Genomic DNA, 54346 nt, shown 5'->3' on the forward strand with positions numbered 1-54346 from the left:
GTAGGAGAAATTGGCCTTTAGGAAAAAGCAAAGGCTTGACCTGGAGGCCCCGAGCCTGAATTATCCAAGAGACCCAGGGAAGAGCTTGCTCCGGAGCAGGAGGGTAAATGCAGTTCAACAAAGCCAACATCCACTGGGCACTCATGGGTGCCCGTGATGTGGCTGCCTGGGAAGAAGTTCCTGGCACCCATCCCCTCCCTCCGGCTGCTCAGAGTCACATAGACAGGTGCAAACGGCAGCGTGGGACCAGAGCTTTAGTGCAGCAAGGCACCAGGTACAAAGGGTCCCAGGGGACGGTACTGAGTTCAGTCTGGGGATCCTCAGTGAGATTAGAGAGGATTGACATGTTGACAAGCGGCAGGGAGGCAGGAGGTGGGAGTGTCTGGTCCCCTCCTTGCTTAAGGCTTCTCGATGGCCTCACAGAGTGAAATTCAAACCCAGACAGAGGATTGGAAGGTCCAGCACGATCCTGTGCTGTCCCGTACAGGGGCCACTAGGGACACGCGGCTATCAAGCATTTGACACATGGCTGGTGTTTCAGTGGAGAACTGAGTTTCTTATTTCATTTCATTGTAACAGGCTTCAATAGCCTGCGCAGATACGGAACGTTTCCATCATCCCAGCAAGCTGTACAGGACGGGACAGCCCACCTGCCTCCGTGTCCATCTTGTGAGCACCTCCTCTCCCTCCCCTTATGGGCCACACTGGTCTGCCGGACCAGAGAACATGCCAGGCCCAGGCCCACACCCACTCTTCCCTCTGCCTGGAGCCCTGTCCCCCCACTCCTGACATGGGTGCTCCTCTCATGCTTTGGGGCTCCACCTAAGTACCCCTCTCTATTCTGCACCAGCCTCTCATTCGTGTCCTTCACAACACCTAATATCACTTGTAATCATTTTGCCAGCTCATTCACAAGCTTACGCTTTGCCCCTTAGAATGTAAGCCCAGAGAGAGCAGGACCCGGATTTTTTTTTCCTGGTTGTATTCCCAGGGACTGGCATGGTGCACAGCCCATTTAGGCACTCAGCACACCCAGAAGCGACTGTCAGTGCTCCACGCAGGGGAAGTAACACGTGTGCAAAGGCAGAGGCCGGCATCTGCGTGGGGCCGGTCGGTGGAGGGCTGGTAGGGAAACAAAAGGATAAGGGAGACGGTTTCAAGATTGGGGACGTGGCAGTGTGGTTCATCAGGGGAGGTGGTGCCTGAGTCAGGAAGCCACCGAGGAGCCTGCTCGATGACCAAAGGAACTCAGCCAGGAACGGCTGGACAGCAGGGAGCAGGCCCCTTGGCCGCCGTCGCTGTCTATGAAGTCCGAAGGTGCCTGGAACAGGGGTCAGTTGCAGAAGAACAGGGCTAGGTAAGACGGGGGCCATGATGGCAAGCCTAGAGCTCCATAAAGGAGGGTTAACTCTTCCAATTCCCTAGGGGTATCTGCATCAGTCTGGGGTAGAGGGGGGCACAGACCAGTCACCAGGGGGGCTGGAAACTGAGCAAGGAGAAGCTTCGGCCCAATCACTGAGAAGCAGTAGGAGCACCAGAGGCCTCCTCTCAGCCTTCACCTGGGCTGGGCCTCCCCGCTGGCCCAGCTGCCCCTCCTCTTCCCATCTCTAGAGTGTAAGTTCTATTGAGGCAGCACTTCGCCTCCTTCACACCGTACCCCCAGTGCCGAGGACTGGGCCTGTCACGTCGTAGATGTTCAACAAATACCTGCTGAGGGATGCCTAAGTGGCTCATCCGGCTAAGCGTCCGACTCTTGATCTCAGCTTGGGTCTGGATCTCAAGAGTTGTGAGTTCAAGCCCCACACTGGGCTCCATGCTGGGCCTGGAGCCTACTTATCAATCAATCAATAAATACTTGTTGAATAAGTAAATCCGTATTCTGTTTCTTAATGAATGAAACTTCAGGTCACAGGGTGTATGACTTCCAAGAGCACGGCAAGCCCTGGGTGTTGAAAGTGAAATCTGGGTCACAGGTATTGCTGGCGGGAAGGCAGCAGAGAGAATTAGAGCACCATCCCATGCTCATTCATGCTATCACCTTCGAGGATGATAATTTCCTCATCTTGTTTCAGAATCAAACCGAAATTAATTCCTTTTAAGAGACTTTTCCCACACGCTCCACATGCACTAACTCAGATGAACTCATACCCCTTAGAGTTTTGTAGCCATCTAAAAATCTGTTCTGCGACTTGCCTGAAAGCATTTCAGAGCTCAGCTCATGGGGCAGAGTCTCACTGACATCTAATCCTTCCCCCTTAGGAGTGTTACCCTCGTCCCAGTCCTGTCTCTGAGGCAGGGCCTCACATGGGGTGGGGCTCAGGCAGGCAGAAGAGAAAGGTGATGGAAAAAGCTCCGGCCTGCTGGCTCAAAGCCATGCATTTGAGCCCCAAACCAATCCGGCCAGCCTGAATATACTGGCTCATCTTGGGCTAGAACGTGTGGCCGACCCTCTTCCTTCCCTTCTCCCAGGTGGGAAGTCTGACCTTGGTCCAAATCAAGGCTTCACCATGGACTTAACCTTTCTGTGTTTCCAGTTCTGCAGCATAATACCTCCTCAGGGGTTATTGGGAGGATGACATCAAATAATATAGGCCAAGCAGCTTGCTACTGGCTCTGCAGATATTGGCGCTCCCCCAGTCCACTGCCAGGCTCCCCTTCACTCTGATGTGGGGTAGGAGAGACAAAGAAAATGTCGTCCAGAGGAGGTGCTTCAAGATTCCCCTGTCTTACGTAGCCCCATGGGTGACATCCGAATCCCGGAGCGTTAGGGCGAGGGTGGATTTGGTGAGCTATCAAATCTACCTCCACTCCTTACGGATCTGGTGCCAGGCGAGAGGCAGGGACTGGTCTGGCATCATGAAGGTAGTTAGTGACACAACTGGAACCGGTACACGGGTCGCCGGACTTTCATGCCACGTGATAGAAACAGATCCTGGTAAAAGATTGATCCACGGAAGGCTTTTGAGCCTTCTGCTTGTCACTGGGAAATCACAAGGAGGCAGCCCGGCACTACCACGGGGTGCCCAGACTCTGGATCCAGGGTGTGTGTTTGGCCCTGTCTCTGCCACTCACCAGCTCAGTGGCCCCACTGAGCCTGTTTCCTCATCTCAAAAAGAGAGATGATGGCCTTGACACTGATACTCACCTTGTAGGATCACTGTAAGGATTCGGATGAGATGGTCCATGCAAAGGGCCCAGAACCGTACCTGGTTTGTAGGCTGACTGCTTGAAGGAGCATAGCAAATGTTGGATATTGCTATCAATATATCAAAGGACTGTCAAGGTCGAAATAACCGAGAAACTGAACTTCGTATCTGGGAACAATTTTAAAGATGATCTGTTTCAACTTCCAGGGGCTACAGTACGGCCTTTCATAGCAGCAGAGGCTGTGCAGTCGCCTTCGTCAGGGCTCTTCCACATGTTTGAGGTGGCAAAATCATCATTATATAAAGACGTAATTAACATTTATTGTAGCCAGCATATTAGGCTTTAGATAGGGCAAATGTGTGATACAATGCAGTTGTATTTTTATGTGCTGTTATGTATACTTTATAGTACACTGGGGCCTTTATATAATCAGTGAGCACTGTACTTTAATGCCCATTTTATAGGGCTTTTATAAGGGAGGTCAGATAGTATGGAGGGAAGAGCAGTGACCCAGGAGTCACCAGGCCTGAATGGAATGAAGGCTTTGCCTCATATTAACTGGGTGACACTGGGGCAAGCTATCTCCTCTCCTCATCGGAAAAATTGGGAGGCTGGGCTGGATGATGTCCAAGGATCCACCCAGCACTGACGGCCCATGGCTGGAAGCAGGATCTTAAAATTTCGAGCGATGATAGAGGTCTATGGGTGTTGGACTTCTGTACCTACGACATGTTGTTGGCCACATCTCTGATTTATTTGATGCTCTTAGGAAGACAACCCTCGATTATAAAACTATTTCTCTTGGAAACTACGATCTGCTTTACAATACTCTGCTCTCCACATGGCTACCCCATGTATGATGGGGAAAGGAAGTGGCTCCCTCCATATAACACCCACTTCTCGGGGAATGGGCAAGTGACCTTCACGAGGTCCCTGAGACCGTAGCTCAGGTTTTGCAACCCTTTGTCATACGATTCCCAACTAGCATAGACTGATGGCCCCTTCCTCTGCAGATCAAAAGGGCGAACGAAAAATGAACTAAGCGAGCTGGGAGCGTGAAATACAAAGGGCAGCTAAAGAGGCAGCTGTGATCACGTAACACAGCGGGAGGACTCCCCAAGAGTGAGGAGCTGACGGGATGGCACCCTCCGCAGCTCAAAAAGGATGTCCTGAATAGGAATCCTGAGTCATCAAGAAGAGCATGACTTATGTGACCCTCCTCTGCTTAAGGAGGGAAGGCAGGGCGTGATGCCATTTAGAAAGATTTCCATCAACACAGTTTTTAAGAATTCTCAGCCTCTTTTAAAACCCTCAGCTAGCTTTGTGCCTGGGACCATACTCCATGTACATCACTATACATGTGTCCCCAGGGGTTTGTACCCACAAGTGCCGGAATAGTTAAGTCCAGAGTGGGGCAGCTTTATGGGGCAGGCAGCCTTCCAGGCTGCCAGGAAGGATCTGAGGACTTGACTTTAAGTTGGCTCTAGCTTCCCTGCTCATTCACCCATTCAACAATATTTTTATTGAGCCCCTAATGTGTGCCAGCCCCATTTTACGCCCGACGTGTGGAGTCTCAGAGGACACTCTGTTCACACGGCGCTTTCCTCCGCGTGCCGGGACACGGCAAGTGTACTGTTCCTTTGTGTCTCAAGTCGGGTCCTTGAGGCTTCATGCCCCCACCCCAGCCCCTTGGGGAGGAAGCCGCCTTAGAGTAGGGAGGTTGTCCCCATAGGGTTGAGCGCGCCTTGGGACAGGGCTGTGCTTCAGCGCTTGGCCTGGGAGCCCCAGCACGGGGCTGGTCTCACCACGACCCAGGGCAGCAGGTGGCCGCCCCCTCTCCCCGGGGGCCTGCTCCAGACCGGCCTGTTCCTCGAGAGAGAGAGAGAGACGTCTCCCTGGGTTCCCCAGCCCAGCGCATACTTTGTCCCTGAGCGAGCAGGGACAGGACGGAGGGGCGTCTCCCGGCCTCGCCCCTGCACGTCACGGGGGAGGGCGGCGGGAGAGGGGAGCCGAGGGCGCAGGGCCTGGGCCCTGCCCCCAGGAGCACCCGGCAGAGCCGGCGGTGGGTGGCGCAGGGCGGGGGCGGTATATCCAGTCGGACGCAGGGCGGGCCCGCCAGTGCGAGCGCAGCGGGGACGCGGCCAGGCAGGAGCGCACCGCTCGCTCGCTCGCTCTATGGGCCTGGGGAGCCGCCTGGGGAGCCGCCTGGGGAGCCGCCGACGCAGCCGCAGCCATGAACCCCTCCCCGCTCAAGACGGCCCTGGCCTACGAGTGCTTCCCGGACCAGGACAACTCCACGCTGGCCCTGCCGTCGGACCAGAAGATGAAGACGGGCACGTCGGGCCGCCAGCGCGTGCAGGAGCAGGTGATGATGACCGTCAAGCGGCAGAAGTCCAAGTCCTCGCAGTCGTCCACCCTGAGCCACTCCAACCGAGGTGAGGGCCCTGCGCCCCCGCGCGCCCCTGCGCCCCCCTGCGCCCCCGCGCGCCCCTGCGCCCCCGCGCGCCCCTGCGCGCCCCTGAGCCCCCGCGCGCCCCTGCGCCCCGGCCTCCCCTGGGCCGGCGGCGGGACCCAGGCGGCGCCTCCCGGGCTGCGGGCGGGGGCGCAAGGGCGCCCGGCACTGAGGGCGGCCGCAGGTGCACCGGCTCAGATACCAGAGCGCGCCGCCCCGCCTGCCCCGGGACCACCCCCCTGCCCACCCCGCCCCTGGGCTCGCCGGGGCTCCCCAGTGCGGCCCCTCACCCCGCGCCCCGACCTGGGGCGCCCAGGCCCCCAGGCACACAGAAGCTGCAGACCCAGGACGCCCCCAGGCCGTGCGCCCCCCGCCCCCCGAGGCCCAGCAAGGGCGTCTGCAGGTGCCTCTGTCCTCAGTGGCCACCGCAGAAGCGCCCTCCTCCCCCATACCCCTCACTTGGCTTGAGCGGGAAGGAGCAGGCGTCAGCAGGTTGGCAAGGCTGCAAATGCCAGGAGGCGCCGGGGCTGAGCGCTCACCGCGAGCACTTGCCCGGTTTAGGTGCCCGGCCCCATGCCCCCCGCTGCTGCTGAGGTCCCCCAAGCCGGGGGCTCGGAGAAAGCATCCTTGAAACTCCAGGAGGAAGGGGCGGCATCTGACAGGGACATTTGTGGAGAATTTTTAGACCACGAACCTTAATACAAAGGCTTCCCAGGAAGAATTACACGCCAACTAGCCAACGTTCTGTTTATTTGTGTGTTTAGTTAAATTTAATAAGTACTGATGAAAGATTCTACAGCCCAAACCAGGACAGGCCCACCAAGAGTTATTTAGGGAGTCGGGCCCCTAAGAGAGGGTATGGGGAGCAGCGGGGTTAGCTAAGAGGAAGGAGGCAGGGAGCCCTGGGCACCTCCCGCCACACCCTGGTGCTCACATTTCCTCCTGGGCCTGGCCTCTCTCCCACTCCCCCTCACTCCTGAGCGACCCCAGTGTTGAGCTGAGGGGGGGAGAATGGCTGGTTGAGCGCTTCCCTGGACCCCGAACTTAAAAGCTCTTTGCTGCTGTGTGTGCCCCTCGCCCTAGCCTGGGCTCCTGGTCCCCCTCCTGCCAGACTTCTCCTCAAGGTCGCACAGACTCCAGGGCATGTGCCACCTCTTTTATTTAGTGCTTTGGTAGCTGCTCACTATCCTTTTTTGGAAGTAGGCTTGAGATCATTAAAAAAAAAAGAAAGGTGTCGGCATTTCTGGCCACAGCCCAGTCACAGCTTGAGACAACCTACTCTCATCTCTTTGCAAGACTTACCTGTCCCCCTCCCGCTCCCATGTCATCCCTGGCCTGAGCTGCAGGCTCACAGCTCCAGAAAAATCTTAAAAATCCCGGGTGCCCCGAACACCCCTTCTTCTTCCCACCAATGGGGATGCGGTGAGTGTCCGTCATCATGCGGTGCCCTTTCTGGCTCTGCCCTTCGTGGGTAACATCCCTCTGATGGGATCTCCTTCTCTCCGTCCTGGGGTCCTCCAGGGGGCTTCAGCCAGGTGAGGGGTGACCTCCCTGGCGAACGCGTACCTCTCGGAAACAGGCCTCTCCAAGGACTGACCCTGTAGGTGTGTCCCCTCTGCCCTCGGCTCTGGCCAGGTTCCCACAGGGGCAGTTTCCCCAGAGGCGTCCTAGGTGGAAGAGGCGGTTAGGTCACTTGGAGCTGGTGTTTCTGGTTTATCTGGCTTTGTTTTCATCAGATTCCCCCTTCTCTTCATCAGAACCGCCCAAGCATTCCCTGTTTGCTCAGTGGCCATTCCTCCCAACTCTGCTGTCTCTTTCTGTGTTGGTTTCTATCTCATGCACCTGCTCTGGCTGCTGGGAGGGGCGAGCTGGCCCTTGTGGAAGGACCAGGCCCACCTCATTGCCTTAACCCCTCCTGGACACACCGGAATTCTCCAAGAGAGAAGAGTCCCATTCTCGAGGGTGTCTGGTTCTCTGGGGGCCCCTGAATCCTACCAGGGCTCCTCTGGTTAAGAACACCCGCCCCAAAGAAGGCTGGCCACACCTCGCAGGCTGCCCGGCAGGTAGCCACCACGCCTTGGACCCCACAGAGGACAGTCAGGAATCAGCGACTGGTGGTCCCAGCCATAGATCCAGCTTTTCTCCAGGGTCTACCCCGCTAGGGTTTTCTTCTGTCTTATTGCTGAGGGGGAATTGAGTCACCAGGGGTTGGGAGAGGAGCCCCACAGAAGGAGCCTGACACCCAGTACCTATTTCCACCCATGCCTTCCCCAAAACACAGCAGAGGAGATAGATGCCTGGCCCTGGTCAGGACGTCCCCGTGGAGGGGGGCTCCGGGGTCGGGAGACCCTGCGGGAAGAGGCGCCTCTCAACCTGCCTGACCTTCTGGGTCTTTTTCTGAACCGGCTGCTAAGTATTGCTCTCCTGTGCATCAAGGGTGTCCTCATGTGCGTGCGTCAGGGTGCCTTCTCCCACCGTGTGGGAAGCAGGAGGACACCCAGGGGCTGGGGCTGCCCAGCCTGAGATCTTGGCTGGGGAAACTCGGTGCTCCCCATGAGCCGCCCTGCTGGGGGCCAGGAGCACCCGTTAGGCAGCCCAAACGGAATACTCTCCCACCTTCAGGTTCTGTAGAACTTCACTTGGAATCTCTTCCTAACGCTTATCCCGAATCTCATTTGGTCCAACTTGAACGCTGCCGTCACCGTGAACACATCACGCGCGGAGTCTAAGGACACCGCCTTTCTTTCTCGGATCACTTCTCATTCCAGGGAAATCTCAACGCTACCAGCGTCCTTGTCCTTGTTTGTCTCACTACCTGCGTAGACAGCTGTGATGTTTTGTTTTTTTTTTTTACTTTCAACCTTCTCATAACTACCATTTCTTATGTAAAATGGCCAAACCTGTATTTCTCCCTGGTCGGAGATAGGGTTGGGCCCCCTGGGGCTAGGGAAGGTGCCTGTCCCCTGGTGCGTCAGGCTGCATCTGTCCCTCACGGGGCAGTGACTAGTCGAGGCCTTCCTAGGGGGCAGGCTTGTGCTGGCTTGGTGGCCCGGGCGCACAGCGGAAGTCCCCCACCTCGGACCCCGCCTTTGTTGGCTTTTCTGTATTTGCCATCAGCCGTGTCTCTGCATAAACCTCTGCCGGAGTGAGGATCAGCTCAGTCTATTCTCTTGGAGGCTGTCCCTTCCAGATGTCACTTCTGGGGTGGGTTTCTGGGGCCCAAATCTGGCACGGGAGAGGGTAAAGGGTGTCTTCGCTTTACCTTGTTCCAGGAACAAAACGCCCTAATTAAACTTCAAATGAACCAATTCCTGTTTCTTTACAATGTACCTTGGCTTGAAGCGAAGGTTTTACCAGACTCTCCGTTTGCCTGTTACAACGCATACAAAAATGCCAGGTATTCCAGAATGTTTCACAGCAGAGTTTGTTTCCCTGGATCCCTAATAGCTCCTTTGCTAAATAAAGCTCATTGGCAGAGGTTGGAAAAAAAAAAAAAAGAAGAAGAAGAAAAAGAAAAAGAAAAAGAAACCAACAAATATTTCTCCCCACGCACCAAATTATAAACACCGATAAGCCAATCCCTCCAGGTCTAAAACTCGGGGAACTGCTTCTGTCGTGGGCTACGACCCCTAGAGGGTGATCTTTGGACAAAACAAGGTGCGAGAACCTTAGGTATCCTCCGGAGGCTCCCACGGGCACGTGCACACCCGCGCCCCTGCAGGGACGCACACGCTCTCCGCCGCCTCGCAGTGGTGCTGGGCAGGAGTCCAGCCTGCGGCCCGGACGCTGAGCGCTGCCTGCACGGATTGCCGGCTGCTGTGGGATGGTGGCCGAGGCACGGCCCCCTCCGGCTTCTGCAACTGTGCGACATGGGGTTAGGTCACCTCCCAAGTGTGCTGTGGTGGTGATCATCGGAGGTAGATTGTGTCGCTCCCTGCCCTGCGCACCGCTCCCCGAGCCGCCTGGAGCTGTCCTTCCAGAAGGCTCCTCCTCGCAACCAGTGGCCCTCACGGGTTCTCAGTGTAGAAGCTGGAGAGACACAGGCCCTGGGGGGCACAGATCAGGCCGTGGAGGCACAGCCGGTGCAGATGCCCCGCGGCCAGGCCTCCCGAGGAGCCAGGGAGAGGGCGCTGGGGGATGGGGGGATATGCACTGTGGGGGACCTCGGCCCTGTTGCAGCCTGTTGGTCAGGCAGGCGGACGTCGGGAGCGCCTTGTCCTGGCAGGACCCCAGTCCTGGGCTCAGGAGTGGGGTGGGGATCTAGTGCAAGCGGATCCCTTGCTTCGGGGAGTCCCCAGCCCCCCTGCTTTCGGGGAGAAGGGCCCATAAGTGCATGCGCGTGTGTACACACACACACAGTACGGAAGCCACAGCCAGCACAGTGAGCAGAGCAGCTGACCAGAAAGCTGACAGGGTCACGCTGGAGGGTTTGGAGTGCCCAGGGCCGGGTGGGGTCTCGCCTCTAGAAGAAGCTGATTTTTGTGCAAGGTTTTGAATGCAGGGAGAGGGTTTGGCCGAGACGAAGAGAATGTTTCAGGTGCGGTGGGTGTGACCTATTTGAAGGCTTGGAGGTGGAAGGGGATGAGTCACCCCCTGCAAGGTCTGGCCGTCCGGTCCGGTCGGAGAGAGCCGTCCGCGTACGCTCACAAAGAAGCTGCCTCCCTTTCAAAGCTTTGGTAGGCGAGGAAGCTCGCGTTGGCCCTATGACACAGGGGAGAATCAGATCATTGTCTCGGGCACCAAAGGAAGCAGCATCCAGGGACGCTGATGGTCCGAGTGGTGGATTTTGGGAGATGGCTTTACACCCTGGAACGCTGACAGGGATGAGACAAGCTGTGTGGACCGAGCTAGCTGGAATTGAGTGTGCACTGGAGAGAGCTGTGCCTTCTCTGGACACTTGCCCTTGACCTTGGGGTTCTGTGGGTGGGCAGATGCCTCCCGGGGACAATGCACAAGCTGGGCTGGCGGCCGGTTCCACTGAGAAGCCACCATCCTTTGAGTCTGGCCTGTGCAGCCTTCTGGAGAGAAACAGTGGGAATGCAGGTGCTCAGCTACAAGAGTGGGGGTGATTCTGTGGGGTGAGCTGGGTGCTGGGATCTCCTCCCCTTACCGCCCCTGATACCTTGAGGTGCTCCTCAAGGAGGGGGCTGTGCCTGTCCTAGAGCTGCTCTCAGATCCTCTGTCTGCCTCCATTACCCCCACCCGACCAGGGACGCTTTTTGGTGGGAAGAGGGCCTGGTTGAGTGGCCTTCAAAGGCTCTGGGCCTGGGCTGCGATTTGGGGGATATGGAGCCTCCAGGCTCCTAAGCGCCTCCACCATGAGGGGTGGGTAGGGACAACTGGTTGAAAGAAAGGGCCTGCGCAGGCCAGGTGTGGCCACATCCCAGCCAGAGCCATGCCCTGTGCCCCAGGTCCCAGGGAAGGAAGAGACACGGCGCTTGCTGCAGTGGGTGCCCGAGGTACATGATGATGGACGCTGGCATGGTCACGAGGTCCTAGCACTGTTCCGAGGGCGCAGTCAGCCAGCGGCCACGGGACCGGGTGGAGTCGATCAGGAGAAGCTCCCTAGAAACGAGGGACTAGCTGGGGAAGGGGACACTGTCAGAGCCGTTACCATCACTGTCACTGAGAGCCCCCGTGCTCTTGCTGTCGAACCTGACTTTCCAAGGGTCACGTGCACCAGCCGGACACCCTAGGGGCAGGAGAGGGGAGCAGCATCTTATTAACAGAGCTCACCTCCTACCTGCACCTCTTTGGTCATCGGGCACAACGCAAAGTGTGACTTCAAGTAGGCAACTTCTCTGGACTCCTCCTCTACCTCAGAACCTTAGGCCCCAAGTGCAGCTGCCTTTCTGCCAGAAAAGCAGCGCTGGCTGGCGTGATGGCAGCCTCGTTCTCACAAGGAAGGAAGCAAAGCATCTTAGGGTGGGACTCAGGTGCTCTGGTCCCCGATTGCAGATGGATCTTAGGGAGTGTCTTCAGGAGCCACCTGGAAGGGCCTGGCGGCCGTGGCCCCATCAGAAGTGAGTGTTATAACCCACACCTGTCATCACTGAAGTCACCACTGGGACACAGAGACTGGCTTTTGGAAGCCTAGGGCATTCCAGAGGTCTTATTCACCCCTGCCTCCATGACAGAGAACTCCCTCCCTCCCACATGGAGAGAATTATGTGAGAGGGAGGCAGGCAGGTGCAGGGCATGGAGGGAGGAGATGCTTCATCTGATGACTGAGAGGGTGAGTGATGTCACTGCTGACAGGTTGCCTTTTGAGAAGAAGTGGAGGCCCCACGAGAGCCTGCCCTCCACTGAGCCTCCTGGGGATGCCTCCCCTAGCAGAAAGCCTCGCTGGGGATCCATAGAACCCTTTGTCTGTCACCACCCCAGATTTTCCACCTGAAAGCAGCTGCTGACCCACACCTGCCCTTGGGTGAGATATCCCTGCTGTTGGGGCAACGGCCAAGTGAACTCTGGCCTGTCAAACCCTGGAAGAGATGATAGAAGTAGGCTGGATGGAGGGGAGTCAGACGAGACCAGGCTGTCAGCTGCCTCGGGACCTGACCGTGCGTGCCTAGGGTCCTGGCTGCAGTCCCTTCCCTGGTATGAGCTGGTTCTGGGTGTCTGAGCCCATGAGATTGCCTCCAGGCTCCTCCTGACAGAGGCCGCCTTTTGGGGGGGGGGCAGCTTCCCAAGAAAGGAAGAGCAACAAGCTGCCTGCACTCAGTAGGGGAGCTTGGATGAAGTCAGAGGCTCAGGAGTCAGGCCTGGGCCCGCAAGACACCTCTCTCTGGGAGGCCCCCGAGGCGGGCAGCAAGGAGGTGGTGGCGCAGCCTTTGATGTCGCCCCATCTTCCTTGCAAGCTTCTCTGAATGCCATGGGGCATGAGTTACTATAATCACACAGCCGTGGAATGCTGGGGCTGTGTTGGGCCTTTGGGGTATACAGAGGCCAACCCCTTCATTTCACAGAAGAAGCTGAGGCCCAGGGAGAGCAGGTGACTTGCCCAAAAGTCAGAGCCAATGTCAACACCTCTAGGCTCCCAGGGCAAGTTACCTCTGCCATGGGCGATCACCCTAATGGCCTGCTGATCCTCCGTGATGGCAGGGTGGGAATCAGGGCAGTGCCCCCTCCTATGTGCTGCGGGGTGGTCCTCTGGCTGGCTTCGGCCAGAGGAAGTGGCCCCAGGCAGAGACACCTGCCACAGTCCAGAGCTGCCCCTCTGCTGTTCCTTAGCCCAAATACTCCAGTCCTCCTATTGCCCCCAAAAGGCTTGGGAATCTGAGCGGGTGTGGCGGGTGGGGAAGGAGCTAATTTGGCTGGGCAAGATCACTGTCAAGCCCTTCCCCCTACACAGGGTTTCTGATGCTGGAGTCTGACCATCACTTCAGAGAAAAGAAGTGCGCATCCCCCTTAGGAGGCTCTCACTGGATCCCACTTTCCTTCCCCCTGCCCCCCCCCCCCGAGGGCTCATCATTTAACGAGCGAGTGTGGGGCAAGCTTTGCTCTGGATGTCCAGGCCGCAGAGCGATGGCATTCCCCTCACGCAGAGCCAGTGTCGGGAATGGGGCAGCAGGCAGGATGTTGCTCGGGTACAGACAGCAGGACAGTATGTGTTTAGAGGTAGGAGAGATCACCTTGGGCAGGGCTGGTCAGAAGAGGCTTCTCCAAAGGGATGAGATCTTGGACTTGACCTTGAAAGATGGGCGAGATCTGAATGTCGTGGCCGAGAAGGGAAGGCAGACTCGGCAAGGGGCCTGGTATGAGCAAAGTCGTAGGCGTGTCCCCCTCAGCCGTGCTTCAAGGACAGTAAGACAGCCAACAGACCAGCTTTTGCCGGTTGGGACCCACCTACCATCTTTAGGGCCCACCTACCATCTGGTGAAGAGGAGAAGGGAAGGTAGCCCCACCAGGAGCCCAAAACCCAGTTCGGATTTCTGGGATTCAAAGCCATTTTGCCCCTAATAACCCTAATGACACTCTGTCCTCTTGCAGAGCCTGTCATTTGTGGGTCTCCAAGCACTCTGAAAACATTAATTAATCCTCACTGGGGCCTTTGAGGTTGGTGGCCACCCCCCCCTTCACCATCTAGAGCACCTAGGAGATGAAGGAAGGGACAAAAGATCACATCGTCACTAGCGGGGGGCTGGACTGAGGTTTGAAACCAGAAGCTCGCCCCGAGTTGGCCTCTAATCAGCCCTCCCTGCTCTGTGGCTCTGACCCCGGGGCTCTGGACCCGGAATGCTGAGATCCTGCCAGCCGTCCCCCAGTGGGGAGCTTATCCTCGTGGACCGTGGAGTCGTGATTCCCTGGAGTGGACTGGCGGTGCTCCACGGCCCTCCAGGCCAACTCCTGACTTGTAGGTGTCATCGTAGCGCAAGCAGCAGGGAGTCCTTCCGTCAGCCCAGGGAGGGCTCGGCCGAGATTTGCAGAGCTGTCCCTGCAGCAGCCTGCGTGCGCCCTTCCTTGGCCCTGGCTGTGGAGGGGGGAGGGAGAGAGAGGTGGCGAGCGGATGATGTATTTCCTACCCTCCTCCTTCAAGAGCTCAGACCTGGTCTCCTCCACGGGGCGCGGTGGACCTGGATGCTGTGGGGAGGAGAGGCGAGTGACCAGCATGGCCATCACTGTCCTAACCCCCTGCCTTTGCCCCCAAGGTTCCATGTACGATGGCCTGGCCGACAATTACAACAACTATGGGACCACCAGCCGGAGCAGCTACTTCTCCAAGATGCAGGCGGCGAATGGCTCATGGGGATATCCGGTAAGGAGCTGCTTCCATTCCAAAAGACCTGGAATGTTGGTGGGGATGGCTTAGACTTTACGGCCGGGCAAACCTGCACTGGTTCCTGAGAAGAGTGACACCGGGTGGGAAGGGGCTGCTTTGGTCCACAAAGTGAGGCCCAACAGCCCTGACCGGGGCCATTGGCTTGGCCATTATTTCATGGATGGCTGTTAGTGTCATCTCCTGTTCGGGCTGATTGGATATTGCCAAGTGTCTCAAATGAGAGTGTTTTAGAAAAACATAAAATAAAAAAAAAAAAGCCTATTTTCCTAAATGTCTGATATGATCATGGATTTGAGAGAAGTTTGAATTCTTGAGTTCCATTTGTGGATTAACTGAGGAGACCTCCCTGTTCCGTGCGTGCTGATGACCATGGAGAATGCTCTAGAAGTCCCCTGGGGCTGGAAGAGCATGTCCCCTGCAGTGATTCTTGGATAAGAGGGTGCATGCTGGACTGGAGTGTTGCTTGAGTTTATAAGTTGGGCGGGGGCCCCTGGCTGGCTCAGTTGGTGGAACATGTGATTCTTGATCTCAGGGTCATGAGTTTGAGTCCTACGTTGGGCTTGGAGTGTCTGTGTCTGTAAGTTGGACAAACCTGGATCCAAACTCTATCTCTGCTACTCACTGAGCATGTGGCCATGGGCAAGATATTTCTACCTCTGGGCCTAAGTCTCCTCACATCTAAAATGGATATAACAAAGTGTATCTCATGGTGTTTGTTGTCAGGATTAAGTGAAATAATGTGCATGGAAAAAAAAAAACTGATGACAATCAGTCTTAAGGTTATTTTTTCTATCAACATAGGTAGAGATGATCCTAAATTCTTTAATCCTGACCCCGTCACTGCCTTTCTGTGTGATTTCCAACCACCATGACAATCCATCCATTACTGAACAAATATTTATTTAGCCCTACCCCTGCACCAAGGTCTGTGGTAAATGCTCCGGTTCAACCATACAAACCAGTGTACGGGGTTTCCTCTACTCGAAAATCGGGGATATTGGGCTCAATGACACCCTGTCTCTAAATTCTATGACTTCCATTTATTTTTTGCCAGTTTCAACATTAGCCTGTGTGGCTCTTGGGAATTCTTTTGTGAGACATTATGCAGCTGGAGTGAAAGGCTGCTTTTCCAGGGGGCCCGGGGCACTGTCTTCTTGGGACTCCAGGTGTCAGTGGCATTTGCTTGGAGTCCTCGTTGTTTACAGATGTCACCTCTGGGTTTTGGGGTCCTGGGCAAGGGAGAAGGTAGGTGGTTTATGAGTCAGGTCTTCTTTTTGCTCTCAGTTTGAGCCTTCCTTCCTGAGCTCTTCTTGGGGCTAATTTGGGAATATTTGCCTTTCTTGCATGTTACAGGGTAGGGACCGAAGGGAAGAATTAACTTTCCTCCTGCAAATCTATTCCCCTCCCATTTTTCTAATTTTTTTTTTATGGCAACTGATACCCTCAGTGCAACCTATAGACAGTTGACTGAGCCCACATGTGGCACAGACGTGGATAAAGTGCTTTGGCATCACGCGTGATGACCAGAGAGAATCTGACTTAGAGAAAGCGGCTTAATAACGCAGTATAAAGGCTTCTGTGAGACCCCGGGAAGGCGGATCACTGGACTGGACCGGCAGGCGGAATGAGCCATCCTGCGGCCTGTGTGGATGTTACTCGTCTTTACATCTATTCTGCTACAGATCAGAGCCGGGAAAGCTTAGTCAGGTCCTTTCGGGCTCTATCACTCCGTGGCTCTGAGACTTCGGATAAACCTCTTACCTTCTCTGGGGTCTGGGTTTCGCGTCTGGGAAGTGGGAATAGTGGGAACGAGGATCTGTGTGTGTGGACTTCACCCACGGGTCGGTGTTACATTAACAGGGAGTGTTATCAGAGGGGCAGCGCGGGGTCATTGCCCTGGAAGCTGGCAGCCAAGAACTGCAGAGCACCTCTTTCAGAGGTCTTTGCTTTAAAAAGAAAAAAAAAAAAAAATCTCTACCTGGCCCACGTTGGGCATTTCTTCTGGTTCATCAACTCCGTCCTCAGTAATCTGGGCAGCTCCTGATGCTCCCAGGCTCTCCCACCCCTCCCCGCGCCTGTCTTCTGACAGTCCATGAAAATGCCTTCCTTTCACGCGCCCCAAGGCCCAGCCCTCCTTCCTCCTTCTTCGCTGGCGGGACTTCAGACATGACTCACGTCAGGGTAGCTGCTGAGGCACGTCCTGTCTCCTCTCCGCTCAGGAGCGGCTATGGGAACGGCGAAGAGCGCGGCACACACGAGGTTTTGGCAGAGGGAAGGGGGCGAGGTGGCGAGGAAGTGGAATGATGGATGTTGGAGCCAGGCCTGAGCCAGCCAAGGCCGGGGCAAGCCCGACAGGGCCAGGACTGGGGAGGGGGCGAGAGGGACGGCCGGGAGCAGGCTCAGGGCCGGTGACCTACGCCGCGGGCTCTCCCGGGGCTGGTGGCCCTCTCGTCTCCCCCTTCGGCTGAAGGCAGCACAGGGGCCCGGGTGGCCCGAAGCTGCCGGAGGACGATTCCCGCCGCCTTCACGTTCGCCCCGTCAGCCTGCCCGTGTGGGGCAGGTCGGGCCGGGCAGGGGACAAGTGCCCCGCAGACACCCAGCCGGCGGGGTCCTCCCACCCTCCGTGCCCTGGCAGGGGAGCCGGAGAGCCAGGGTCGGAGGACGACCCCGGCCGGGCTTCCTTGCCGTCCCGGGGTCTGCGCCCCTCTGCCGTCGCTCCCAGGATCCTGCGACCCTCTAAAAATTTTTTTTTAGACCCAACTATCCGTGTCATTTAGGAGCTATATGATGTAGGAAACCAGCCTTGTTCCTTTGCTGTCATCACCTGTGTTTGACCAGGGACAGCATTAGCCGCCCTGAGCGCCTCACTCCTTAGATCTGGCTCCAACGAACATCCCAAGAGCCAAGATCTGTCGCCGTAAAGTCTGTATGTCATTAAATACGCAGAGGATCTGCAGGCAGTTCCAAAAGGAAAGTTCTAAAAATCCCTAAAAAGCCGTGGTGCTACCTTCCCATCTTGCCTTGTGTTCTGTGTCGGCAGCAGCCTTCTAGTTTGCACACCTCTAACCGCGCCACTTCTGGCCGCCATCGCCCAGGTCGCAAATTAGGGGAATTGAACAGAGTCTCCTCATCAAATAAAACCTCCAACAGAGTTAGCCCGACACACAAGAGGCATCGGGGGGCTTAAGGGAAAGAAAAGATGGATCCCAAGACCAGTCACTGGCCCAGTCAGCTCCCCGCTGGCCGCGCCAACCTCCTCCTCCTCCAGGTGGTGCAGATCTCCGGGAGGAGCCGGGGTGGGGGGCAACGGGTGGGGGCAGTTTCCAGCGCCCCTGCTCAGTTTCTCGGGTTGAGCCTCTGCCGTTCCCTTCCGGGTCTCAGAAGCACACTAGTGAGATGCTCGGGCCCCAGTGGGGTTGACGCCGCACAGCTGAGGACGGGCAGGTTCCCAGAGGGTAGATCACTCCGCAGGGTCGCTCGGCTGCTCACGAGGACGGCACCCAGAGCCCCGCCACCCAACTCCCCGTCTAGTGGAGTTCTGCTCTCGGTCTCCAGACTTTCGACGGCCCTGGTATGTGGGGTTTTCACGTCGTCTTCTATTTGTGCGCCTCAATATTTTAACACCACAACCGTGTTTTGGGGACCCGCGTGAGATCTGCGAGTTTGCATCTCTTCATCTCCTCCCTCCTCCTGTCCCCCAACCAAGCCTACTCTTCCCTTGAGGAGCCAGCCTCGTTCAAAAGAAGCGGGAAACACCCATTTTTTTTCCTTCTTAAACTCAAGCCAGATTCACTCCGGATAAGGGTTAATGGGGGTCGGGGCAGAGAGGCCAGATAAAATGCCATCAATGTTTGGGACACATTTACACTAAAAAGTCATTTGTCATTTACCCGAAATTCCAATCTTGCATTTTTATTTGCCAAACGTGGCAAGCCTAGGTCAGGGCATCTCCCCACAGCACCCTCTGTAATCAAATACGGGACCCCCCTGAAGTGCTCCCCTCCCGGGCCGGGGACCCAAACAGGGTTACTTCAGGCCATCGCCACTTCTGGTGAAAAAGTGGAAGCTGTTTGAGTCCCGTTAGGGGACCTTGTAATGGGTCCCTTGAACACCTTCCTCTGGGTCAGCTGAGACCAACTGGGGCGACGAGAGAGCTCGACACCGGAAGGCACAGCCCTTCTGTTCCAAAGCTGGAGACGGGTTCCTACCGCAGGGGTTTGTCCAAGACGAAGCTGAGGCCGGTGGACAATTTTGATTTCCAGGGAATGGCTTTGTCTCCTTTTCTGTCATCTCCTGCTTACCAATCCAGAGGCACACCTTGAGCACTCAGGTCTTCCGGGAGTCACATCAAGTGATGCTCTCGGGTGACGGACTGACCTGGACTGTCCAGCCCACCTGGGCATCGTCAGCCGGGAGGTCTGGGCTGGGGGACACCTGGGGCCGTCATATTGAATCACTCAACTGTGCTCACCGAAATCCAGCCCCGTGCTCCCGAGGGTGGGAGTCTCCAGCAGCATAACCAGGGAAAATCCTGCCTTTGTCCTGCTTGTTGACCCCATTTGTCTACTGTAATCCAAGATTCACTGGCAAATCTTTCTCCCAAACCCTGCTTAGCTGAACTCGCCTAACACACACGTCAGTATTTGATGACACACCCGTGACGGAGTTTTGTGGACAACGTGCTAGGGACCCTCATCCTGAGAAGAACTGATCCTGCCCAGCCAAACCTGAAGCCACCCGGGTGGCCCCCTTTTACAGATGAGAGTGCTGGGGTTGGGTTGCATGAAGCTTCCATAGGGGACGGGAAGCCCAAGCACAGTGTTCTCCAGTTAGCCATGTGGCCGGAGTGTCCCCAAAGGCCAGGCCCTGGGCCTGGTGCTTCAGAGGAGCTGCCAGAAAGAGACATGACGGGATCCTTGCCCTTGACGCAGAGACCATCTTTACCAACCCACAGTTAACACCGTCTGTTCCCCAAAACACCCCGGTGTGGAGGGGACACTGGATCCAGATCCTGGCTTTGCCCCTTCACCACTGTATGACCCAGGCATGTTCCTAACCCAACTGAGCCTCAGCTTGCCCATCTCTGAAATGGGTGAGAATTCCGATTCCTATTGTGAAAGGCAGTAAGGGTTGTGGATCTGGCGTGGCGGGTCCACAGGGGGAGGCTGGACTCTAATCTCAGCTGCCACAGGCTGCGGGATCTGGGGTGGTCTTCCCCTCTCCAGACCTTGGCTTTCCCATCCATGGGGCAAGGCAGTTGGGCCAGATCCTAGACAAGGACCCGGCTGGCTCGGACCTCTCAGGGTCTCTGTGGGATGTGAGAGCCGAGGGCAAGAGGCTACAGGGCAGCAGCCACAGCCTGCAGGGTGGTCTCCCTGGGGGGCAGGGCGGGGCATGTCCTCTGGCTGAGACCCCGCTTCTCCCGCTGGGACCCCGCTTCTGGCCTATGGTGGGTAACGGCTTCTGCAGTCCTCCCAGCTTTCATCGGAGCATTTCCAAGCACCAGGAGAACAGCAGTTTCACCCTTGCAGCAGGATGGAAAGGCGGCAGGACTCATTCACTGTAGCTTTACGGACAGGAGGCAGGCGCAGCGACGCTCCAGCTGGCCGCTCCCCGACTCAAAACCTCTGGCTTCGCCTCCTCCCCGCTCCCATTCCTCAGCTCCGGATGGCCCTGCCCTCCGCGCCCGCAGGGTTCCTCAGGCAGGGCCCGCTGGGCCTCTGTTGTCGAAAAGTCCAGGGCAGGCGAGGTGGAGTGGTCCAGGCTCCATGTCCCGGCAGCCAGGGCTCCTGCTCCGACGCGTGTGCCAGCTCCAGGTCCCTGCTGCCAGCCGGTGACTCACACCCTCAGCCCGGGAGGTGGGAGGGTCCGCGGGGCCCCAGGCTACCCCCGGCAGAGGAGTCAGCGAACCTGCTGGCTGAGGGACAGGAGGTGCCCGCGAGGCGAGGGGGCTTGGCCCGCGGCGTCATTTCACGGACGCCAGGCCAGGCCTCGGACGCCCCCTGGAAGAAGCCCGTGGCCGACACCTGCGTCCGGTGTCCCAGGGACGGGCCCCTGGTGGGGCATCCTTTGGCACTTGATCCTGTCCTGGGGAGGCCCCTCCTCCTGCTGAGGTCGGGAGCCAGGGAGGCCTCCGCGGAGGCCGGGACGGGCCTCTGCACCACTGGCCCTGATTGTCGCCGGGACCCCGGGCTGGCCCTCAGCTGCCCGGCTGCAGACCAGACAGTGGCTCAGCCCGCCTCCGGCTCTGATGGCCCAGATGCTGTGTCTCTCCTCAGGGGACGCCTCCCGGGCCCACATTGTGGCCTTGCAGAGGGCTGGGGACGTGCTTCCGGCAAGTGCGTGCCCCGGGCACCCGAGGGTGGGCCCCAGGGGAGCAAACGAGGCCCGGCCCCTGGAAGAACTGCGCTTGGAGCGGGGCGTGAAAGGAGAGGGGGTGCCCTCGCAGAGAGGATGTGGGCAGAGCGGGACCCCCCAGGCCTGGGGCTCGATCCGGCAGTAGCACCTGGGCCCTCTTTCCTGACCGATCGCCCCCAAGGAGTGCCAGCTCCAGAGCTCTCGCGAGCCTCCCTGGCCTCCCGCCTCCGATTCCTGGAGGCCAGGACCCGGGATGCCGTCGGAGCTGAGCCAGCCTGCTGTGGTCACTGTCCCCCCTTCCTCCTCACACCCGCATTCACAGCAGAGCCTCCGAGACTTCAGAGGGGAGATTTGAAGAGTTGGGGATAATCGTAAACTTCTTTATTTTACGCCAGAAAAAAAAAAAAAATAGTGGAGTTTTGTCCGGGGCCTGGTGTTTTGTTTGGGTGCTTGGTCGGTTGGTTTGGTATTTCTTGGTCCCGACAGGAACCACAGTACTCAACCAACAAGTCTTGAAAGTCCTAACGCTGTGGTTAGAAACAACCGAAGGAGGGAACAGCCGCCGTCGAGGGGATATAATTAAAAGCAAACGTGCGCAGCACAAGCTGACCTAGACCCCGCTGGCCTCCGTCCCTCATCTGTAGGGGGGGGGGTCCTGCCTCAGCTCCGGCCTCAGCTCCGGCCTCAGCTCCGGCCCCAGTCCCCGGAAGGAGCAGGCGCTTTGGGCAGGGGCGCCCCAGGTTCTGGGGTGAGCATGCGGGTGGCAGCTTGCCAGGCCGCCAGCGCCCCGGCGCCCTCGTCTGCGGCCGATCTCGAGCATCCCCGTCATTTAGTAATGAGCCGGTGCAGCCTTCTGAATCTACACCAAGGTCGCGGGTTATTCCCCCGCCCGATCCTCGGTCTCCGGAGATCGGCGGGAACCATCGCTCGTCTTCTGATTTTCCGCGCGGGGACGTCAGGCCGCGGGCAAGTGCAGGGACTTGCCCGGTGCCTCACTGCTAGACTTGGCAAAACCCAGTCCAGGGCCCAGTGGGCCGGGGTGAGTCAGGATCTCCTGTCCTGCCCCGCCAGCTGCACATGCTCCAAAGCCAGGAAGCGGGGGGGACGGGAAGCAGGTCCGCGGAAACAAAGCCCTGGGTAAATCTCCTGATGCCTCTTTTCTGGTGTCAGAGTTTTCCTCTTGTCACAGAGCTCAGCGAGACAAATGGGGCGGCATTTCCCAAGTGGGTGGAAGAGCCATCCCCACCCTCCGCTGGGGTGAGGCTCAGCATTCTCCCCCGGGGCCCTGGCAAGTCTCTGCGGAGGCCGTCCTGCCCCGGGAGAGCAGGCTCAGCTGAAAAACAAAATCAAATGGGGTGGGGGGTGGGGGCGAGGGGTAGAGACGGGCTGGGCGGGAAGAGGAGCAGCTCTTGGGCCCTAGACCCCCACCCATCCCGTCCTACTCTCCCGCAGGGCGCACAACGGGGAGGCCCCAAGGGGATGAAGGTGGGGTTTGTTCAGAAGCACCCAGCTAGGTGGGGAAGCCGGCGTTTGTGACTCCAGTGGGGGCTGAATCCTAGAGCGCCCAAGTCCGAGGAAGCCTCTAGGGCACTCCAGCTGGAGAAACAGGATCAGAAAGGTGAGATGAGTGCCCAAGGCCGCACAGCCGGACGAGGAAAACCCCAGACTGGAACCCCCGGTCTCCCCGACTCCTTGCCCGGAGCACCTCGTCACACTGTTACATCCGGGGACCCTCGCCACCGTGGGCGACTGTTCCCCAAGCCTGCGGGCGTCCCCGGCAGTCTGCTGTCACGATTTTTATGGAATCAGCGACCAGCTATGATTTGTTTCTGATGTACTTCATTTTAAATTTCTTTTTTTTTTTGTTTCATTTTAAATTTCAAAGGAAATTTTGAAAGGAAAATGTATATCACTAACTCAGAAGTGAGAAAAAACAAACAAACAAAAAAACCAGGATGCTTTGCCCTGGATGAAAGCTGACTATGACTTATAACCAATACTAGTGAATAGAAACAAACAAATCATTTAGTTCCTGGTGGATAAAGCTTTTTTTTTTTTTTTTCCTTTCCCCCCCCCCCCCTTTTTTTTCTTTCTGCTCTGAAAGGGAGGCTGGCAAGTACTAAAAAACCTTACTGGCGCCAACCTAGACTTTCTCCTTATGGTAATCAAATGGAAGAAGGAAGAGCTTTCTGTGTGCTTCAGTGTTGGCTATTGAGGTGCCTTAAATGCTCTGATGTCACCTCACAGTCACCTGCGGTGCGTGTCCCACCCTTGGGGAGATTCTGGGTCGCAAAGTCATGACGCAGGATAATTGTCCTAAAGCTGGTCCAGCAGGTCAGGTGAGGCTGAGAACCAAGGAGAAAATCGCCAGAGTGAAGCCCCCTCCCCGAGGTGACCAGCCACACACCCGACGGAATAGTTTTGTTTCTTTAACGGAGCCTTTAAAGACGATGTATATTTTTTAACCCTCTGACTCCCTTCACCCATTTCTCCAGCCACCCTCCACCCCCATTTCTGGCAGCCACCAGTCTGTGCTCTGCATCTATAAGCATGAGTTTTGTGTATTGGTTCTTGGGGTTTGGGGTTCGGGGTGGATGGGTTCTAGATCCTACATGTAAGAGGGACCATGAGATCATTGTCTTTCTCTGTCTGACTCATTTCACTTAGCGTAAGGCACTCAAGGTCTGTCCATAGTGTCGCGAATGACAAGGCTTCGTCGTTTTTATGGCTTAGTAATATTCCATTGTATGTGCCTACACACCACGATTTCTTTATCCATTCATCCGCCAGTGGACGATCACGCCCACGTCTTGGCCACGTAAACCGTGCTTCAGCGAACGTGGGCATGCACGTATCTCTTCAAGTTAGTGTTTTCCTTTTCTTCGGATAAATGGATCACACAGTAGTTTTATTTTTAATTATTCAAGGGAACTCCATCCTGTCTTCGGCAGGGGCTGCACCAGTTTGCATCCCCACCAACAGGGCACAAGGGTCTCCTTCTCTCTGCTTCCTCGCCAGCATTTGTTATTTCTCCTCTTTCGAGCCGTTCTAACGGGTGTGAGGTCATATCTCGTTGTGGTTTTGATTTGTATTTCCCTGATAGCTAATGCTGTTGAGCAACTTCTCATGTACCTGTTGGCCATTTGCATATATCTTCTTTGGAAAAACGTCTATTCTGTCCATTTTTAAATCAGATTTTTGTTTGTTTTTTTTTTCTATTGAGTTGTAAGAGCTCTTTATGTATTTTGGGTATTAGCCACTTATCAGATAATAGGATTTACAAATATTTTCTCCCATTCTCCCATAGGTTGCCTTTTCGTTTCGGTGATGGTTTCCTTTGCTCTGCAGAAGGGCTCAGTAAGATGGAGTCCTTATTTATTTTTGCTTTTGTTTTTTTGTTTGTTTTTGCATTGGTGTCAGATTCAAAAATCCATCACCAAGAGTTATGTCAAGGAGCTTACTATGTTTTCTTCTAGCAGTTTTATGGTTTCAGGTAAAGATGGTGTTTCTTTTTTTTAATATTTTATGTATTTATTTCAGAGAGAGCATACACACACGTGGGGAGGAGCAGAGGGAGAGGGAGAGAAGCCCAAGCAGATTCTGAGCTGTGGGCAGAGCCTGGCATGGGGCTCAACCCCCGGACCCTGGGATTATGATCCAAACTAAAATCAAGAGTTGGCTGCTTAACCGACTGAGCCACCCAGGTGCCCCTAGATGAGGTTTCTGACTGTCTGTTGATGGCCTGAGTGCTGAGCTCTGTGGGAGGGCTCCCGGGGGCCAGCCTGGAGAGGGTCCACAGGAGATTCTAGGCCTCTTCCACATCTGTCTGGAGCCCTCATCCACTCTTGGAGGCCCCATGGTGCCAGGAGCACAGCGGGGGTGCTGCAGGAGGAAGCGTGAGGAAAGTAGGGGAGCTCAGAGCCAGCCAGTGGCCCAGCCCCCTCTTCTCCACCCTCCTGACTGTCCCCGAGGCTTGGAGCAGGGTGGCCCAACTCCCTGAGCATGAAGAAGCTCAGCAAGACTTGGCTAATTCCAGAAACTCCAGGCCCAGCCTCAGGCACCAGTCTTGACATGACTCCCTGCTTTCCCAGCCCAATCTAGGTGTGCTCCGTGGTGCATTTGGAATAAGGCGTGGTTGAAAGGGTACAGTCACTTTTCTGCACCTTCACTCTCACGGTCCTGGCCCAGACAGACCAGTTGTCATAACCACAAGGTCTCCTTGCCCACCGGTGTCCCTTGGAGCAAAAGGTCTTCTAGCCCAGGTCTTTGGGTAGTGGTGTTGCATCACACAGCCGAGGAGCTACCGTCTTCCTAAATGTCTCTAAGGATCTCCCAAAATAGGCCAAAAATGGGGGTGGGGGGCAGATACCTCCTATGTCTGCAGCCCCTGGGGAAGGGGCTTCCTAGGAGTCAGGGCCAGCAACTAGCCAGATGCAGGCGGAGCCCCTGCAGGTGCCCCCTAGCTGCAGGTGCTTTTCGCCATTTAGGCTCCGGTCAAGTCACCAGACCCCCGCGGCCCAGCGGCTGGAGGACAGACACCAGGAGGGAAGCTGGAGACCTGAGTCCTGGTTCACCGTCTGCCTCATCTTAGCTGCGTGGCCTTAGCCAGCCGTGTGGCCTTGAGCTCTATGAACTTAATAAATGCTCACAGGGAGCATGCGGTTGCTGCCGTCTGCCCCGACGCTTCACTGGAGGCAGGAGACGATGAATGTGCTGTCAACAGGAGTCTCCAACAAGAGGACGACTGGGGAGCTGTTGGCACACTGTAAAGCGCCACGCCGGCTGAGGCGTTCTTACCGTCCGCTCAAGGAACTTCAGGGAAGTGCTCCACGTAGGCAGGTGTGCATGTGGGAGTGTGTGCCCACGGGCACACGGGCTCCTCTTCCAGAGTGGAGATCCAGCACCCAAGCCCTGGGGGATCCTCCTTTCATGTGAAATTCTCGGTTTCCTCATCAGCGGGAGTTACTTTCCTTCCATGGTCGGGGTCTCCAAGGAGCTCTGTTCTGGGCCACGTAAGCATCTGCCCCCGAGGATGTCCCCACTTCACAGCCCAAAGGCCCTCTTCTTCTTACGTCTGGAAGCACCTCCTGGCCCAGTATGTGGGAGGTGGTCAAGCGGGCCACTGAGCCGCCCTCGGACTTCCAGCATGGGGTGCGGGGTGCCGAACTTAGCGGGATCGTCCTGACCCTCGACTATGCTCTTCCAGGAACTGGTGTATCCTCTGAGATTCCGGGATTATTTCATGTCGAAACCTTTCAAGGCTCCTTCCCAGGATGAGCAGTTATAGGGACAGTGGGGTCAGCCTCTGGGTTCAAAAGCTGTGACCACAGAACAGGGGGCTCGGAGGGCAGGATAGTCATGCCTCTGACTTGTCTGACATGAAAGAGAGATGGCCAAGGTCTGGGGGGTGTCCTTTGCCACGGGGTCTGTCCTCACAAGAGGTTAACACCTGCCGGGGATTTCCTTTCCAAAATGTAACAGAGATGTGTACACATGAAACTTTAGGTCCTTGCTCCCCAAACCCGTCCTAAGAAGCTAAGAAAACCCACTTGTCAGATGTGAAGGGGGAGGAGATTCCAGAGAAGATTTTCAGAAAATCCACGTTTTCCTGCAGGTTAGCAGTGAGGCAGGGAGCAGGGCGTGGAGACAGAGCTGGCTTCCCAAGGGCCACGGTGGTTTGTTCCCACGGCAGATGTCATGGAGCGCCCGCCGGCGGCAGGGTGCTGGGGTACACAAGACATTTTGCGCCCTGGTGCCCGATAGCGCCGGGAGCCGCGGGGGCCTGACCCTCCCACCAGCCTGGGACTCAGACTTGGAGCCTCGAGCCCAACAGGGCAAGATGCCTCCTTCACCGGAGCTGTGAGCTCCCTGGAGGATGTAGCACCATCTTGAAAGACCCACAAGCTACAGCCTGGGGTTTTTATGGTCTTTTCTAATTGGGCTGCAGATGTCCAGATGCTTTGGAACCAGAAACTGGATCCGAATTACCCACATTTCTTACTATTGCCCTGGTTGATGCAGGCCCCCAGTTTCCACCTCTCAGAGGCGACGAGGGACGCTAACCATTATTAACCAGATCTCTGAGGAACTCTGCACTCCCAGGACGGGCATCAAAACTTTCATGGGTTGGGGAGGGGGGTTACATTTTAAAAATTCAGGTGATAGAAGATGCCCGACACCTGACGTCAGGTTGTGCCTGTTGTGCCTCACCTGGCCGAGTAGACCGATCCACCAGCCTCTGTCCTTCGGTTTGCAAACTGAGATTCCCTCCTGAGTAGGTGCTGCTGGCCTCAGGGTGCTGGGATGGAATCATGGGGCCGTGCCTCCCTGGCCTTAAGGACACCCCAGCAGACCCCCCACCACCACAGCCACCTCCAAACAGAACGGGCTAGCTCTTTGCCCGGATGTCAGGGCTTTGGCTTGGGGGGGAGGGTGGCTCTGCTCTCCACACTCCACACGAAGCTACGTGCCAGAGACAGGAAAGGAGGACCAGCCCAGGGTGGGACCCCCTGCTCCCCGCCAGAGAGGGAGTGGGGCCCAGGAGGAGACCGGGATCGGCACTCCTGCTGCTGAAGTCCCACCTTGAGTGACTCAGGCCCAGAGGCTCTCGTCTCTCCCTCCCTCCCTCTCTCTCTCTCTCTCTCTGACTCAAACTGCTCAGTAAGCAGCTCCTCTCGCCCAGAGAACTCCCCGCGCCCTGGGGCCCTGATTGCCCCCTGCTGGGCAGCCCCTGCTGAGCGAGGCCAAGCTCCCCAGACCCCCCGAAAAAGTGGAGCGCAGCACCGTGAGGCCCCCTCCGCCCCCCGGGACGAGCCAGCGGCGCCTGTGCCCGGTCCTGGCTAAAATCCCAGGAAGACGAAAGAGAGCCCCTGCATGCCGGGCACAGAGGGGGAGCAGGAGGCAAAGGGGGTCTGTCCTCGAGGCATTTTCCATACAGGTCCTTTGTCGGGGCCTCGCCGGGCCCCGTGTGTGCTCTGGCTCTGAGGAGGAGAGGAGGGCATGGGGATTCCACTGCTGAAGGTGGCCCTGCCGGCACCCGCTGGGTGTGTGACTCGCTGGGGAAGAGCAGGGTGTGTCCTGCTGGGAGCCGGTTTGGCCAGCCCCACCTTGCTGGCAGAAGCGTGTTTCAAAATGGGCTAATAGCTGGGGACACAGACACTCTTTTCATCTCGGTCTGCCCAGCACATGCCTGCCTCCCTCTGTCTGGTCAGCCGCGGCTGGAGGAGAACCCTCCAGACTCAGCCAACCAGCTCGGGAGGCCCCGGTCAAGAGGTTAGGGGAGGAACCCCGGTCCCCCACGGCCGGAAGCCACACGCGGGGCCACCCCCACACGCGGGCTTGCCTCCTCCGGAACCCCTCCGCCTTCCTGGCGGCTCGTTTCGTTGCCAAGGATCCCCTGTGCCCACGGAGGCCCGAATTCCCGTCCCCGGCACACATTCCCACGGCAAGTCAAGGCACTCCTTTGGGCGCCTGCGATGAGGCCAGCCCTGTTCTAGGCACGGCGAAGGGCGTCTTTACCCCGGAGGACTTGGGGAAAATGACCATCGCCAACCAAAGAACGCAGGAGGTCACAGCCATGGGGGTGTGCAGATGGGTCAGTCCGGCTCTGGGCACAACGGGGATCCGGAGAAGGGGCCTTGGTTGGGTCAGAGCAGGCTTTGCGCAGGTGACTGGAGAAGAGGCCTCGGAGAAACAGGATTTGGGAGGAGGGGCAAGGGAAGCGATGCAGGATGGAGGAGAGGCTGGCAGGCGCAGGCCGCGGCCCGTGTCATCAGACGGCATCAAGCCGTATGTTGGGGGGGGCAGGGGTGACCGGACAGACAAGGGCCCAGGCTGGTGAGTTTGTCTCGCAAGAGGCAGCGGGTTTGTCAAGCAAGGAAAGCTGTGTCTGAGGAAGGTCAAGTGGATGGCACCACCAGGAAGGCCCCCGGGTCCCAGAGGCCAGTCGGGGGCTGGCGGGAGGCCCTGGAATTGTTGAGCAGCGATCTGAGGCCTGCTGGGGCCGCGGCCTGGGCGGTGGGAGGGGGAAAGGAGGAGTCAGAAGGGATTCTCAGTTGGAAGGACAGAAGGATGCCATCTCTTCCTGAATGGCTGGACACTGTCGCGTCCCAGGACCTTGGGCCAACTGGAGCTCCTCCAGGTCGGGGGCCTCTTCGGACTCTCTCAGGGAGAAACTGACTCTAGTCAGTTCTTTGAGGCCCTGGGCCTTGTCCGTGTTAGTCTGGTCACCCTCCCAGACTCAGTTTCCTTGCCTGCAAAGTGAGAGGGTTGGCCTCTGAGCCTTCCTGACGTGAGGAGGAGCCGGAAGAGGGGGCAGGACTCAGCAGGACATAAATGACACAGTTTTCCAAGAATAAAGGGGAGAAAGGGAATGCCAAGACCTAAGTCATCAGCAGAAGGGGGGGCAGAGCAGGGCCTGGGCGGGAGGGGCTTCTTGCAAAGGGCAGCTCTGTCCAGGGCATCTGGAAGGTGGCTCCAAGTGCCGACCTCCCGAGACCCCGTGGTCTTCCAGGTGGAGAAACATGTCTCTCTGGGCACACCCTGGGCTTTCCCTAGTGTCGGGCCCAGCCTGGTCTCTGGTTGAGGGTCAGCTCTGCCCACCCCGCCGCCCAGGAAGTCGAGCTTCCAGCCTCTGGAATGTTCCGATGCATGGGCCATCCGTGGAGGCTGGAGTTTCCCAAGGAAGCCTGAGATAACCAGACGGGGGGTGTGTGTGTCTCACTGTCCTTTGTATTCAAAGCAGAGGACCTGCCAGCAGATCACTATCTGAGTGTGGGGGTGGGCCTGGGAGCCCCAGCGTCCAGTGGAGCGCTCCCCGCTGCTGGGGGCACATGTGCACGCTGCTCGGATTCCGGCCCAGCTGCGGCCGCTCGCTCAGGACCTGGGGGGCGGGGGGGGCGGGCATCCTCGCGGGGCGCGATGACTGCGAGGCCGACCGGCGTCCAGGGCCTGGGGGCCAGAGGCAGCTAACCCTCCCTCAGCCCGGTGAAGAAGTGTCCTGCCCCACATGCCGCCGGCACCCACGTCAGGAACACCCCGTCACCCCGTCATAAAGCCGAGCCCGCTAACCACGCTCCCCGGAACCCTACTGAGCCCCGTTCCAAAGCCGCGGGGTGAGCCCAGCGGAGGGCGGCCCCTCTCCCGCAGCGGCCTGCATGGGCTCATCCATGTGCGATCCTGCTCCCCCTTTCCTATGGCTCAGGTCACATAAAGCCCTCGGCCAGGTCCTGGAGGCCACCGTCTGTCTCCCGCCTGAGCACCGGAGGGCCACAGATGTCCCTACTGAACAAACATTTACGTCATGCGCTGTCCCAAGCACTTCACAAACATCCATTCACTGCATTCTTCCCACACTGGGTACAATTATAATCCCGGTTTTATAGATTCAAAAACAAAACAAAACTAAGGCGTGCTGTGTTTAATTAAGGTAGCCAAGGCCACCCATCGGGTCGTTGACTCGGCCGGGGCTCAGCCCGGGCGGTGCGGCTCCAGAATCCCTGGTCTTGACGGTCGGGCCTCCCTCTGCCCGGGGGGCTGGAGCAATGTAGCTGGGGTCCTCGGATTCCAGCCTGATAGAAACCTGGAAAGGTCACGGGCCATTGGTCTGAGCCTGGGAGGGAGACCGGACCCCCTGCCATACGGGGATGGGAAAGGGCCCGGCAAGGAGGAAGCCTGGCTCCCCCCCGTCCAAGGACAGCACAGGGTCATGATGGCGGGAGGCACCCACGGCTGTCCTCAGCCCCCAGCCGCCGTGACACCGGGGCCTGGGTGACGCCGCTGGGGTGTGGCTGGCGGGGGTCAGGAAATGCAGTCCCACCGGGTCATTCTGCCTCCTCCGCCACAGCTGATCCCCCCGCGCCCAGCGCCCTTCCCTGGGGCTGCCCACCCTCGCCGAGACTTGGCAGGGCCGCCCGCTGCTCCTTTTCCCAGCACAGGAGAGCAGAGCCCAAAGCCTCTGTCAGGCTTAATCAGCATGATCACATTTTCGCTGGGTTTGGTCCAGGATGAGCCTTTGGGCTCCTCATCAGGTGTCTGAGATGACGTCCAGGAGCGTCATTTACTGAGAACAAGAGAGCTCCTTGTTGCATTTCCATGTACGGCCTAGCCGGCCCCATGGGAGTGCTCAGCTTGCTCTCGCAAGTGCCATCATCACCTTCCCCACCCAGGGAGGATGGAGTGCGGAGGGGTGTGGCCACTGGCCTAAAGCCGGGGAGGCCTAATTGCATATTTTGTGCGAGGTGCACATTCCATGTCAAACATGCTCAGAAAATTGCCCCACTCCTCTTCGCTCTGCCTGTTATTGTCCACTTTGGCCTCCCCGGCACCTGCACACCTGTTCCCTTTGCGGTAGGTTGGTTTGACCCAGTTTGGGGAAGAAAACTGTGCCCGCCTGAATGCCCAGCCGAGCGTGTGGGTGGACGAGGTGGGAGCGTCATTGCCGACGTTAACAGTGTGTGGCTGCTGACTTTTGGGTGCCACTTGTGACTGGGACCTTGACCCACGGGGGGTTTCCCCCACAGAGATGAAAGGCCACTGGCCAAGACAAGGCCCCTTCCCAGCCTTTTGCGGCTACAGCTGGTGGGAAGGACAGTGAGCCAGTTGCCCCACCACGTCCCCTACACGCGTGCACACACGCACTCACACTCATGGGGTGGGGCAGGCAGGCTCTGGGCTGCTAGACTTGGCCTTGGCTCATCCCAGCAAAGGTGAGATCCAAGTCAGCACCTGTGTGGAGACACTTTATCTCTGCAGACTCGGTGTTGCCCTCTAGTCAGAGGACAAGTCGGAGCACGCAGACCCACCACCAGCCTGTGAGCTCCTGGGAAAGTCCCCCCTTCCACAGATCTGTTCCGAGCCCGTCCTCACCCAGTCTCCAGCTTTGCAGGCTCTCCCCGGGGGGGCGGGGGGGGGCTGCCTCCCCAGGTGAGCTCACACAGAGCCCTGGGGGTCGCCCCATATTTTCCTGCCAGATGGAGCCTCTGCCCAACCTCTCCCTCCTGCCAGCCTGACAACAAAGCCCAGAAGACCCCCGCCCCTTGCACCCCACCCTAAGCCCCTGGGCCGGAGCCCTTGTAAAAGAGAGCCCAGGAGCAGAAGCGTTTGCTCCCTTTGGCCTGTGAGGGGTTCCCTGGAGGGCCTGTTACCATTTGCTTCTTGCCCTGGCAGAGGAGAGGCAACAGGAGTTCAGCAAAAAATAATAATAATAATAATAATTATAATAACAGTGCAAAACAGTTCTGGCCGAAAAAGGAGGAATTTCCCCACGCTGCGTACCGATGACCCAGGGAGGCTGGCTGTGTTGGAGGCTGCTGGTAGCTGGGGATGGTACGGGGGGCCGAGCAGGGACGTGGGGGCCTGAGCACATGCCCATCCCTCTCTGAGTTGGAAGTCCCCTGTCTTCTCTGGGCCTCTGACTCCAGGTAGGGCTGGATGAGTGGCTTCCCCCCACAGTAAGGAGCACATTACAGCCCAGCATCCCTGCACTGTTTCTCAGCACCACATGTGTCTCTGCTCCCTGCATCGCACTCAGAGAGCTTACGTGCCAGCATATGCTATTCTGTTCCTTTAAAAAAAATTTTATTTTATTTTATTTTTAAAGATTTTATTTATTTATTCATGGCAGACCCTGAGAGAGAGGCAGAGACACTGGCAGAGGGAGAAGCAGGCTCCCTGCGGGAGCACAATGTGGGACTTGATCCCAGGACCCCAGGGTCACGCCCCGGGCCGAAGGCAGGCGCTAAACCCCTGAGCCACCCAGGCGTCCCTGTCCCATTTTTATTTTTTTTAATTTTTTAAAAATATTTTTCCATTTTTTTTAAATGAGAGTCACAATCAGCTAAATCGATGTCATAATCCACAATGGGTCACAACCTGCAGTTTGAAAAATAATGATGTATGAGATGACGGCCAAGGTGCCTTCCACCGCAAACATCCCGGGATCCCACGATCATCATGACACAGGCCGGGGCAGGCCAGCGTCCCGTGGAATCCCCGGTCAGGAACCTGGACTGAGCCTTTCTCCCTTTCTCTGAGCAGATCTACAACGGGACCCTCAAGCGGGAGAATGACAACCGGCGCTTCAGCTCCTACAGCCAGATGGAGAACTGGGGCCGGCACTACCCACGGGGCACCTGTACCACCACCGGCGCCGGCAGCGACATCTGCTTCATGCAGAAGATCAAGGCGAGCCGCAGCGAGCCGGACCTCTACTGTGACCCTCGCGGCACCCTGCGCAAGGGCACGCTGGGCAACCGGGGCCAGAAGACCACCCAGAACCGCTACAGCTTCTACAGCACCTGCAGCGGCCAGAAGGCGGTCAAGAAGTGTCCCGTGCGCCCGCCCTCCTGCACCTCCAAGCCGGACCCCGTGTACGTCCCACCCATCTCCTGCAACAAGGACCTGTCCTTTGGCCACTCGAGGGCCAGCTCCAAGTAAGTGCCGCCAGGCTGCGTGGGGGGCGGCGGGCGGGCTGGGGGCCGGGCTGGGGGCCGGGCTGCACTCTGCGAGGCAGCTGCTCACGATAGGAAGGACCACCTCGGTCCCCAGGACGTTCACCGTCCCCGCCAGGGGGTGTTCCTGGCCTTGGGACGCTCTCCGTGAAGCGGGGAGACCGAACCCCGACAGCAACACGAATGCAGGAGCCTGGAGGTTCTACAGGGTCGCAGGCTGTGGACAGAGCGGGGCTAATGAGAGGACCTGGCCAGGCCGGCGGGGCTCCAAGCCTGCGCCTCCAGACAGCAGCAGCACCTGGGAACGTGTGAGAAATGCTCATTTCCGGGTCGTGCCCAGACCTACGGACTCAGAAACTCTCGGGGCAGGGGGCAGCGTGTGCTTTAACAAGGCCTCCAGGGGACTGGGCTTCTGTGATCTTGGGCGGGCAGCTCTCTGCCCGTGTCCCGAAAGAGCAAAGCCGCGCGCCCTGATGTAGGCCATGGGAGAGGGGGCCGCGTTCCACCTCACAGGACAAAAGTCAACCAGGACAGACAGACGTAAAAACCGAGGAACTGGAGCTAGTGCTGAGGAACAGAGGACACGTCTTGTCTCAACACCCAGGGACCATCACGCAGTGAGAAGGAAGGAGACGAAGTGGGGTGTCCTGTAAAGAGCCACAGGCACAGGGTGGCTTGGGCACGGCCACAGCGTTTCGGGGACGTTGGGCCTGCGCTCGGGGGCTCAGAGCTCCATAAGCCTCCAAACTGCTCCTTATCACCTCCTACATTGATTCCTTCATTTGACAAGCATTAACGCGGCATCTACGCTGCTCCAGGGCCTGTGGTAAGCGTCGGGGACGGCCCAGAGCTACCCTAGGGCGACAGCATCAGCTGATTAACCGCTTGTCCCAGAGCTCCAGGAGCCTCGCAAGCCTCGTCTCTGATCCTCAAGGCCCCTTCCAGGCAGATGCTGGAACTCCTGAGGTGGAAACGCGCACGGCAAAGTGAACTCAGGGTCACACAGCTGATAGAGCATCCTGTGCTTGTCCCCGCTGTGTCACAGTGTTTTCATAATAAGCTGAGCCCCGCTGTGAAGCTGGACCTCTCCTAACTACTCAAAGGCCATCAGGTGGACTTAGGATGATTTGGAGAAGGACTATGAAGCCCTCTCCCGTGGAGCAGGGGTGGCGGCGGCATCTAGCCCGGGCTTATTGCCCCCAAACCAGAGGCCCTGAGAGGACAAGGCCTGGGTAGGACATGGAAGGGGATGTATGGCAAGCCACTTAGAGATGATGTGACATTTTCTCAATGCAGGGTACGAGTGCTACTGATACCAGAAACACCAGAGAGCTCTGCCCCTTGGGTGATTTTTCCAGAAACGGAGCCAGGATGCCACACTGAACCCACAAATATTTACTGAGCATTTACTATGGCAAGGCTGAGGCTAGTACAAACGAGGAGAAGGCCCCTCCAGAAATGCTGGGGAGACGTCTAGTGGGGTGGGCTGGGGCCCCAGGAGGAGCTGCCCCTGCCCTCGGGAAGTTTCCATCTCTATGGGGAACCAGGACACACACAGGTGGAAAGGCAGCCTGGCAGTCAGGCACACCTGAGCCCTGATGTGGACTCGGCGACGAGAAGAGTCTGTCTGGGGTGGACCTCGTAGGCGGCTGGAGAGCGTGCGGCAGGCAGAGCAGAGCCAGAGCCTTGGTTTGAAATATGCGATGTTTAGGTCTGTGGCTCCAAAAAGCTGGCTCTCCGCCATTTCATGGGGTCCAACTTAACCCGGGCCCTTGGCTATCGGTGTCAGTGGTCTGCACCTGAACCTGCAGCCTGGGAAGCCACTGTCGGGAGCACCACAGTGAGCAGGTTTCAGGGCCGCTAGTCTGGCAAAAGGGAGCAAAGCTCTGGATGGGGGAGCTTGGAGGAGAGAGGCAGTTCTGGGGGTCTCTTGCTGTGGTCCAGTGAGAGCCCTCATGGTCACGAGGAAGGCAGTGCCGTGAGGATGGAGCGGGTGTGAGAATTTTTATGTAAGAAGCTGGGGCAGCCCGGGGGGCTCAGCGGTTTAGCGCCGCCTTCAGCCCAGGGCGTGATCCTGGGGTCCCGGGATCGAGTCCCACGTCGGGCTCCCCGCATGGAGCCTGCTTCTCCCTCTGCCTGTGTCTCTGCCTCTCCCTCTGTCTCTGTCTCTCTCTCTCTCTGTGTCTCTCATGAATAAATAAATAAAATCTTAAAAAAGAAGAAGAAGAGGAATTAGCTGGACTTTGGGAGAGATGGAGGCATCGATGGATAGCGACAGAAGGGAGGGAAGATGGATGCATGGATGGATGCATGGACAGGCTCGCAGCGTTCTCTTCCATTTTCCCAGCATCCAGCATAGACACGAGAGATGGCGAGTGGGTGGGGAGCCCCCACAGAAATAGGGCTGTTTGTCCTCAGTGCACAGCTAATTTATCAGTCTGGACACAGACCTATGACCAGGGCGTCATCGCAGCGAGCCTCTTCCCTCTGGCAGAGCTGCTCCACGGAGCGTTCTCCAAGTGGGCCCGGGGCTGCCTTGTTCTGCTTTGATGAGGCCGTGGCCGCTTGGGCATCCAGGGGGATTTCTGAGCCCCCAGCCCGGGGCCACCAGCCTGCCCTGTGACCCGCCCTCGGCCCATTGCCCACAGGATCTGCAGTGAGGATATTGAGTGCAGTGGGCTGACCATCCCCAAGGCTGTGCAGTACCTGAGCTCCCAGGACGAGAAGTACCAGGCCATCGGGGCCTATTACATCCAGCACACCTGCTTCCAGGACGAATCGGCCAAACAACAGGTAACCTCATACCTTCCTCCCCTGGAGGCCGGGGCAGGGACTGGGCCTGTCAGCCTGAGCCCATTTCGGGGGGTGGGGGGCAGTGGCAATTGCTCCCCCTCGCCCTGCCTGGCTGCCTGGGGCGAGGGGTCTGCTGGGCATTGCCTAAGATCACAGCTGGGCAGCTTAGCCCTCTAGCTGGGTGGACATTAGTCAGGCGTGTTTCCTCCACTGGTTGTGGAAGAAACAGCCGTGGGTTCAACAGAAATCCCCTTTCCCGACTGCCACCAGAGAATGTGACTACTTTCCACCCTTCAACTCCCTCCCCACCCCCTTTCCCTCTTTCTGTCTCGTCTCTCTGCCTCTCTGTCTCCCCCCTCCCTCTGCTCTCCATAGCTTGATCCTCTTTCGCACCTGGCACCCACGGGAGATCTCACCATCTCCCGAGTTTGGCTGGCGGGAAGGACACCTGTGGGGCTCAGCAGCGCAGCACAAGGGTGTAGGGTCCTAGAAGGGTTTCCTAGAGATTCCAGGATCCTTCCGCATCAACGTTCCTGCCACAGGAGAGAGAGTTCCCGGGGGAGGGTCTGTCCTGCTTTAGGACTGACGCAGCTCTGTATGCATCCCCTCCCCTGGTCCTCCGAGGAGGGAAGCGGGGCTCCGAGCAGAGGAGTGCCTTCCTGGGGTCTCCTGCGCGGACGTGGGGGAGCGAGCATCTGAGTCCATCTTGCTGTCTTCTGGCCGGTTGCCATTACCCCACGCTGTGTATTTATTTGGGTTGACTTGAATATTTCGGAACTGGCAGTGGACTCCCGGGTCTGAGAACAATCGCTTTGAGTAGAGTCCTTAGATCAGCCTCACGTCCTTGACCGGGCAAGGCGGCCCCCCTGTCCCAACAGGTGTATCAGCTGGGAGGCATCTGCAAGCTGGTGGACCTCCTGCGGAGCCCCAACCAGAACGTGCAGCAGGCTGCGGCTGGGGCCCTGCGTAACCTGGTGTTCCGGAGCGTCACGAACAAGCTGGAGACCCGGAGGCAGAGCGGGATCCGAGAGGCTGTCAGCCTCCTGAGGAGAACCGGGAGCACTGAGATCCAGAAACAACTGACCGGTAGGGAGCCCGAGGCCTGGGGGGCTGGCGGGGTTCCGGGGCCGCTGGCTGCAGCCCCCAGGTGGGGTGTGGGGCAGCCCCTCCAGGCTGGGCTGCAGACTCGGCCCCAGGCTAACGCCTCGGGAGCCCCGCGTACCGGCCTCGGCCAGAGTAGTGGTGTCCACATGGTGCGCACCCGCGAGGGACCGAGGTCTTTTTGAAGATAGAAGGCGAAGGGTGGAAGGCCAGGTCCAGGCAGGATCCAAACTCAGTGGAGCCTGCGATCTGCAGGTGAAGGGAGGAGGGGCGTCGAGGAGACAGACTAACGGGGTCTCAAGCGCCTTCCCGTGCTCAGCCGGGCCTCCAGAGACAGAAGGAGCTCTGAAGCCCTCAGACTGGACGGGGAGGAGGAGACCGTGCGCGGAGTGACATGAGAAGTATTTCTGGGGTGACTCTCAGGTGGAAGCCAGAGAACATTAGGCGACTCTGAGTGCTCACATTCATATTAAGAGCCGCGGAGCAGTCAAGTGTGTCGGGATCACTTTCCATATTCCTAATTTCAACCTAGATAAAGAAGTCGAGGTGCTCCCCGCCCTCTAGAACCCGCAGTCTCCTGGGGACGCTGCTGGGAAGCGGGCTGAGGGGGCCAGGAGATGCCAGATGTAGTCAAGCAGGCCCGCTTGGAAGGTGACCTTTCCGCAGGGCTCCGTTGCCGGAGCAGGCTGGGGAGGCACCCGTTGCTGGGCCCTTCCCGAGCCTGGCCTGTGTGGAGCTGACCGTCCCCACCCTGCAGGGCTGCTCTGGAACCTGTCGTCCACTGACGAGCTGAAGGAGGAGCTCATCGCCGACGCCCTCCCCGTGCTGGCCGACCGGGTCATCATCCCCTTCTCCGGCTGGTGTGACGGCAACAGCAACGTGACCCGGGAAATGGTGGACCCCGAAGTCTTCTTCAATGCCACCGGCTGCTTGAGGTGAGAGGAGAGCAGGTCCCCGGGGCTCTTTGTCCCCGGCCCCGGGCCTTTCCCCAGGCCGCCCCATCCCGGCCAGGACTCGGCCTTGGCGGAGAGCATGCAAGGCGGGCTGGTCCTCGTGGGCAGACTCCAGGCGTCCCTGACCCCCCCATAAGGATCGGGACTCCGAACCTCCTTAAGGGACCACGGCCGACTTAGGTAGAAACCTAAGAGTGGAAATGCCGGATCTGAATCGCCAAACTGGTTCAACCATGTCCCCTCCCCGCCCCCCGTCCCCCCAAAAATGCCTTTCATGGACTGTCCTGAAGAGTGTTCTTTTGGGCAAAAGCCTGCGGATTGGCTCCTAATGAGTCACTTCCCAGCTGTGGTGCTAAAACCAGCTGCCATATTCGTCGGCACGAAGGCGGCACTGCTCTGCGCAAAGTCTCCTGCGTCCCACGCGGGAGTGAAGCAAGGCCCCGGGCTGTTGGTGGAGGGACCCGGAGAGGGGTTAGAAGCCGGCTCGTGGGTGCCGGGTTGGAGGTGAAGCGGAGAATGGGTCCCCTGTAGGGCCACGCCTTGCTCTGATGGTGCTCCTGGGAGCCCCAGAATGAGGGCTGCAGTCGGCCTGGGCTCCTGTGGCTCAGCCTCCATCGGTGGCCTCCAGTGAGCAAAGCCAGAGGACCAAGGACTCAATGGGGCGCCCGCACCAGGCGAATAGGCCCAGGCTGCTTGGGAAGGAGCCCACAGCTGGGACAGAACAGAGCTTCCCATGGGGAAGCAGCACGTGGCCCCCAGCCGAGCACCCCTCGGCTCCATCCTGAGACCCGGCCCCTGGCCCCGGCACCCCCCAGCGCTTCTCCTGCCCCGCAGAGAGAAACTGGGCAGGCCGAAGCTTCCAGCCCCCGTTCGGCAGGTGCCCACAGGTGGGAGGACGTGTGCCTTGGCCTGCCAGCTGCCCCGGAGCCCGTGACAGTCATAAAGTTCCAGGCCTGGGGCCCAGGTGGGCAGACAGGGGGGTGCACGGAGCTGAGCTCAAATGAGAGCCCACCCAGCCTCAGGCAGGAAGGCGCCGCAGAACTGGCCGGAAGACGTTCCCTTCCCTCGTCCTCGTTTCTCTGGCTTCCTCTCCTCCTCCCCGGCCTCCAGCCTCTCCCCATCCCCTCTGCCCCTGTGCCCCCACCTGCGTGGCCCCCGACCGGCCTCCTCCCTACACCCTCCCCTGCTGCCCTGCCTCCTCACACCCTCCCTGTTCTCTCCCCCAGGAACCTGAGCTCAGCCGATGCCGGCCGCCAGACCATGCGGAACTACACGGGGCTCATTGACTCCCTCATGGCCTACGTCCAGAACTGCGTGGCCGCCAGCCGCTGTGACGACAAGGTGAGGGCGCCCAGCTCGCACCCCACGCCGGCCCCGGGCCTCCGTCCTCCTCTCTGTCCCGAGGTCCGAGGCTCAGGGCCTCCCCCAGCCCGTGAGGGCGGTGCCCTGGACTCACTCCTGTCCCCGGCTCCACGAGGCAGGCCTGTCGGGGCCCTTACGGCACGGCCTGGGGACAGGACAGAGGCCCAGGGACCGGCCAGTGAGGGGGAGGGCTGGGTGCAGAGGGCTCCGCTGTCTGGGGCATGGGGGGCAGGGGCAGGTCCCCGTCCCTCGCTTAGAGACACCCCCGTGACGTCTGTTTGTCCGTCTGCGCTTGGCGTGCCCGGAGGTGACCGTGGTCCCAGCTACCTCATGGGCTGCTTGAAGGGCTCAATGACGCAATAAGCAAAGCACGAAGAGGGCCGGGCACCGGGTGAGCTCTCCGCGACCTCCGCGGCTCCCGTGGTCCTGAGGACCCACGCTCGTGCCCCCAGGGACCCTCCCTGCACTGGGGCTCTGGCCCCCCCACCGCTTCCCGCTGCCTCCCAAGGAGGCCATTGGCAAAGCCACCCTCCTGTCCCCTCTGGACTTCTGGACACACTGTCACAAAGAGACAGAAAGGAAAAACCACGGAGGGAAGAGAAACTGAGGGCTGAGATGTTTGTAACAAGCACGGCAGGACAGCGACTTGGGAGGACAGCGAGGTCCCGCGGTCCCCAGGTGACCGGGGACTGTCGGGGCATCACGGGCACTGGGTCCCGCACACGGTCTCCCTGTGGAGAGATTTTGTCTCTCCCTCCTCCACTGGAAGTGACAGCGGAGCCTCAGGAGAGACACAGTCAGGGGCTCAGCCAGGTCCCTAGGGGCATCACGTTTTTCTGCTCTGGAAGCGACACCCCGTGTCCTGTGTAACCCGGACCCTGCAGCCCTGAGCCCCTCAAGCCCTAGCGGGGCCAAGCATCACTGGGACAGGGGGTTTGCTGGCCCAAACCGCAGCCTGTCCCCAGGGGACAAATGGGTCGGGGTCCCAGGTCTCACAGCCCATGCGGACGTGGGGTAGGTCAGGCACCTCTGGTTTGGGGAGCCGAGGACCAGCCAGCCGTGAAAGGGGAATCACAGGGACGTGGGGGCTCCAGGGCTTTGGAGCCTAAATACGTCAAGGCCAGTCCTGGAATTCCTGCCAGGACAGGTGTGTTCTCAGGAGCCCGGCCCGACCGCCGGCACAGTGGCTGTAGCGGTAGAAGCAGTGGCCGCTGCCAGTCGTGTCCTACTATGTGCTGCCCCATGGCGGGCGCTTCCAGGCGCTTCTGATCTGCCCAGTAGCCCAGTGAAGTAGGTGCCACAGTCCTGTTTTACGACTGAGAACCCGGGGCCGGGAGGGGAAGCAAGCCACACCCCCGGCTGGGAAATGATAGAACTGGATTCAAATCCAGGCTCGGGGAGGTCCGGGGGGTCGCTGCAGACGGTGGCGGCTGCCCGTGCCCGTCCCTCCTGGGGCCCCTGGCTCGTTGGCTCGGGCAGGCGTGCGCCCAGGAAGCCCTCGGGCCGGGCCAGGCTCAGCCGCCCTGCTTCTGCTTGGCCCCTAGTCCGTGGAGAACTGCATGTGCATCCTGCACAACCTCTCCTACCGCCTGGACGCGGAGGTGCCCACGCGCTACCGCCAGCTGGAGTACAACGCGCGCAACGCCTACACGGAGAAGTCCTCCACCGGCTGCTTCAGCAACAAGAGCGATAAGATGATGGTGAGCACGGCCCCCTCGCGGAGCCAGGGCCCCTGCCCGCCACGCACCCCGCTGGCCCGCTGCCCGGCCCACCCTTTCCCCTCTGTCCCCACGCCCACCCCCGAAGCCTGAACGCAGCCAGAGGGCCCAAGCGCAGGCCAGAGCCCGGGCCCCGGGCGGCTCCACTCTCTGGAGCTGGGGACTGGCCTTCCGTCCTGCACACAGGGGGGATCCGTGCTCTCCACGCTCTGGGAGCTCCGACCACCCAGAGATCAAAAGCTCCAGCCCCCCGTTTGCAGAGCTTTCCCCTCTTACGCGTGCTTGGCAAGTCTGGCCCGGCCTCCCCACGACCCGGGAAGGTTTGGGGCTAGCCAGCCCTCCGAGCCCCCCTGGCCCAGTTGCCACCAACTCCCAAGCCTCCCAGGTTCTCCCCCAGAAGCGGGAGGGGGCTGTGGACGCAGGGTCAGGCTCCCCCCACTGGGTGCAGCTATGGAAACTGGGCCCCGGACCCGGGTGAGTCAGGCTCGGGATCTGACTCCGGGAGGGGAGGAAGCACCGCGGTGTGAGACCCCAAAGCCGCCCGGAAGGTCTGGGCAGAGCTGGCCTGCGGCACCCGTCCCAGGATCCCGAGATGGTCTCTGCCCCCCTCAGAGACAGCCCCGCTCACCTCTGCGGAGCCTCCCATCAGAAGCAGCACCCTGAGGTGGGGGGCACCCAGATGCTCCCTGCTGACCTGCCCTCTGTCCCCAGAACAACAACTACGACTGCCCCCTCCCGGAGGAAGAGGCCAACCCCAAGGGCAGCAGCTGGCTGTACCACTCGGATGCCATCCGCACCTACCTGAACCTCATGGGCAAGAGCAAGAAAGACGCCACCTTGGAGGCCTGCGCCGGCGCCCTGCAGAACCTGACGGCCAGCAAGGGGCTGGTGAGGAGCGGCCTCCTCCCTCCCCGCCCGCCGCGTCCCCGTCGCTCCAACCGGGGCCTGGCTCGCCTCCCTTCTCTGCCCTCCCACAAGCGTGTCCAGGGTCTGAGCCCTGTCGGACACCCGTGGGCTTCGGAGCTCGCTCCTACAGACACGCACAGAGGCAGCGTCACATGTGCCGGGGGAGCGATGAGGAAGGAGAAGCGGCCCAGGCCCCTCTAGGAACTCGCAGGCAGGGGCTGGGGGGGACCCACGCCCGTGGGATTCCCTATGTGCCCGCGGAGTCCCCTGTGCCTCGTGACTCCTGACCCCACGCTGGGCCCTGCCTGGGGGGTGGGGGGGACACAGGGATGGAGCATGTTTGTGGCTGGAGGGGTCTCCCGTGTGTGGAACCGGCAGAGGGGAAATGGAGGGTCGGGAGCACGGGCAGGTCTAGAGGAAAGCGGGGCCGACTCAGTAGATGGAGAGGCCAAAGCGAGGCTGGAGGACCTGGCGGGCGGCGTGGCACGGAGCACGGGGCCGCTGCGGTCTGCAGGCGTCGGTGGGGAGGCAGCCGGCAATCCCTCCTCTTCACTTAGCACAAAAGAGAATCAGGTGGAAGCTGGACCAGGGTGAGCGGAGGGAAGGAAGGAACTTTCCTGACCTGACTATGAGAGGATGCGGCTGGGGGTCTGCAAGAACTGGGAGCAGTCTGGGCCAGTTTGGGAGCAGGCGACCGCCAGGTGGCTTTGTCGCTAGAGACACAGATGAGCGGACCTGCTGGAAGGGGCCCTGGGCTGTAGCTGCACCTGCGCACCAGTCCGTCCTGGGCGGGACCCAACACATAACGTATTGGGTTCTGCGGAGGCGTGGAAGCTGGAGGGTGGTCGGTGCCCCCTTAACTGACAAACACCACGGACCGCGTGAGCGCCCCGGCTGGGAACCGTCAGGGAGGCGGGCTGGCCTCCTGGGTGGGCAGCGGCATCGGCCCAGGCACCAGGGCCGCTGCAGCGCGGGGCCCGAGACGTGGCTCTCATCACCCTGCGGGCCCAGGCGGGTCCGGGAGTAGAGGTCAAGGTCAGGAAGGTGGTGCATTTTTGCCCGGGAGCTCCGTTGGCTCCTGGGGCGCCAGCACATCGGTCTGTCGTTGCCCGTGATCCCAACACGAAAGAGACAAAGGTGCTGGGGCTCCCTTGTTTGGGATTTCCCGGCCGGGTCCACCGCGGCCCCCGGGCAGCCCCAGGCGGGAAGGCCCTTACCCGGCCCTTCTTTCTCAGATGTCCAGTGGCATGAGCCAGCTGATCGGGCTCAAGGAGAAAGGCCTGCCCCAGATCGCTCGCCTCCTGCAATCGGGCAACTCTGATGTGGTGCGGTCCGGAGCCTCGCTCCTGAGCAACATGTCCCGCCACCCCGTGCTGCACAGAGCGATGGGTAAGTGCCCCCCCAGCCCCGGACCACCGCGCGCCCCCGGGGCCTCCAGCTAGGACTTGGCAGACGCGCCACTTTCCAGAGCCGGCTGCAAGGCCACCCTCTCACCCACCTGAGGGCGGGCATTCCACGACTGAGGCTGGGAGGCAGCAAGGGCAGGTCACCCCGAGATGGGGAGCAGGTGTGCAGAGGTCGCAGCTGGGTCCCCCCGCTGCGTTGTTGCTCTGAGGAGTCTCCTTTCCAGGACCCTGGCGAGGGCAGTCAGGGACTGTGGCCCCAGGGGGAGCCCCTCGGCCCCTCCCTCCCCGGGCCCTCTGACCCTGTGCCCTCCGCTCCTTTCTCTCTCAGGGAACCAGGTATTCCCCGAGGTGACCAGGCTCCTCACCAGTCACACTGGGAACACCAGCAACTCGGAAGACATCCTGTCCTCGGCCTGCTACACGGTGAGGAACCTGATGGCCTCCCAGCCGCAGATGGCCAAGCAGTACTTCACCAGCAGCATGGTCAACAACATCATCAACCTGTGCCGCAGCAGGTGGGCCGGGAAGGGGCTGGCCTCCTGCCCACACACCTCCACCCCACCCTGCCCGCTCCCCAGGCAAAGCAGGCGGCTCCCTGAGAAGGCCCGGGGTGGGGGGCAGGGGAGCAGCAGCGCCTCGTGCAGACAGGGGGAGGCTTGGACACAGAGAAGGTCCAGAAGCCAAGAGCACTGCGGGGCGGAGTCCAGCAGCCAGGCCTCCGGGCTGCGCAGAGGGGACAGAGGCAGTGCATCCTCAGCTGCGGGCCACACGGGAGGGTCCCCAGAGGGTCAGCAGGAGACACGGAGCAGCGGACCCCGCCGGGTGGGAACTTTTTTCTGCTCCGTGAGGCTTCTTCCTCCCAGGACGAGGGCCGGGGGACCAGAATGGCCCCCGAGACAGTCCTAGGGTACTTCTAAGTGGGCAGGGCCACGGGGTCGTGCCCAGGGTACAGAGTGACCGGCCCAGTGGGGCTCCTCTCTCATGCACGCCCGGGGCTGCCCCACATCTCTAAGGCCCGAAGGGGAGGGGAGGAGGCAGGGGGGTGCTCATTCTCATGCCTCCCCGAGTCTCACCCCACAAATGAACTTCCCGCCTGCCCAGTGCCTCACCCAAGGCTGCGGAAGCTGCCCGCCTCCTCCTGTCCGACATGTGGTCCAGCAAGGAACTGCAGGGTGTCCTCAGACAGGTAAGGGCCCGCGCCGTCCCACCGTCCCACCGCGCGCCGCCCTCCACCCCTGCCCCCTGCCCCGGAGGCTCTCCCGCGCGCCCCCTGCGCTGAAGCAAACCCAGTGGGGCGAGAAGAGGGAGGCAGTGGCCAGCCCGCCCCGGGGGAGCCCGCGCGACAACGACACCATCACCTCTGAACAAGCCTCTGGGCTGGAATCCCGGGAGGCTGCTGGGCACGCGGAGGGCAGAGGGAATCAAGGAAGTGTGCGAGGGGCCCGGGGCAGGATCCCTTAGGAGCAAACTGAAAAGTGCGGGAACAAAAGGCACAGAATTCGCCCGAGGGCCTGGTGTAGCTGCACAGGTCGGTGTGGGCCAGAGCCCGGGGGCCCTGGGGGGGTTGAAGTAGAGAGTTTCATGATTAAAGCAAACCTGGAAGCCCCCCTGGTCGGCAGGGGCAGTCAGAGGGACGGGGAGGTGCCTGGCGCAAGCCTGGAGATGCTGTGGCCACACTGCAGAAGCGGGTGGGTGGCGGAGAGGCCGGGCAGCCCTGTGGGAAGAGGGAGAGCAGTCCCGATATCAGGAGTCCGAAGGGATGGGACTGGGTGCGGGTGCGGGTGCGGGACCCGAGGAGAGAGGCCAGGCTGCCACGCAGGCGGGAGCGCTGGGCGGGCGAAGCCACAGGAGCGGCAGGCCCGTCATGGGGCACAGGTGTGGGGGCGCCCGGGGGAATAGGGCAGAAGCAGGACAGGAGCCTCCCCTGGAGCTGGGGAGCTGGAGGGGCTGTGCAAGGTGGCCAGGAGGGGCCCGAAGCCCGTGGGGGGCAGCACTGGCAGGGGGCGGCGGCTCCAGGGCTGCTGAGGCCGCAGGGAGGACCCGGACGTGGGGATCCTGAAGCGCCGCCTGTGAGGGCCCTGCTGGCGACTCTAGGGGAGCCCTGGGGCCCCTGCATGGGCGAGGAGGGGTGGGGAGGATGGAGCAGGGCAGAGCTGCGCCCCTCAGTTTGGCCCAGGAAGGAGGAAGACAAAGGGATGGGGAACAAAGGAGCCCTGTTCCATGGCAGAGGGGACCCAGGCGTGTTTGTCGTGGGATGCGGAGGAGTGGACAGAGCAGGAGACGGTGAAGGGGCAGCGGGAGGACGAGGAGACCACAGGACCCAGGGGGCGCAGGGGGTGGAGGGAGATGCGGGGGGACAGCCGCCCTGCAGGGAGGAGACCGGAGGGAGGCCCACGGAGGTCAGGGTCGACGGGCACGTCGGAAGGCCCGGGCCGGGGGGGACCCTGTCCCCTGGTGGACAACGCAGCGCTCCTCCCCGGCCCCCCGCCCCCCACCCGCCTGCAGCCGCCCAGGAGACACAGCGGAAGGGAGGCGGGGGAGGACCCTGGTGAGAAGGCCCTAAGCCCTTCCATGGGGTCCAGAAGGGTCGGCCCACCCGGGGATCCCGAGACCACACCCAAGGCGAGGCACACGGACAGCCCCCTGCCTAGTTAGGCCCCTTCCGGACAGAGCCAGCGGGAACCAGCTCGCCATTGGGCACCCCCGGCTCCCCGACACCTGACGGGGGGCCGCCTGCGCCCGGGCCGCACCTCCACCTCCGTCGGGTCCTGTCAGCCGCAGCGAGGGGGGGTGACCCTCTAGAGGAGCCGCCGGTGGCTTCTGTGCACCCTGCGGAGTAGGAGTTTGCCGTGATGAGGGAGTCACGCAGGAGCAGCCGGGACCCAGGAACGCGCTCCTGGGCTCCCTCCACCGAGTCCAGGCACACAGGAGCGAGCAAGCGTGGGCGGCGGAGAACCAGCACCGTGTGGTGCTGCCCCGACCCAGCGGGCTGCGGGTTCCCGGCACCCGGGATCTGGATCCCTCGTGTTCCCACAGGCCGGACTGAGGGCGGGCTGCCCCGGGGGCCCCCTCCGCTGTCCTCGTTCACTGCAAAGCACTTATTGAGCGCCTGCTGTATGCTGGGAGAGGCCACAGAAAGGAGATCGTGTGACTCCTCCGCAGGCGCGCAGGGCTGGCGGGGCCGAAGGGGGGAGGACAGGCAGGCAAGCGGAGCCCACGGAGCCCACGGAGCCCACGCGCCCGGCAGCTTCTCAGGGCCGGCACCCCGCCGCTGCGGCGAGTGAGAAACGCTGGACCAGACGCGTCCTCCCTGCCAAGGGCTCTTGTCAAGATGGGAAAGGAAAGCAAAACCCCGGACGGGGAGAGCCAGAGGGAGACAAACAGCTGTTCTAATGTGCTTGTGGGTATGGTTGTGTTTAAAGAGTAATGACCGTGAGCTTGAAGCCCTCGTGGGAAATTCGGATTTCTGCGGGTGCGCGTGGGAACCGCAGAGGCGCTGCTGGAGGCCCAGACGCACTTCACTACCCGGGCGAGCCGGGGCCTTGGTGGTGGCTGGTTAGGCCGGGCTTGGCCCTGACACACGTGTGCAAGGCCTCCAGGGCCCCGGCTCGAGCCCCAGGACACCCTGGGAGGGCAGTCGCCGGCCCCACGGGAAGTCCCACCGTTTCATCCTAGAGCATTTCATGCAGCTGCTGTTTCTCCCCACCCCCCCCCTCCTGCAGCAAGGCCTGGATAGGAACATGCTGGGGGCCTTAGCCGGACCCAACAGCCTCAGGAACTTCACCTCCCGATTCTAAGGGGCCGAGCAAGTACAGATTGCAGGTAAGAATCGGCTCCCCCCCGGGCAGAGGCACCTCCAGGACACTCGAGGGCGAGGCGGGGCCTGAGCTCCCGGGGGACAGCCCGGCCACGGCTGACACAGGGCCTGTGAGGACAGCCGTATAGACCACTTGGCTAGGGTGCCGTGGGCCGTCCCAACCACAGGCCATTAGGGGAGTGCAACGTCCTGAGAGCGTCAGCAGGCCGGACATCTGCACAGAACTCCTAGGTACAGCTGTGTAGGTTGTGTACTGCACAACCTGGGAAGTGCCGTTCCAGCTTTGCACACCTACTGCTCTCTTCCTTATCCTTTTTATGATTCACTTTCCAGTCCACACAGGGCTAACGTGGATAAGCTTGTTTCCAGCTGCTGATTGCAGGGGCCGAAAGCTCAGAGCCGGTGCCTACGACAAAGGCCTATGCAAGCCCTAGCTTTCATTAGAATCGCCTGGGATGCTCCCTAAAGCACACACTCCGGGCCCCGACCCCAGCCGTTGTGACTCGGTGGCTCTGGAGTGGAAAGTGCGTCCTTAGACTACAGCACCCAGAGCGTTTCTGATGCAGGTGACATCAGCAGGCTTCTCTAGAGGGTCACCAGAGATGTGACCTGGTGTGGAGCCGTCTGCGGAGAGCCAGGCGTGAGGACAGGGTCGTCCCCTGAGCTGAAGGGGGCTCTCTGCCAGCACCCTGGCACCTGCGGAGGGTCCTGGTGGGGGAGAGGGCTGTGAGTTTGACGCAGATGAAGATAAATAAGATGTCAGACACCTTCTCCTGGCAGGTGCGGGTGGAGGGGGTGGCAGGATGGGCCAGACCTCCCGGTGTGGCGGTGTCTCCCTCCACGTGCTAACCGGACGCCTTCTCCTTTTCCAGAAATGATACAACCAAGCTGAGAAGACCTCAGGCCTTGCCGGAGGGGTGGCTCTGTCCACCCCGTGCAGTGTTTGGAAAGGTTCAAATGCAATGGAAAGCAACCCTGAAAACTGTGGATGATGGAAATATTTTTAGATTTTTTTTTTTCCTTGGGGGAACTGGCAAGCAAGGAGGGGGGGTTGGGAAGGGTGGGGGGGACTTTTCTTGAGTTAAAGGGGCTTATGTTTCATGTCAATACTTCTTCCGCTGAGAAATGGTATATATATATATATATGTACGATGTAAGTGTGCGCGCACGCGTGCACGCTTGGTGTGAGCGCCTGAGAGCATGACCACAAACTGCAAAAAGCTAAGCTGTTCCTGCAGGTCCTGCGGTGGGAAAAAGGACTGTCCCATGTTTCTACGCTACCTGTGCTTTTCGATCGGTTCCCAAATGTGTCATGCCGGGGCCGGGCGGGCGCCCAGGGCGGGGAAGCGTCACAGGGGAGCCGTCTCCGGGGTGGGGGAGGCCCACCTACCCCCACGAGAGGCAGCTTTGCAGGAAGGGAGGCTGGCAAGACGCAGCTGTCTGATGAGACTGCGCCTCCTGCATCGCCACGGGGCTTGGGGCTGGATGGGGTTGGGCTCCAGGGGACGGGCAAGGACAGTCACGCTTGCTTTGCTGTCTGACGCCTGTTCCGGGGGAGCAGGAGGCAGCAGACGGGGCTGGCCGTTCTCCGGGGTGGATACCAGTCAGAGGAGCCTCAGCCTAGAAAGCATCTGCCATCAGGGGCCTGGCACCTATTTGTTTCAGGAGAAAGAAGGCAACATGGTGCTCAGAGCCAAAGAGCTGTTGGGGGAGTGGCTGTTTGGCCTTCCTATTCCCAGGGGAGAGGGGACAGGCTGGGGCTGGACAGACAGACACCTGCCCCAGGCTCCGGTGGGACAGTGGCCGCTGGGAAATGAGGCAGGAGGGTCTGCGGAGTGGGAGGGGGCGTGCCCTGGGTTCCTGGAGCTGCCACTTCCGGGCACCTACAAGCCCCAGCCCCAGCCAGAGCCCGTCCCCACCTTCCCTGGACCCTCAGCCATCCTGTCTCCACCGTGTCTTTGGGGAAAACCACAGTGGATGTGATATAAGAGGCTTGTCAGGGGCGCCGGCCACACCCGGGGGCCCAGGCGGCTGCGCACTGCAGAGGGGAAGCAGCAGCGGGGGCTCCTGGGGTCAGGGCCTCCGGGGAGCACTCGCTGTCAACAGCCTCAGTCCACACTGAGCCAGAGCCGAGCAGGTTCCCAAGGCTCCCCGCTGTCCGCCTCCACCACCTGCCTGCGCCCTGGTGGCCTCAGCCCGGAGTGCCCACGGCCTCTCTGCTTCTCCCCTCAGGCCCCGTGCCCCCCCCCCCCGGCCCATGCTACCCCCCTAATCCGGCCCCACCCCTCACCCCAGCAGTCAGGCCCAGAAGGCCCCTTTCTGGACTGAGGACGTGCCTGTTAGGACATGAGACAGACCGGGGCCAGACGTGGGATGACAGGCCACCTGCCCCCTATCCCCGGCTACTGTGGGCCCTGCCTGCTGGTGATGGAAGGCCTACTCCTGGCTCCCGCCCTGGCTGTGGGTTCCAGGAGGGTCCTCTGCCAGCCACCAGGGCTCCCAGGAATTCGCTCCTTAGAATAAAATACGGAGCACCCAGAGGTGCCAGGCAGCGTCCTCAGCACTCAGCATCCGTCAGTGAACAAAACAGCCCCCGGCCCTGTCCTCACGCAGCTTCCGTTCTCCAGGAGGAAGCAGGAGATGCAGCTGTTGGGCTTTGGGGACCCCCAGTCCCATCAGGGCGGGAGGGAAACAGCCCAGTACAGGGAGTGTGGGGGCCCCCGGCAGGGGGTGGGGGCGGGCTGGGAGCCGTGGGCCAAGGGCGAAGGTCAGGCCAGGCCTGATGTTGTAGCCTCTCTTGTGCTTTCTCGGGCCTGTCCCCCGGGCCTCTGACCCACGGCTGTCACCTTGGAAGAGGCACAATGGAGAGGGTCCTGAGGGCGCATTTCCTAAAGACGGGGAGGACGGGGCTTGCCCAGGACGGCTCAGTAGTCTCAGCACGCAGCGGCCTCACGCGACTCGGTTGACTCCCCAAACAAGACATTGCAATTTGGGGCCAGCGAGGCAGGACGGAGACCACCCAGTCTCTGCCTGGCCCTGCCCTGCCCCCAGGATCTCTTGTGCTTGAGACAGAGCCGCTCACTGGCCACCGGCAGCCTGTCCAGTGGGGGCCAGACCGCCGCCCCCGCGCCTCCCCTAGTGACGCAGTGAAGGGCTCTCTCCGGACACGCGGACACGGTGCTGTTGCCTCCTGCCCGCCCCAGAGCCCAGCGGAAGGCTGGGGTGGCTGGGAGGGGAAGGCCGGGGTGATGGATGGGCGAGGGAAGCCCGGGGGATGATGCTGGAGCACCCGGGACCCCCGGAGCGCACCCCTCCCTCTGCGCCCTGCTTGTGTAAGAACGTCGTGCTGGCCCGGCCCGGGGCCCCTGTGTGATGCACTATGTATTTGCTTTTTTTGGAAATATAGGAAATCAATAAAGTGCTGGCATTTCTTTGAAGCTTGTGAGCCGTGAGTTATTTGGGGGGGTGCCGCTGAGGCAAGAGGAGCCGCTCGCTCCTTTCCTGAGCCTGTGCCGGGCGAGGGAGACGGCGCCACGTCCGTGCCCTTGAGCCCCACGGTGGCTCCGCGGCGCCACCATCGCTACCCAGTCCCACGAATGAGTCACGCGAGGCTTAGAGGGGAGCCGGGATGCCCCGTGTGCCCCCGTGAGGGCGGCGGCCGGGGCTGCTGTAGGAGATGAAGCTCAGGACGTGAGAGGAGCCCGTTTCCCGGAGCTGCACCCACCTGCGTCCCGCGAGGTGCTCGGGCGCACAGAGGCGGAGGGTGCGTGGGCCCGCCACGGGCTTATGGGGTGAGAGGCGCGAGGAACCCTCTAAGGCCAGGAGGACGGTTCCCGGCTCTGGTCTGCACATCCGCCCGCGTCAGGGCCACCCGGCGGCAGAGGGCTGCGAACCGGAGGGCTGGGCCGGACGCGCTGCTCCCATCTGGGGCGGGTGCTGACTCCCGGCCTCCGGCCCCGCGCTCGGGCCTCTGGTTCGGTGGCGCTGAGCGTGGCCCGGGGGGAAGGGCTGTTCCTCAGCCTGGGGGCGGGGGTTGGTGGTGCTGTCTTCGGCCCAGATTGTCAACACGCTGGGTCTGGGGCCCCTGGGGACGTCCTGAGACCTGAGAACATGCAGTGGCTCCGAAATGCGAGCTTGGATGACAAATGCAAAATCAAGAAATGTCTGACACTAAGCGTCCTCCAGGACCGCACAGTCACGCGGGAAACACACGGCGCGACGGCGCGCTGCCCTCTGATGCCCCCGGCAGGCGGCACCCAGACCGAGGACCAACCCCCCTGGGGCCCGGCCTTAACTGTCCCCTCCCGAGGGTCACCGCCATCCTGCTCGTGACAGCACACGGGGGTCTTGCCTGTTTTGCACTTGGCGTAGTGGAGTCGGGATGTCGCTCGCTCGTGTCTGGCTCCCCTGGGTCATCCCCTGCTGTCCACGCCACGTTCTCGCAGCTGGGAACGTGGGGTCGTCCAACACGGGACAGTGCAACATGCACCTGACATCGCCATCACGGTTACAGCCAAGATTTCTTTCTTTTTCCTTTTTTTTAAGATTTTCTTTCTTTATTCATGAGAGACACAGAGAGAGAGGCAGAGACACAGGCAGAGGGAGAAGCAGGCTCCATGCAGGGAGCCCGATGCAGGACTCGATCCCGGGACCCTGGGGTCACACCCTGAGCCAGAGGCAGACGCTCCACCGCTGAGCCTGCGGGTGCCCCACATCTAGGATTTCCAAATAGTCGGGACCGAGACAGATCAGCCGTCTCACGTCCCAAAAGTTCTCACGAGTGGTGTGATCTCTGGGAAATTAAAAGTAACAGCAGAGAAATTTCACCTGACGCGGGTGCAGGTGCCTATAACGTGTAGGGGTGGCAAAGGGCTGCCGAGGTCCTCAGTGGGGCATCCCCGACCAAGAGGGTGACAGGCCTTCCTGGCCCCTCAGAGGACTAGCCTATGAGCCTGGGAGGGCCTTGGGCCCCAGCAGCAGAGGGCAGGACCAAACTGGGGGGCACCTGTTTGGGGGAACAGCTGGAATCCTAGATGGTGCCAAGGGAAGGATCCCAAGGTCCTGGAGGCGGAGTCTCCCCGACCCCACAGCCAGGCTGCACGAGTCCATCTGTCCCTGAGCCTTGAAGCCATTTCCTCCTGTCCTTTTGCAGCTGGCCTGGCCCACCGATCCCCTGGGGGCCCCAGCTCCTGCAGAGACAAAGGCTCTGTGCATCACTTGTGAAAATGCAGAGAAAAAAAGAAAAAAGGAAAATGCAGAGGAAGAGGGAACAGAAGTCGTTAACAATAACAATAGTCTTGGGGGCGCTTGGGGGAGCCTGGGGGCTCAGTGGTGTAGGGGCTGCCTTCCACCCAGGGCGTGACCTTGGGGTCCCCAGATTGAGTCCCGCTCCCCGCAGGGAGGCTGCTTCTCCCTCCGCCTGTGTCTCTGCCTCTCTCCATGTCTCTCATGAATAAATAAAGTCTTTAAAAATAACAGTAGTGTTTTTCCTGGAGGGGCCAAATAATAACCCCTTTACCTTTCAGAGCCTTGGCGGATTCGGATTCGTCTCCTGCTCTGAGCCCTGGCCCAGGCAAGTGACCGAGCCACGCGGGCCGAGGCAGAAGTGAAGAGAGAAAGCGGCTTCCCCAGTGGCACCCAGCAGCCCCAGCGTCCTCCATCCCCACCCCGTGCCCTGGGCCGCTGGGGGCGTGGGTGCCTGCCCAGTGCTGGGGCCTTGGGGCACAAGCCAGCCCCCACGCAGAGGCCGTGCTGCACAGGGCCCTACGGTGGGGGGGTCACATGCTCTGCGGACAAGCCATCCGGAGAGTTCCGACTCGCACCACATGGGCTGAGCAGAACCCGCGGTCAACATCCACCCCGTGGTTGGTCAGAACATGGGGCTAGGGAGCCCCCAAGATGCCGTAGTGTCCCCGCAGGTGCACCCGCACCCCAACTGGTCCTCCCTGCCCTCCCCGAGGCCGCACGGCTCCAGCAGGTACAAAGGCCACTATGGCAGCCTCCCAGGGGACTTTGTCAAACAGACGCCCCGCGCTGGCACATCAGCAGACACGTCCCGGACACGAAAGGACTGCGAGCTCCCACCGCCCCGGACCCGCTAGTCAGCTGCTGACAGGTTCCACGGGCGGTGGATTCCTTAAGAAAACACCCCAAGCTAACCAGGCGGTTCAAATCTCTGGGCCCTAATTCTCACCCCTGTACACAAAGCCATTAAAATCCTGCCCCGTACACCTCGCTCAGAATGGGAGCTTTGGGGCGCCTCTGGCTCAGGGGGTGAGCACCTGCCTTCGGCTCAGGACCTGACCCTGGGGTCCTGGGATGGAGCCCCACATTGGGCCCCCGCCTCCGTCTGCCTCTGCCCAGCCCATCGTGCCCCTGCCTCCACCCGTGCTCTCTCTCTGCCTCAAATAAAGAATTAAACCTTAGGAGGAGAGAAAAAGAAAGAAAGAAAGAAAGAAAGAAAGAAAGAAAGAAAGAAAGAAAGAAAGAAAGAAAGAAAGAAAGAAAGAAAGAAAGAAAGAAAGAAAGAAAGAAAGAAAGAAAGAAAGAAAGAAAGAAGAAAGAAAGAAAAGAAAAGAAAGAAGAAAGAAAGAAAAGAAAAGAAAAAAAGAAAAGAAAAGAAAAGAAAGGAGGGAGGGAGGGAGGGAAGGGAAAGAAGGGAAGGAGGGAAGGAAGGAAGAAAGAAAGAAAAGAAGAAAGAAGGAAGGAAAGAACCAACCCTTCAAGCAGGTCTCCAACCCCCAGGGCGCCCCGTGTGCCATTCGGGATCCTCCCAAGCTCCACTCCTGCGTTCTGGGACCCAGAGTTTTCCTGGAGGACGGTACGGCTGGGCTGCGGGGCCCAGGTGTAGACCTAGGGGTGCACCTAGGGGGGCACATATTAATTACGTTTAGTCTTCATATCGATGCCACAAGGCAGGTTTGACCATTCCCATTTCTCAGACAGTGAAACTACGGCTCGGAGACGCTCAGTCACTTATCCAGGCCACACAGCCGGTGAGCGATAGACGCAGAATTTGGACCAGGTCTGAGCCCGAGGCTGTTGCTCTTCCCCCTTCGCTGTAACTGCATTTAGTCAGCAGCGGCCAGCAGTTAGGCTGACTTCTC

General features: G+C 59.9%; 1 protein-coding gene across 1 annotated transcript; it reads left to right on the plus strand.

Annotated features, from left to right (window-relative positions):
- The first annotated feature begins 5237 nt into the window (after positions 1-5237).
- Positions 5238-50677, plus strand: PKP1 (plakophilin 1). Its single transcript, XM_041767224.1, has 14 exons — positions 5238-5582; positions 14248-14354; positions 32772-33166; positions 35833-35977; positions 36856-37063; positions 37836-38013; positions 39258-39372; positions 40938-41093; positions 41823-41999; positions 43253-43406; positions 43752-43938; positions 44525-44609; positions 47146-47245; positions 48113-50677. Exons 1-13 carry the CDS (start codon positions 5381-5383, stop codon positions 47218-47220), a joined length of 2184 nt encoding a protein of 727 aa, XP_041623158.1. The 5' UTR covers positions 5238-5380; the 3' UTR covers positions 47221-47245; positions 48113-50677.
- The last annotated feature ends 3669 nt before the right edge of the window (positions 50678-54346 follow it).

The sequence above is a fragment of the Vulpes lagopus genome, chromosome 1 (assembly GCF_018345385.1).
Source record: "Vulpes lagopus strain Blue_001 chromosome 1, ASM1834538v1, whole genome shotgun sequence".
Lineage (NCBI taxonomy): Eukaryota > Metazoa > Chordata > Mammalia > Carnivora > Canidae > Vulpes > Vulpes lagopus.

Excerpts from the sequence above, each read along its gene's own strand:
- PKP1 (XM_041767224.1), top strand. The coding sequence starts at position 5,381 with ATGAACCCCTCCCCGCTCAAGACGGCCCTGGCCTACGAGTGCTTCCCG. Across the intron at positions 5,583-14,247 it reads CCTGAGCCACTCCAACCGAG|GTTCCATGTACGATGGCCTG; the intron begins GTGAGGGCCCTG and ends TTTGCCCCCAAG. Across the intron at positions 33,167-35,832 it reads CACTCGAGGGCCAGCTCCAA|GATCTGCAGTGAGGATATTG; the intron begins GTAAGTGCCGCC and ends CATTGCCCACAG.